The 72,089-nt window shown below is 37.9% G+C and overlaps 1 protein-coding gene across 2 annotated transcripts; it reads right to left on the minus strand.

The window, feature by feature from the left end:
* Positions 1-31,295: 31,295 nt before the first annotated feature.
* On the minus strand, positions 31,296-34,533 carry LOC149170844 (uncharacterized). Of its 2 annotated transcripts, none has more exons than XM_089424011.1 (3): positions 34,009-34,533; positions 33,115-33,177; positions 31,296-31,453 (listed from the first exon to the last, which is right to left on the minus strand). In XM_089424011.1, the coding sequence occupies exons 1-3, from the start codon at positions 34,333-34,335 to the stop codon at positions 31,334-31,336; spliced, it is 510 nt and encodes a 169-aa protein (XP_089280137.1). In that variant the 5' UTR covers positions 34,336-34,533; the 3' UTR covers positions 31,296-31,333. The 2 variants fall into 2 exon arrangements, with proteins under 2 accessions (XP_089280137.1, XP_089280138.1); XM_089424012.1 differs by lacking the exon at positions 31,296-31,453 and adding an exon at positions 32,193-32,773.
* Positions 34,534-72,089: the final 37,556 nt, after the last annotated feature.

Raw genomic sequence — 72,089 nt, forward strand, 5'->3', positions numbered from 1 at the left:
TTAACAAGTGATGATCCACAGGTTTCAGGCGATTTGGAGCAAATTTGTGAAGTTTTTGATGGCTCGGCACATTGGGAAACTGGCGCGGCGCATATAGCTTCATTTCTCAGTGCAAAAATACACTGGCGCGACACATATGGAAGGCGCAACGCATATAGCCTGTGCGTAGCACCTTTTTGTACGAGACATTTGGAGGCCTTCCCGGTGTCTAAATAGGGCACAGGATAGCTTGTTGGAAAGGTATTTGAGTCTACTTTCCAAACCAGTTGGAATGTTTTAATTTGGAGTTCATTTGACCTGTCAAAAATTAAACCTCCCAATATTGATCAAAATCTGCCAAATGAGGCTGCCCAAATGTAGAGTGTTGTTACAATCAACCTTTGAATGCCTTCCTCAACTCTAAATTGAGAACATGATAGCTCATTGGAAAAATATTTGTGTCTAGTTATCTTTTGACTTATCAAGCAAGTCATTTGGCCAACCAAGCTAGGATAAAACTTTATTTTCCCAAGGTCACTTCAAAGGTGCATCAATTCTCCTGAGGCAATTGTATTTTTGACATTTCTCTAAAACCATGACACCTGTGTAAAAAGTGAAGGAGGTTTTTCTTCCTTGACCTGTTATGGAAAATAAAATCTCTCAGTGTTCCAAAAATTCATCTTTTATTGCTCATAAACATCATTTCAGTGAAACCTATCCCGATGTGTGGAACAAGGGAATTGTCGAAATGAAACGAAATGAAGGGGATAAGGGGCTTCTAAATTCTTGAGAAAATTTTTGGAAGTAGGGAGGGATGTTAGGAAGTAGGGGAAAGTGGAATATTAGAGATTTAGTGAGGGGAAGGGGTCAAAAAGGGAAAAACACAGGCCCAACCTAGAAAATTGCCAAGTTGTAGCAAGAAACTAGGGTTTGTGCAAAAATGAGGAATTCGGGGGATCTCAGTGATGGGAAGTGTTTAATAAGGTACATTAAGGATAGGGGAAGGTGTATAAACATCAGGATACAAGTTTTGCTGATGATTTGACTGTCCAAGAGAAATTTCCTTCAAAACCCTAGGAGAGGGAAATGAACCTTGCCTAGGCGCAACTGAAGCATGAACAAGGTGTAAAATGACCCAATGGAACCTCACATGATGATGAAAACCATCTGAATGATGATAGACTCAGCTGAAAAGTGACATAGACTGACATTTGGGTAACTTTGAAAGGAGTGAAAGAAAACCCTAGACCTAATGCCTAGTGACCAAATTTTGCTTGAAGACTCACTGAAATGACAAAATTTGACCTTGACACCTTAAAATCACTTTGTAAGAGCATGTTTAATCACTGGAGGAAGGATGTAAATACTGACAATAACATTGGCTCCAATGGGGATCGCAGCTCCTTGGAGGTGCCAAGAATGGCAGACCTTTGGGAGAGTAGAGAGTGGCTTCGTCCATTGGGCAATGGAGTCAAAAACTCAAACTAAAATGCGTGACTGAAAATTGATGACTCGACGACACAAATTAACTCTCACTCAACTAAAAACTGACTCAATACTTAAACACAACCAACAAACAGGAAATGATGCTCAAAGTGGAGCTTATTCATCAAAACCTACTCTAACAGTTTCATTCATCACCTGATCAAGTGAAATGAAACAACCAATGAAACCAAGTAAGTATTTTATCTGTTGGTTGAATTCTCTGCAAGTGCTTGCTTATGAACAACAAGAGAGAACTACTGAAATGCAACTCCCATGACAACTTGGAAACAGATCCGTTGAATGCTATGGATTCTCTATCTGCCTCCAAAAACACTGCATAAGGATCTTGAAATTCATAGACACTGGGACTTAACTCATCCAATGGATTACTTCTCTTCTCTTCATACCATGAATGCAAACTTTGATCTGAGCTTTGTGACGAAACTCCTGCTGAAAATGACAAAGAAACCAGCTGCCGGGTCAAGTTTATATCAGTACACGTTTCAGGCTCACATATAGTCAATGGAGAAAGACTTTGACTGCAAACCTCATCCAAAACATCAGCTATTGGATCATGAAAAACTTGAAAATACTGCTGTAACCCATTTTCTATTGGTTCCATTGTGATTACATGATTGCCTACATGTTGTTCATTTCTTACTGAAGATGTACTATGCAATTTTCCCATCAAAAACTGAAATGATTCGAAACAAAATGGTATGGAATCATCTTACATCATTTGATCATATGTGCCAACTTCCATGTCTTCATCTGCAACTTGACAATCAATGGCATTCGGGGGCTGCAAAGCTGAATATGAGAAGTCTTGAACAAGGTTTTTATTGCATTCAAGATGGTCCAGATCAAGACTTGTTGACAGCTGATTTCTGATTGCATGGAAGTTATCTCTGATGAACTGACATGAATCAAAGCAAAAAGGCAAAGATCCTTCACTTACTTCAAACTTTGCTGCACTTTCCTCGTCAATGTCATAGCTGATATGCATCATTTGATCATTGTACTCGAGCTGCTGTAAGTGAACTTCCTCCTCCCACAAACTAGCTGCTGATTTTTCTGTAAGATTAGCTTCTGTTTGGAGAACATAATCATCACCATACTGATCAAACTGAGGCAAATCATCGGTATAAAACATATCATCAAGCATACATGTCATATCAACAGATCTCTCTTCTCCAAGATGATCTATAAGACAATCATTATCAGATCTATGACAACTGGGATAAGAAAGAAGATGTTTTGGATTAGCAACTTGTTCCTTTTCAATCAGCGAGCCATGAGCTTGAACATCATAATCATTCCTTGCGTTGATCTTGTCCATCATATTTTCCACTGCACTTACTAAAATGTCAAGATTTACCTTTAGAGATGTTGATTCCTCCGGATCTATGTTTTTCATCTCTTCTTCCTTCAACCTTGCCCTTCGGATCAGCAAGTGAGCCTCTACATTTACTGCACTGTTCTGCATCGCTTCAAGTGTTTCAAGGTTCCTTTCTCTTAGCTGAAACACCATCTCTGGATCAAAGGCACCCAGATAGTGCAAGAGAGCAGATCTAGGAGTAGGCCTTATCTCAATTGGCATTGAATAATAAACTTGATTAAATCTGGCCAAAAACTATTGTACTGTCTCCCCTGGCATTCTTTTCAACTGGTTATACTCTTCTATAATCAAGAAAAGGTTCTGTCCGATCATCCACCTATCGAGAAAAACTTTGACGAACTACCAAAAATCTGAGATGCTCACATCAGACAGGGTTTTGAACCAACTCTTGACTTTGCCTTGCAAAGAAAGAGGAAAAAGCCTTACACTAACATCCTCTTCATCAACTTCAAAAAGGTCATGAAAGGACTCAAAATTCTGCACATGTTTCTCAGCGTTGACATTCCTACATTAATCGTCAAACCTCGGCAAGTATAGATCATAGTTTTTGGGGAAAGCATGAAGAACAAAAGGTAAAACAAGAGGTTTATACCGATCTGGAATTTTACAAGGTGTAGGGGTATGTACAACAGGTATAGAATCAGTCTTGGTCTCTTGGGGCTCATCAATTTGAATATGGTCATCACAAGATTTAGAAGAAAGGTCTTGATCAAGCTCAAAGGTATGCAAATCTTTGGTATTTACCATCTTCAAAGGGAAGGGATCAAATGCAAGCCTGGGATCTTTTCTCAAGCATAGTATATTTTGCAAAGCCTTGTTAATGTTCTCGGGAAAAGAGAAGAAATAATTTATAACAAAGAACAAAATGTCTTGGATGAAATTCCAACTTGAGTACCTGATCTTGCCATATTGTCCTTTCATGTTTCTGCTGGTCGGGATCATCCTCCAGTGGAGTCTTTGGATCTGATCTCGAAAATGATTTGGAATCGCCAGGTGAATGATTTCAGCCTTTCCAGTGTCTAATTGTTGTCCACCATCAACCATCAGATCTAAACTTGATACATGTACTGGGGAAATTAACAAGTTAGATGTCACGTTTACAAGCTAGACCGGAGATTTCCTAAAGCAGCGTTTATCTACTTGCGCTAATGCAAAGCAAAAGCGTTTCGAAGGCTACCTGGCTAATCTTCAGGCTCCGTCTGTAGCTGATAAAAGAAATGAGATCAACAAGCAAACCATTTTCTCCCCAGTATGGTCGCCACTATGTTAGAGCCTAGATTTGTCTCAGGCTAAAAAGACAAGGTTCTAGGTCCACATCAAACCACGCTCAGCCTCATAGCTAGCCCTACGAGGATAGGAGAGGGCTCTCTCCGGGCCAATCTCGGCAAAAGGTAATCGATGAGGCTTGAGATGACTAAATTTGAAATTGATCTTAGGCTAGGTATGAAGTACAAGGAGTTTGAGGTTGATTTTTTGAGGTTTTTGTTGAATCAAAGGGAAAGGCAATTTTGGGTGCGGGGATGAGACACAATTTTTGCAGAGGTCTATTTGGGGCAAGGTAGGTGATCGTCTTGATGCTTTCAAAGAGAATGAATGGGTAGATCTGACTGGTGAGAAGCTAAGGAGAGCAAGAAGCTTTCAAGGATTCTCCTTAAACAGATGAAAACATGGAAAATCAAACAAATTCAAAGGCAGAGCATAACAATCTATGGATTCTACCTTAACACTTCATTTGTTCAATTGCAGAAGATGAGAGAAGGAGAATGATACACATAACAACTTACAATTACTGAAATAAGCACTCCATCAACACATAAAACCACATGGATCCCAAACAGTGTTGCAAAACCTTAGTCTTTCCTTTGCCAAAAATGCAGAAGTGAATGTACAATAGAGTGTCAAGCTTTTCCCAAGAGTCCAAACATGAAAATGACTTAGAAATTACATAATATAGGCAAGAAAACCTCTTCCCTTGCCTCTAGGGGTCGAGCTCATCATTCTAGGAGCTGTGTCAACCAATTCTAAACAAAGCACTAAAATCTAGGCAGTCAAAACAACTTGCCTCTATAAGGTAGGAAACTGATTCATTCATTAAATTTTCACTCTTTGGTGAATGAATCTTCTAGAACAAGTAACTAAGTGTCAAAATTACATCAAGAGAAGTCAAAAATTACATTACAAAGCAAAACTAGTCAAACTGGCCGAATTTCTGAGCTGAAAGATGAAAAATTGGGCAAAAAATCTATTTGCGTCGCGCTGATTTCTATATGCACTGCGCTACTTTGCTTCTGATTTTGAGGCACCTTCTGAAGTCCAAATTTAGCTCATGTTGGCTTGTTGGAAATCCCTACCCGTATACTTTCGAATCCAAGTGCAATTTTCCAATTTGGTGTCCATTTAACCCTCCAAAAGTGCATTCTCCCAAGACTGCTTCCTGTGTGTCAAAATAGGGGCAGTGAGGTCATTTTTTGCATGTTTTTTGACCTTTTGGGGATCCAAAACTTGCCCAAATTTGTTGTCCAAGTACCAAAATTCATGGTTTTTCATGAAAAATCCAAAACTACAAGCCATTTTTGATTTGGAGTTCCCAATCCTAAGCATCGTGCAAGGTGCGCGGCGCATATAGAGAAAAAGCCTGTTTTTTGTGCCAAAAATTTCAAAATTGACAAAATTTTCTCCAAATTTCTTGAAATTTGGGCTGAAGGTGCCTCATCAAGTGCCATGCTCAGCCAAAGAAGCTTTGGCCAAGATTCCGAGCCGATCTTGCCTTTTACGCCATTCCAGTGTCCTCCTGATGCATGCAGTTTCAGTGGTAGAGTTATTGTCTGTCCGCCTTCATGGTGTTTCAAAGTCTGTTTTGCTTTCAATGAGATGAAGAATGAGAGTTTGGCGCAATTGCCAAATGTGGGAGGGACTATGGGAAATAGGGCAGTGTGGGCAGTGGGGTCTTGTCAAGTGATGTTTTCCCTTTGGAATTTTGACAAATGTAGGAACAATGGATTATTACATGGATGTTTAGAAGATTTGAGGTTTTGGGAATTTTACAACTGACATGAATGATAGGGAATGCAATGACTTTAGGGATAGGGATAGTGGGACTTAGGAATGAGTAACTTGGGATATGAGGGAATTTTGGGATAGGGTATAGTATATGGACTAGGGTTTGGGTTTGGGACTTTGTAAAATAGGAATTGGGGGTATGGGATATGAAAGTAATGAATATAAGAGTGGCTGACTTTATGAAATAGGGAAATCAAGGAAAAAATGGAGCAAGGGAATGTGAGGTGGGAGTAGTAACTTGGCAGCAAAATAGTTAATGCAAAGCCCTAACACCATTTTCCTTGGTAGGGTTTGATTTTTCTATCCAACACCATAAGACAACCACCATCTAACAAGCACTAATCTTGGATGAAAAGCAATAATCAGAGGGTTAACCTACTTGAACAAGTGATGATCCACAGGTTTTGGGCAATTTGGAGAATATTTTTGAAGTTGTTGATGGCTCAGCGCATTGGGCAACTGGCGCAGCGCATATAGCTTCATTTCTCAGGGCAAAAGTACATTGGCGCGGCGCATATGGAAGGCGCAGCGCATATAGCCTGTGCGTAGCACCTTTTTGTAGGAGACTTTTGGAGGCCTTCCTAGTGTCTAAATAGGGCATAGAATAGTCCGTTGGAAAGGTCTTTGAGTCTACTTTCCAACACAATTAGAATTTTTTAATTTGGAGTTCATTTTCCTGTCGAAAATCAAATCCCCCAAGATTGGTCAAAATGTGCCAAATGAGGCTGCCCAAAGGTAGAGTGCTGTTACAGTCAACTTTGGAATGCCTTCCTCAACTCCAAATTGAGAACATGATAGCTCATTGGAAATATGTTTGTGTCTAGTTATCTTTTGAATTATCAAGCAATTCATTTTGCCAACCAAGCTAGGAGAAAACTTGATTTTCCCAAGGTCACTTCAGAGGTGCATCAATTCTCCCGAGGCAATTGTATTTTTGACATTTCTCTAAAACCATGACACCTGTGTAAAAAGTGAAGGAGTTTTTTCTTCCTTGACTTGTTTTGGACAAAAAAGTATCTCAGTGTTTCCAAAGTTCATCTTTTATTGCTCATAAACATCATTTGAGTGAAACCTATCCCGATGTGTGGAACAAGGGAATTGTTGAAATGAAGCGAAATGAAGGGGATAAGGGGCTTCTAAATTCTTGAGAAAATTTTTGGTAGTAGGGAGGGATGTTAGGAAGTAGGGGAAAGTGGAATCTTAGAGATTTAGTGAGGGGAAGGGGTCGAAAAGGGCAAAACACAGGCCCAACCTAGAAAATTGCCAAGTTGTAGCAAGAAACTAGGGTTTGTGCAAAAATGAGGAATTCGGGGGATCTCAATGATGGGAAGTGTTTAATAAGGTACATTAAGGATAGGGGAAGGTGTATGAACATCAGGATACAAGTTTTGCTGATGATTTGACTGTCCACGAGAAATTTCCTTCAAAAGCCTAAGAGAGGGAAATGAACCTTACCTAGGCGCAACTGAAGCATGAACAAGGTGTAAAATGACCCAATGGAACTTGACATGATGATGAAAACCCTCTGAATGATGATAGACTCAGCTAAATAGTGACATATACTGACATTTGGGCAACTTTCAAAGGAGTGAAAGCAAAACCCTAGACCTAATGCCTAGTGACCAAATTTTGCTTGAAGACTCACTGAAATGACAAAATTTGACCTTGACACCTTAAAATCACTTTGTAAGAGCATTTTTGATCACTGGAGGAAGGCTGTAAAGACTGACACTAACAGGACACATTAGGAAATTTTCTTTTTCACCATGAAGAAATGGAAAACCTCCTCGTGGATGTTTTTCACTCTTTCCTTTCGAACCCAATTCCGAATCGATCGGAGACCATTCAAATAGAAACCTCTCATATCCCCCAACTTGTTACTAGGGACTAGAACCTTCGCTTGATGTGGGAAATCACTTCGGAGGATGTAGAGGATGTTGTCAAAGGGTTGGCCAAAACTAAAGTGTTAGGTCCACATGGATTCATGGAAGAGTTTTTTTAGGCATCCTAGTCCTTCCTTGGGCAACATATCCTATATGTGGTCGAGAAATCTTGCAGATCCCAAAAATTACATTTGACCCTTAACTTTAATCTTATTTCATTAATTCCGAAATCGGACCACTTTGAGGAGTCTCATTGTTTGTTTGTGTTATATTCTTTCCGCGACTAGCCCACCTAGTTGATTAGGGGGTTAGAGGGGGCATGGAGACCCCCCTTAATTGCATCGATTGCGCAGTGAAGGGGTCACAAGGGGTTTGAGGGGGGCGGGTAGCCCCCCTATATGGGGTCTGGGGCAATGCCCTGGGGAAAAAAGTTTTAGACCCTATATTAGGTGGGGCAAACCTACCTATGGTTTTGTGCATGGTTTCCGCACATGGTTTTGGGTGCGATGGTTTTTGGTCCATGGTATTGGATGATTCGGGTCCCTATTTTCAGATCGAGGGGAAATCCTCTCTGTATATGTGTTTTATGTGTTATGCTCTCGCTTTGTTTATTTTCCGTATTTTAGAATTCTTATGCAGATAATTTTTGTACGCTTTAAAACCTACACTCAGGGTTTCTGACCTATTTCACTATTTAACATCATATATAAAATTACCTCCACTATTATGGTCAAGTTTCTAAAGCCCCTTCCACCTACCCGTATCTCCCCAAAGAGAACTATATGTGTCCAAGGGCGCCAATTTGTGGATGGAATTATAACATTCCACGAAGTTGTCCATTATATTAAACAAATTAAAGTCCCAAGAATGTTGATCAAGCTTAACTTCTATAAAGTCTATGATCGCCTTAGGTAGCCTTATCTTATTAATATCTTGAAGGATTTTGGTTTTGACCCTTGTTAGACCAATTGGGTTTCTTCTCTCATCTCCTCTCTTGTATTCGTGATATTGATCAATGGCTCCCCCTCTAGAAATTTTAACCCTTTTAGAGGCATTCATGATGGAGACCTCATGTCCCCTTTCCTCTTTATCCTAGCAACAGAAGGTTTAGATCACCATATTAAATATGTTGTTTAGTTGGGCCACATCAACGGCCTCCACCTTTGGGGCAATGAGCTTCTGATCACATATCAACAATTTTTGGATGACATTATGCTATTATGTCAAGTTCTCCTCTATGATATCAAAAAGATCAAATATATTCTCAATGATTTTATGTAGGTCTTTAGAACTATTATCAATAATGGTAAGTCAAATATTTTCTTCTACAACACCATGTCCCTACCCAAACATTCTTTTCCCTCTCCTTAGGCTTTGATATCGATTCTCTACCCTCAAAATATTTGTGCATTCCTATGGTGGCTAATTCTTTATAAAACCTCTTACTGGAAAGATATTCTTCAAAAGATCGAATCAAGGCTTCATGGACAGTCCTTTAGGGATCTCAATTTATCTAGCAAGATAGTTGTTTTGAAGGTTTTTCTTCAATATACTATGATTTACCATCTCTTAGGTTTGGATGTGCCCAAACCCTCGTATTCTACCATGGTAGAGATCTTCAAAAAGTTTATGTGGAGTGGCTATCAAGAGGTTAAAAAATGGGCCCTAGTTTCTTGGTCTAATGGTATAAAGCCTAAATTGGAATGAGGTTTTAGTCTCTGAGATCAATATATCCTCAATCAAGTCATGCACGTGCTAAATTATGGTGGAGATGGTTATAGTGAGGTTCTGACATCTCGAATATCATTTGGAATAGAAAATATTGAATATCGGACTCTCTAGAAGGAAAGTTAAGAATCTTGGAAACCCTAAGGGTTCTTCTATATGGAATTTAGCATCGCTTAATAGAGATCTCATTAGAAACCATACCTTCTCAAAAATATGAGATGGAAAAAGAGAACTTTTTTTGCAAGAGTCGTGGCAACAACAAGCCAAGTTATTCCATAGGAATGAGCTTTGGGAAATTTTCCTTTTCATAGGGAGTGAGAACTACTCAATGGTGGATCACTTCTTGCAGCCCTCTTTAGATCTAGCTTAGAGATAGTTGAAAGGGTGATAGGATTGGCTAAACCCTCTATAACCTGACCAATGGGAAAATATGGAAAAGGAGCTTCACTCTTGAAAGATTGAAAAACTATAAGGCCACAATATATTAACATGGGGCTACTCAACTATAGGAATGTTCAATATCAAGGAAGCATACAAACTCACATCAATAGAGAATCAAGAACATATTTGTCCCATATGGAGGAAGATATGGAAAAGGAACATTTGGCCGAAGGTGTCATATTTCTTTTGGTTGGAATGTCATAAAAGAATCATTACTTGGGAGCAGCTTCAGAAAAGAGGAGTTCAAGGCCCCTCACTCTGCATCTTGTGTGGCTCACAAAGTAAATATATGGAGCACCTTTTACATATATGTCCCTTTCTAGACTGATTGTGGATAAATATAGTTCAACTCTTCAGGCACCTCGATCAATTTCACAATAGTATTAGAGAATAAATAGAAATGTGGAGGAAATACATATTCTCAAGCCATATTCTAAATTGGGAATGAAGTATAGCATTGATTTTTCCCCTATGGGGGAGCATGAAAGAGCACAACAGAAGGCCCTCTTGAAGGGGCAAAGACTATCCCAGGAAGCTATCTGGAATGGGATAATTCAAAAGATATGAGAAACAATCCTAGTAGAGCACTCAAATTAGAATGATTGGGAGGTTCCCCCTAATGAAGCTTAGATCCTAAGTATTAAGAACCTATCAACACAATGTTCAGTGTGTTTTATATTCTTTCTACGACTAGTTGCACATGCGGGGGGAAAATAGCTACCCATATTCATTGTGTCGGGCACAGCAGGGCGGGATGTGGCCCCCCTATCGAGTGGCTTCAAAGGGCTAGTAGCATCCATCGATGGGGTCTAGGGAAGCACCCTAGGAATTTTTTTTTGGACCCTATATGAGGTGGGAAGACCTACCTATGGCTTTCTGCATGGGTTTTGCATATGGTTTTGCGGATGATGGGCTTTTCCCATGGTATTTTATAGATCTGGTCAAAGGGAACTATGGTTATCTTATAATCCAATTTTAATAGATTGGGGTTTATGAATGATTCGGCATGTATATATATGTATTGTAACATTGAAATGAACATAATGAAAAATCAATCTAGTAGTGTCGATTTTGAGATCTAGGGGGAAATATTTGTGTATATAAGTTTTATGTTTTATGTTCTCACCATTGTTTATTTTCTCCTTTTAGAATTCATATGCAGGTAATTTTTGTATAGGTTTAAAACCTACATTTTCTATCAGAGTTGTTTCGGCTTGAAAGGGGCACCTTTGTTGTTGAGGTGTTTTTCTTGGGCACCCTGTTTAGTGGGATCAATTCTTGTGGTGAAAGAAGATGGTGAGCAGTGGAAAGATAGAGATCGATGAATTTAATGGTTAAAGTTTTTTGTTGTGGAAAATCAAGATGGAGGATTTGTTGGTGGATAAAGATTAGTGGATTGTGGTAGATCTGAGTACTAAACCAACGACAATGTCAGATGAAGATTACGCGAAGTTGATTCAGAAAGAAAAGAGCACAATATGGTTGCGTATCTCATATTCAGTATTGTGGAATGTATTAGGGGAAGCTACGATGAAGGCTTTGTCGGAAAATCTAGAGACTTTGTACCAAACTAAGTATGGTGAACAAAGTATTCATATGGAAAAATATATATAACCTAAAGATGAAGGATGGAGACTTGGTGATCAAACATACGAACACCTTTAATACTATCGCGAGTGAGTTTTTATCAATTTATATTAAAATTTTATATGAAGATAAGTGCATCAATTTGTTGTGTTCTCTACCAAATTTGTGGGATAGTCTAGTTGTTCCAATAGGTACCAATAAAACTACCTTGAAGTTTGATGAAATAGTCTCATCCTTGCTATCAGAGGAGATGAGATGGAAAAATATGGAGGGCCATAATGGAGATTCCTTGCCTATACAAGGATGATCCTAGAATAGAAATAAAAATAATTCCTCTACTGTGAGATGTAAATCTCTTGTAAAACCTGTAAAGGTGTGCTGGAAATCTGGAAAGGAAGGGAGGTTCAACAAGCACTATAGATCTAAATCTCCTCAGAAAGGAAAGGGATTTGATGATTCTCCTTCTGTATAGGTGAAAACCACTTCAAATGAAGGTGGCGATGTGTACTTGGCTTCTTCTTCAAGTACACATGTAGATCATGAGGCATGGTTGATTGACTCAGGTGCATCCTTTCACTTCACTCCCCATAGGGAGTGGTTCTGTGAGTATGAGAAATATGATTGTGGTGATATCTTCTTATGGGGTGACAGGAAGGCTAGAATAATTGTACGTGGAAAAGTCAAGCTGATGTTGCAAGGTGGAAGGATTAGAACACCTCCGGGTGTTTTTCATATCCCTACATTGGCCAAAAATTTGATTTATGTAAGAAATATGGATGATGTGGGCATAAAAATAGTGTTCGAGAAAGATACTTGCAAGATGGTTCAGGGAAGTACTGTTATTAATGAAGGGAGTTCATATTGAAACTCAGTACAAGCTTTTAGGTGGTAATTTTATTGATTGATGTTGTAGTTTTGTCGTTCTTAAAATTGGAGCAGAAAATCTAGTGGTCTCCAGAGAAGATACCATCCTATGGCATCAAAATATTGGACATATTGAAGAAAAGGGCCTTCGAATAATTCATGGTATTGGTATGGTAGAAGGTATGTCTAACTGTTCTCTGGAATTCAATTTTTGCGAACATTTTGTATATGGGAAGCAGAATCAGGTGAGTTTCCCCTCTCGTGCTAAGAGGGCGAAAGGGATATTAGAGATTTTACAAAGTGATGTGTTTGGACATGTGTTGGTTCCATCACTGGGTAAGTCTGTGTACTATGTATCATTTATCGATTACTTCTCAATGAATACATGGGTATAGTTCCTCGGGAAGAAATATGAAGTCTTTGACAAGTTTAAAGAATTTAAGGCTCCAGTGGAGAGTGAGACAGAGAAGAAGATAAATGTGTTGATGACAAATAATGGTGGATATTTATGCAAGAAGGATTTTGAAGAGGTTTGTAAGAAGTGTGGTATATAAAGTAAGAATACTACTCCATACACACCTTAGAAAAATCGAGTTGTAGAAAGAATGAACAAGACGTTGATGGAAATGGTAAGAAGCATGCTCAGTGGTGCCGAGTGGACATGAATTCTGGGCAGAAGTAGTGGAGGTTGTATGTTACCTGGTTAATAGACCACCTTCATTAGAGTTGGAGGATAAGACTCTAGATGAGGTATGGAATGGTAAGAAACCCTTTCTTTCACATCTAAGAGTATTTGGTTGTGATGTATATGTACATGTTCTAAAGGACAAAACAACCAAGTTGGATAGTAAATCTGAAAGTCGCATCGTTATTGGGTATAAGGATGGTTTAAAATGCTATAATCTTTCGAACCCAGAAATAAGGATGCTTGTGTATAGTCGATATGTGGTGTTTAGAGAGGTGAAATATGTTATTAAACATGAAGTCCTATCAAAGGTACCTGAGAAGATGGAGTTTGATCTAAAGGACGAAGAATCGGACTCAACACCTGAATATGGATAAAAATATGAAGAGCCACAAAACCCATCCGTGAGAAGATAAGTTCAGGAAAGGATGCAGCCAGAAACATATAGTTCATCTGCTTCCTGTTCAAATTTTGCTTTATGTATTACTGATGATGATCCCAAAACTGTTAGGGAGGAATTATATTCGAATGATGGAAAACTCTGGAAAGAGGTCATGGTTGATGAAATTGCATATCTATACAAAAATGAGGAGTTACTGGTTGGAAGGAAACCCATTGGAAGAAAATGGATATTTTAGAAGAAAATGAATGCAGAAGGAAAGGTGGAGAAATACAAAGCTCGGTTGGTAGAAAAAGGTTATTCGCATGTGTCAGGAACTGATTTTGGTGATATTTTTTCTCTTGTTTCCAACGTAGCTTCTATTAGATTAATTTTAACTATTGCTCCTAATTTCTATTTTGAGGTAGAATAGACGGATGTGAAGACAACATTTCTTCACATGGATCTAGAAGAAGAGATCTACATGAAGCAACCTGAAGGCTTTATGGTGAAGGGTAAGAAAGAATTGGTATAAAGGTTTAAAAAGTATTTGTATGGGTCAAAACAATCACCAAGAATGTGGTATCATAAATTTGATACATATACATAGGGACTTGGCTTCACGAGAAGCAAATCAGATCACTGTGTGTATTTTAAATTAATTGGTGACTGTATTATTTATTTGGCCTTGTATGTGGATGATATGTTGTTGATTGGAAATAACAAAGAAATTATCCATGATTTGAAGACCCAACTATCCTCCAAATTCAACATGAAGGATATTTGTGTTGCAAGCGATATTTCGGGCAATGAAATTAAACAAGATCAAGAAAAGAGGAAGCTTTAGTTAAACCAGAGGAAGTGTGTTGATACAATATTGCATAGGTTTAATATGCAGGAGAGTAAACATGTGAAGGTTCCTATTCCTATAGGTCTAAAGTTATCTGTTCAAAAGTCTCCCAAGGCACAATAAGAGGAAGACATGTCTCATGTTCCATACGCAAGTGCAACCGGTATCCCGATGTATTCAATGGTTTGTACTAGACCAGAAATTGCACATGTAGTGGCAGTATTGAGCAGGCTTATCTCATAACCAGGGAAGGAGCATTGGATAGGAGTGAAGTGGGTTTTCAGGTTTTTATGTGGAACTAGTGATTATGGTCTATGCTACCAAGGAAGACTACAATTGGATAGTGTTTTGGACATCCATGGTTTTGTTGATGTAGACTGGGTTGCAGATTTAGATCGGAAAAGATCTACACATGGGTATGTGTTTAACCTATTTGGAGGTGTAGTTAGTTGATTGAGCAAGATACAGTTTCTAGTGTCACTTTCAACTACAAAGGCAGAATACATGGTAACCACTCATGCAAGCAAGGAAGTAATTTGTTTGTAGAGATTGTGTTCAAGTATGGGGTTGGTAGAGTGAGATATAAGGATATACTGTGACAACCAAATTGTAATTGTCTAGGCAAAGAACCCTTCTTATCTTTAAAATACAAAGCACATTGATGCTCAAAATCACTTTGTGAGGGATATGGTTGAGGACAAGAAGTTATTTCTGGTAAAGGTCGACACTTTCAAAAATGTTGCAGATGCATTGAAAAAATATATGAGCACTGAGACGTTTTCTTGGTGTAGAGAAAAAATGGTTGTTGCATGGCTAGACCAGTTGCAAAGTTCTCCTATGATCCCTGTATGGAAAATAAAACAATAAGTGGGAGAATGTTGGGCAATAGATCCCCCCACTTCATTGTGTCAGGCATAGCAGGGAGCTCCACCCTATCCAGGGGTTTCAGGGATTGCAGTATCCCCCCTATACGAGGTTTGAGGAAACACCCCGTGAAATTGTTTTGGACCCTATATTAGGTGGGTAGACCTACCTACGGTTTTGTGTGTGGGTTTTACACATGGCGTTAGGCATGATGGTTTTCTGCCCATGGTATTTTGTAGATCTGATCAAAGGGAACTATTGTTATGTTATAATCCAGGGTTAATGGATTGGGGTTTATGAATGCTTCAACATGTATATATGTGTATTGTAACATTTAAATTAACATAATGAAAAATCAATTTTGTAGTCCCCGTTCTAGGATCCAGGGGACATTAGAGGAGTTTTGAGGTCTAAAATCCCCCCCCCCCCCCCCCCCCAAGAAAAATGTTCAACCAAAATAAAATTTATAAGAATCAATAGGATTCAAGATGACGATGTCAATCAAGGGGGATGATTCACCGTTTTTGGAGTAGAAATGTAAAAAGATTAAAAAATAATAAAATAATAAAACTACTTTTCCAAATTTAATTTTCATCTTATCTCCCTAATGTTTTACTAAAATTTCAAGCTGGAGTACTCATTGGATGAAAATTCTATTTCCTCATCCAAAGAGTAGCCATGTTTCATACTTTGGATGGACCCTGCTACACAAAAAATGAGAAATACATGAAAAAACATGATGACAATCACATTTTTCATGTAGTAGAGTTCATCAAAAGTATGAAACATGGTTACTCCTTGGATGAAGAATCAAAATTTTCATCCAACGAGGTGTTCTCTCTTGAAATTTGAGTAAACCGATAGGGGAGATAAGTTGAAAATACGAGTTGAGAAAGTAGTTTTTTCTTTTTTCCCTATAAAATTTGATGATGTAATCTAATCTTATTTTATTATTTCTAATATTATTTTATAATTTCCTTAGGAGGCCCATTTTAGACCTCAAAATTCCCCTTATGGAATCTTCAAAATTTCCCTAATGAAATCTTTGTATATATCACTCTTATGTTTATGTTCTCGCCATTGTTTATTTTTTATTTTTATAATTCATATGTACACAATTTTTGTACAGGGTTAAAACCTACATGAAAATCCCGCCACGCGTCACCTTCTGGGCTGTGGTGGAGCCCCCTCCCCCGAAACCACCTCTGTCCAAAGGCGGTGTGCCCAGAAACCACTTACCGCCCTCCCCCTGTGACATAAGCCCCACGTCACCTGCCGCATCATCCGCCTACGTGGCCTCCTGCCACTATACCGCCAAGTCACCATGCCACTGTGTCCCCTGCCGTACTGCCACGTCACCTCTGTACATGATGATGTCATCATGCTGACGTTATCCCGCCACGTCATCATGCTGACGTCATCCGCCATACGAGGTCCCACCTGTTGACGTCATCCGCCGTACGAGGTCCCACCTGCTGACGTCATGTTAATGTCATGCTGACGTCATCATCAGTTTTTGGCGCGAAGCGCGCAAATCGCACTCCGGAGCCCCGGAATCAGTTTCTGAGGTAGTTTTTGATGAGCGATTTGCGCCTAGTGCAAATCACTCATCCCTGGATAAAATAGGCCTGAATGGGGAATTTTTAGGGAATCTTTTCATTACGCAGCCCCCAGCAAGCCCGAAAGGCGCCGAATGACCCATTTTCCTTCGCGAAGCATTCAGGAAGGAGCCGAAGATAGTTTTAAGGAAGATAGAGCAGAACAACGGCCATTAAATGCTGATTCAATGCATAGCACATCAGAAACAGCATCCCAATTTATTGGCAAAGAGTATCAGAGGAAGAACAAAGAGCCAAAGTGTATCAGTCAAGATTTTTTAGGGGCTCGAAGCACCTGAACATTGATGAGCCCCCCAGAAAGTCAAATCAAGAGGAGTAAGCTGATCCTTGCCCTCAAATCACAGTTAAAGCTTTAAATGCAGACAGATAGCAAAGAAGCAGAAACCCATACACATTTATTATAGAAAACACTGCACCAAGCCACCGAGGACTACATCATTTACTCAGTTTTGATATGGCAGCCCTCAGCGCAGCCCGAGATATTTTTATGCATTTATTTCTGGATAGGATTAGGTTAAAGTAATCATCTTTCTTTCAAACCTGTTTAGGTCAAGTTGTAATAAAAGCAGTTGTAGAGAGTTTTTCCCTATATATATCGCTCTCTACATTGTTTCAAGCATTGGTTAATTGAGAATTTTCACTAGAGACTCGCATTGTATACTTGAGTTTTTCTATAACCAAAGATTGTTGAAAGCTTGGAGAGCAAACTGCCTGTTGTTAATGAATGTTTTGAAGATATGAAGATGGAAATCTTGTGCTATAGCCTGAAACAATAAGTGCATCTTACCTCTATCTTATTGTTCACCACTATCTAAATAGCAGAAAGAAAGAATATCTTAGAATTTGTTTAAATACACTCTATGCTCAGTTTCCGCTATTTCCTTATGTTTTCCTCTGAATGAATTGGTTATGAATATGAATTCCTCCTAGCTCATATTTACCCTGATTCACCTGTGTTTTCCAATTATCTAGGGATTCTTAAATGCCCCTAGGTAGAGCTCTGTTACCTCCATCTGTTAAGCTGATTGAGAGATTCTTAACTGCCTCTCATTACTTAGCATTCATTCCATCATTTAAACCTGAAACATTATTTCATGCGCAGCTATCTTGCTCCACCTTCCCTAATTGTGACCAAGGAAATGCACCAGTAGTCCTCCTCCTCGACTCCACGCCCAATTGTTTGAAACCCTTAGACTATGCTCTTCCTCTCTACCTGAAACATCAATTTTCCCACCAAAACAGAACAAAAAACCCCTGAACCCAATAGCTAGCCTAAGATCAATTTCAACAAAACTAAATCACAAAGAGAGAGCCCTCTCCGACTACAGGTGGGCTAGAACCTACAGTCCAAAGTTGGTTTGTGGTTACCTCGGCCGTATCCTTTCCGGAGCTTAAGGACAACCTAAGAAATAACACAATTTACTAGAAATCCTTCCAAAATGAACAGAGATGAAGTTCCAGTAATCAAGTGACAAGCAAAGATACAACTTCAAAAATCGAAGACAGATAGAGGCACAATATCAACGCGAAGACTGAGCATACAATTCCAGTCATATCGATAAACTACAGAAGTACTAGAGTATGCTACAGCCGAAGTCGTTCGTTAAACAAATACAACCACAGAGAAGAGCATTCATAAAAGAGGTAATATTGTACATCAAAAATTTCTTTCATTCATCTTTAAAAGCGTTACAGTATCAAAACCTACATTTAAACTATACAAATACAGGTTCTAAAGTCCAGTGACCCTAAGGCCGAGCAAACCCTCCTCCGGGAGCAGAACGAAGAAACGAGGGTTAGGGTTATAACCCTGAAATTGTTATAGACCACTGAACAATCAATGAAATCAAATACAACTGAACCCTAAGGCCAAATTTTCGTCAACCAGATGATGATACAACAGAGACCTTGGTCGACCGACTACACTATGGAAGGAAATGACTAATGGAACCCTTGACTAAACAAGTTGCAGCAAGGAATGATCCTACCGGTTCCGTTCAAAGGAAGGGCTGAGTAGTAGTCCAACCAGAAGTCATAACGACCTGCACAAAGACCATAAAAAACATTACCACCATCAACTGAAGGTTGAAGGAGAAAATAGACGACTGACAGTAAGGGAGAAGAAACATGGAAAGGACTTACCAGTTCAACAGCCAACGCTAGACGAAGGAACCCACACTTGGGTCGCAGCCATTGCAAGAACCCCTACTCGCAAGGAGTAGCAACTATTAGCAAACAAGAAGAACTGTGGAGACAACATTTAGCAGAGAATGAGTTAATACCTTGCCGGAGTTGAGTGAACACAGAGGAAAGGGTCCCTTTTGAGGCTGCAACTTGTGTTCACAACACACAAACAAGTCAAACAACAAAATAACCATACAGGCAGCTTAAGAAACCATTAAGAAAGCTCAGCAGAATGCGTGAGGAATGAAGGAGAGACAGTGAGCACCGGACCAACGAGAGAGTAGAGAAACCCTCACAAAAAATCCAACAATCAAGTGCTAGAGCCGAGCTAACGAGAATGTGAACACAAACACTGAGCATAGTTACCCACTTACCAACAGAGAAGCCCATAATATGTGTGAACAGAGTATTAGTTTGAAACAGTTACAGTCACCCACAGAATCGGCGAGTAGAGCTCTCACACCAAATAGAGCAGAACGAAAATGACAGAGAAAAACGAAAGAGTTAGGGTTTAGCCAAAGACGGGAAGGAGACCCGAGGCCAGGACAACTGTCCTCTCAGCATACAGGGTAATCAATACAAACATCAATGCAACCAAAATATCAGTGCTAATCCTTGTTTACCAAACTAATCACATAAGTGTTGATTGAATCATTTGTTGATTAATTATTATTGTGGTGATTAAATCATAAGTCACGGGCTGGTCCCATCAGTATTAATAAAGTCGAAGAGGTGTACAAAAGTCAATTTATTTTTTCACCTCCACTTGTACTCCTCCATGGCTTTATCTTTCCACCTATTCTCCATAGACCACAGTTTTATACACTTGTTTATTTATCAAGAGATGGGTGAAAGTTTTCAACACCTAGTTTTCTCTGAGACCCAGTAAAATGACCTTTGTTTGTTGTAGTAAAAGTTACCATCGAATTGAGATAAAGATCCCTCTTTCAAAAACATAGAAAAAAAATATAAAAACCAAATCCTCCATTAACAAAACTGAAAGGCTTTTTCTATTTTACAAGTTACCCTAGCCTACCGGTATTGGTGGTGCTAGCTCTCAATTCCATGATGCATGTGATTATTCTTTAATTACTACACATAGTTGTAGGCCAAGTGTTTCCTTGCTCTTAGATTTGTTGGGGAAGCTTCCCAAAAATATCCTCCATAAGATTTTAATCGTGCAAAACAATAGTGCCACACTTCGAACAATTATCTAACCATTATCAGTGATACACCTTTTGCCAATGTCAAGGTCTATTAATTCAATTTATTTATTCTATTTGTGCAAGTGTCAAAGGGTATTAATAACATTTTAGGAAAATAATTGACTGTCGAAGATATATTTTGCAAAATTTAAGACACGTGACAGGATACATTCATGCAAAATCTTTAAAATTATTTAATGGCCAAAATGCCCTATGACAACCATTTTGCCTATCAAATTCTAACCCTCACAGTAGGTATTGTATTATGCATTTAGTTTTGTTTTTACTTTGACTAGACGTTTTAGTTTGTCTTTGACCAAACATTTCTTCCACTTATCCGTAATTTAATATTTGGAATTAGTTTTGTTATTTTTTATGATTATTTAAATTTATTTATTTGTAAGGTGATTCGTTGAGGAAATGTTATGGGTTTTTCTAATAACTTATATTTTTACTAGTTATGAATTTTTTATTTTTAGTTTTATTTAACTTTTTGTTTTTTATTTTTTATTTTTCCTTTTTATATTATTTCCATTTTGATGAATTATAGTTTTTTGTGCATATTTTCAATTTAAAAATTACTTATAAAAAATATTATATATATATATATATATAATATTAATAAAAAATAAAAGGCACACATATAATAAACATATAAATTAAAATATATATGTGTTAATATAAACAATATTAGTTAACGATATTTTATTAATTTTTGTTGATGATATTCAATAATACATTATTCTACTAACACAACCACTTTAGTAAATGTGATTGATATAAATTAAAGGCATCAATTTCCATGATTTATAGGCAAATAACTTTATAAATAAGTTCAATTATCATAATTTAATATATTTAATATTAATACTCATTTAATATATTTGTGAATATTAATATTAGTGTTAATATTAATATTATTTCTATTAAAAACTTTAATTTCATTAATAATCTTAATACTTTTATTAATAATTTTATATTAATATTAATTTTCAAAATTAATATTAATGTTTATTATTTTTAATATTATTATTAATATTATTATTTTTAATATTAATTTGATTTCATTATTAATAGTAGTTATATTTTTAGTGATATTATATAATAATGATACTTATTATAACCTTAATATTATTATAAAACTCCATGGGATCATTTATGGGCCAACACAATCTTTGCTCCACCTAACAATCTTTGATAACACGTGTGCTACTATCTATTATCCTAGAGGATAGGACTAGCCATTAAATCTCTCCAACTTTAGGTTTATTTTCATCCATCTTCCTAATTTTTTTGATACTCAGTGTACTTTACAATGCAGCTCTCATTTAATCTCAACAAAAAAATTGCGCTCTTCACATTATCCAAACCATTAAGTGATATTGATTTCAAAATTCTCCCTTTCTACTGTAGTACGTGGAGATTTCACATTTGCATTAAGCCTGCACAACTCTATAAAGGCATCATTATAAAAACATAACCCGAACGACACCAAATGCCAACGCCATGTATCATAAATATTTTTTTAATAAATTACAATGATAGTTATGTTTTACAAAAGTTTTTTAATAAATTAAAGAGAGAAGCAAATTTAAGAAATTGAAAAATCATTTCTATAAGTTTTATATTGTTTATTGGATTATATATTAAACATATATTAAACAAAGAATATTTCCTTGGCCTGCAATCTAAACCATTCATTTTATTGAAAATATAAATTTTTCAAAATCAATTTTAATATAGACAACATTTTAGGCGTAATTAGTTGTTTTATTTTTGTGATGAAATATTTCTTTTTATTATTATTTATTTTAATTAAGCTATATTTAAGCTAAACAATAGGTACTAGGTACTATATAGCCATTGTTTCATTATCATAAAAGGCTATCACTTATTTTTATTCCTAAAATTGTAATATTAAAAAAGAAACTCTAACACTTATAGTTTAAATATATTATTAATTACATATATTTGGATTGTTCATGGCCACTTATCTATTTCACACTAGCAACATATATTTTGTCCAACATTAATTTTTAATTAAGGAGCACAACTTTCCATTTTATAGAAGGAATGGAACACTAAGTGAACATCCCCACTCTTCACAGTGACAAATAATAAATTTACTAATCTTCTAATTAAAAAAAAAAAATCAAAAGTTTAGAAATATAAATATAATGTTTCTTTCCCTATGAAATTTTAGAAGTAGTTCTAACAAAAGGAATTTTACTGCACTTATATTAATAAATATTAGAGAAATTTTCAGTTCGAAAATGTGCTTCAAAATATAAATGTACAATCAAAATAAACTTTATAAAAACCAATAAGATTCAAGATGATGATGTCAACAATGGGGGATGATTCACCATTTCTGGAGTAAAAATGTAAAAGGAATAACAAAGAAAAATCAACTTGTATTTTCAAATTATCTCGTTACTATTTTACTCAAATTTTTAGTTAGGCACTCTTTGGATGAAAAATTTAATTCCTTATACTGATGTTGCATACTTTCTATGGACCCTGTAACATAAACACATTAAAAATGTCATTGCAATCATATGTTTTTTTATGTATTTATTATTTTTCTTATAGAAAGGTCTATCAAAAGCATTCAACATAGTTACTCATTGGGCAAAAAATTAAATTTTGTATCAAACAAGTTCTCCTACTCGAAATTTGAGTAAAATCATAGGAGATAAGTTGAAAATATAAATTAAAAAATAATTTTTTATTTTTACCTTAGAAAACTCAATAATATAATAATATGTTTTATTATTTTCACAATTATTTTATAATATTCGTTATGAAATCCATTTTATATTTTAATTGTTTTTAACAATATTTTTTAATGCCTTTTAACTAAATTTCATACCTTTTGAATTAAATCAAATAATTAACACGATGAAAACAACTAAACAGACGTTCGTAATCACTAACTTTACTTCAATTCAAAAGCAATTTCATTCCTTTTAAAATTTCCTAGCATATGAACTAAATCAAACTTGATTAAAACAACCAAACCTATTCTCCTGATCCCCAACTTTCCCCCCCTTTAAATTTTACTTATCAAGTTGCTTTATGGAATTTTTTGTTATGTTTATTTTTTTCCAGCTTTTTAGAAATTGATATTAGATGAATACATTTGGATGATTCTATCCCCTGTTTTCGTTGTAGAAAGGTGTCTTAAAAACTTAGAATTTACGAAATCTTCATTCTTAGTATGAAAAAATATAATGAAAACGTGTGAAAATATAATGAAAATGACCAGATTTGTTTTTTGAAACGTTGACGAAGGTGTATGTCAAAATAAATTTGGAAATTTAATTTTAACTAGCATTTGCACCAGATGTTGCAAAGGAAACGCCGTAAGGCATAAAGTGTGGAAGAATAACGACATGTGAATAGAAATTGTTGAAAACAAGGGTGGATGACAACGAGATATAGTTGCAATTATTAGCTGTGTATTCTGAATATAGTTTTTTTGTAAATAATAGTAGTGTCATGCAGAGATTATCCATTATCTATGGAGTAGTTGTTGTTTATGTGAACATGTTTTGATTTTTTTTTGAGACAAAATATTGTATAAGATATGATATTTTTCTTCAGGGATGTAATTTTTCCATATGCGACCTAGTCATGGCATTGCTTTTTGATATATGGGGGAATTGAGGATTAATCATAATTTGATCTTCAGTGATGATTTTTTAAGATTCTATAGAGAAATACTATTAGATTTTAATGGAAGAGGTTAAAAAAGCAATATGACATTGTGAACAACATCATGGTTGTCATTCCATATTTGAAAATGCATCAAAACTTGTTGGAGTCAAGAATTAAAAGTTTTATGCAATTTTGTTTATGTGCGTCCTGTATTTTTTATCATATGTTATGTTTTTCTTTATTGAATAATTGAAATATAATTGGACCAATAATTGAAATATAATTTGACTTCAATTATAAAATTTCAAACCCAATAATTAAAATATAATTAGACTTCAATTACACTCAAGAAAACACTATGTTAGGACTCAACCTACACAAATTAGCTACCTCCATTGTGTAAATTTGAATTTTACTCAAATGAGGTAGGATCAAAACTCAAATATGTAACAAAGCATCAGAAATCATAATCAACGAAATGACATGGAAAACCCAAAAAAATATAATCTAATCTATAATCACTCAGGTATGGTGGTAGGTAGCTTAATCGCTACACAACTTAATCTTCTTGAAAACTTAGTATAAAGACCTAGTAATGTGTTGTGTGAACTTTTGTGCAAATTGGCCATCAAAAATTTCATGAACATTGAAAACAAACATAGGTAAATAAAAAAATAGGTTGCAAAAGCCCTATTTCCAAAGAAATGCATCACCATATGAAATTACTTACCTGAGTTGCTCTTCATTGTAACGTGCATAAAATTGAAGATATTTGTTCCATGGTGCACACTTATAGATGACACATTGAGATTGCAATAGCAACCGACTTAGATGGAGGATACTTGAACATCTCATACTTAGCAAGGGAAAATTGGCTTAAGAAGTATGCCATATGTCTTATCTAATCAACCAAGAGGTTTTAATTTAGCGATTTTCTCAAAACAATTCATAAGAAAGTGCTATCAACAAGAAATAAGAACAAGAATCTCAAGGTTTGATCATATTAAATAGCAAACCACAAAATTAAGTGTGTGTATTGTTACCAATGTTTCTACACCACACACTTTTAGAAACATATTTATGAAATTAAATTGAATTGGCAAACCAAAAGTATATTGTAGAACATCTTACATTGTTGCTTCCTACAATTGTTCAACCATGAGGTCTCAAATTGAGATATGAATATATCATTCAACTATTATGGATGGTTCTGACCAGTGGTTATGTATCAATAATCCATTAAGAATGCAAGCATAGAGCATTAATACAAACAATTAGCGCAACCACATGCCAAACAGAAATATATTTCATAGTTTATGTAAAATTATTTGTATGAAAATAAAAAAGAAATAAATCCAAGTCACACAGGCTTAAATTTAGAAATTTATATAAAAATTTAACATAAGAGATTATAATTAATAATTTATAACAAAATTTAATATATAGATATTATAATTGTATTATATTTTTTTACATTATTCAAGAACTTACTAATAATTATAATAATATAAAATTTTCTCAAAATTACAATCATTGAATCTTATATTCTTTACATAAAATTTATAAAATTACTAACAAATACAATTCTGACAATATACTTTCATAATATATTTTTTTTTTTTTTCCATTTTTCAAGTATTCTACATATCATCTATTAATCATAATAATATCTATGTGTCTGAAAATCAAAATCACAATCTTTCAATTTCATATTTGTTCCCAAGAATTTATAATTTATAATATTATTAGTAAATAAGATTGTGGCCATGTACTATTCTTGTATGGAAGTTGGCGTATTGAAAGCAGGTAATAAGAATAAGAAAGCTACAGATTAAACTTAAATTAAACTGTGTAAACATGGTTACGATCATAAAATTAATGTTTTGAAGTCAATTTTAAAATGGTCACATTATTATCTAAGTTGAAATTGCAACAAAATGGTCAAATTATTATCGAAGTTGAAATTATATGTTCTACTTTATTTTCCATTCTCGAATGAATTCTCCAACTATTGATATTTTTCCTCAAAACTAAAGAATATATTGAGTAGTGACACCAAAATGCAGTACATATAGATAAGTAAGAGATAAATATGTATTAATATTTATTTAGGAAGAAAAGCGCTATAAAAATAATATAAAACCCTAACCATTATATATATATATATATATAGAGGTAAGCAAGAAAAAATATGCATTCTTATTTATAGGAAGAAAAATCATTTCTTTATTACTGTTAATACATTACACCTAACAAACTCTAAAACCTAATATAAAAACATAGATATATTTATATGGAAAGGAACATAAATCATTTCCCTATTGCGGTTAACAATATCCAAATAATGTTATTTAAAATTCTAAAATAATCTCCAAATAGTGTTATTTAAAATTCTATAGGCCTATGATAGAACAAGGTCACTCTCACCACTTTTTTTTATTTTAACATAGTACACAATGGTAGTTATAGTATCATGCTATTGTATATAGATGCCATGTTTTTTCAAGCACATAACATGTAGGATTAAAAAACAATTAGCTAATCATTTGCAATGAATATGAGAATAACAAAAGATAGGAAAAATATTGAATTAACATTGTCTACAATGGTGAGTACATAAAGAAGGTATTGGAAAGATTTAAAACATAGGATGCAATGCTAGTTAGTACATGTTTGGAAAGCTATTTCAGATTGAATAAGGAGATGTGTCCAAGACATAAGAGGAGATACACTCCATGTCCAAATTTCTACACATTTACATGTTGATCTATAAGGTGTGCACAAGGTAAGATATTTCACATGAGTTGAACAATCCATGTAAAGAGCATTAGTAGACAATAAAGTGGATTCTCATGTATTTGAGAGATATGAATACTTGACTTTATCTTTTTGAGTTTCAAATATTTTTTTGTATATGAGTATTTAGACATGGTATGCAATATATAGTATCGTAAGATAAGGATGTGGTTTTACTAGAAATTACAAAAGGAAATAAATAAATTTCTGCAGGAGTTAGGAAATAAGAAATAAAATGGTAGGTTGTATAGTGACAATGAGAGTTCAATTCATCTTGTAAGTAAATGAGCCTTCCATTATAAAAAAAAAAATGAAAAAGATACATACTACCTAGAATATTGTAGACATGTTAACAAAGGGAGTAACTTCGGGGCAATTGTTGCCATGCCCTCCAACCATGATGGCCAAGATGAAAAAATTTCTAGGTCCAAATTTGAAGCATAGTATATTAGGTGCACTGTCTATGGAATTGCTTTTATTAGTGTTCAATAGGATAAGATATTTTTGGTTGTGAAACTTGATTATCCTACCTTTTTCTCAAACTTAAAGAGTAAAGGATAACTATCTCAAGTCAATTAAAAAGAAATCTTAAGTTAAATCTATTTGTGTAAACAATTAGTGTTGTTAAATTAAATGTATTTTTTATTAAATAAGTGGTATTTATAAAACTTCATGTAATTAAACCTTTAAAAAACATATTTCATTATGAAAGAGTCATTAGAAAAACAAAAAACATAATGATTAATATGGATTGGAAGCCACTCACGAGAAATCATGCTATTGCAAAAGTGATTAATGACTTCATAATCTTTACAAATCGAAATGATAAAAAGCACATACGAAGACCGGGTAGCATAACAAAAATGTGAGCTTCACTAATATGTAAGCTCTAGTCATTCCATTCAAATTGCACTGATTATACGAGAAAAGTGTGACTCGGCCTAACTCGTTCAGAAACATAAATAAACATGATTCAAATTAAAATAATTAAAAATATTTTTTTAAGAAGTATAAGATATTTAGACCATTAATTCCACCATAAGAGTTCAAATTCCATTGTTAGTTTCGAAATTTACCTTGAAAAAATATAAAGTTTATGATCCAAAAGCTGTATGATTGGAATTCTATATGATCGGAATCGTATACTACTATCATAATGGAACATATTGATTGTCACAATTACATGGAGATAGACCAGGCATACTTGCAAATTATATTATATGAAGTCTCAGCTACCCTGAATAATTACATTTCAATAATAACATTAATATTTTAAGGATGAATCTTTGTGAAACCTAGTGTTTTTTTCCCTTCCAGCTTTACCAGGATGCTCTATTTCAAAGGATTCCTCTCGTCAAAGCAAATTTCGAGTCAAAGCAAAAGGCAATTTAGCAAAAGTCAAAAACGTTTGAATCCCACGATAACTCCACCTTACCACTCAGTGATAGCACTTACCGTCTTATTGCTCAGTGCCATTCCTTACCACTGCTTGGGAGTTTCATTCGTTCGATTGGCTCTCCATTTGAGACTAAGAATGAGATACATATGGTGGGAAGACGAGGCTAGGGAGGGGACTTTAACATTTCCAAATAAAATTCATACGCCAATCAAAAGAAAAAGTGGAAACAGTTCCAACAGTATTAACTTTGCTAAGGATAATCAAAAGGCAATAGAGACATAATTTACCTTGCAAAAATATAAAGTTTATGATCCAAACGCTGTATGATTGGATTTCTATATGATCGGAATGCATTGCATTGACATAAGAAAACTTCTGCATGGACTGTTGCAGACCCTAAAGGAGGGAAATTCAAGCATATGAAATCCACACCATGGGAATGGCGGATATACTTCATGAATTTCTTCATAGAGGAACTGGTTGTGTGACCTAACAACATTACAACAACAACATTGCCATATTACTTTTCATCTTCAAACTTGCTTGTACATGTGGTCAATCCAAACTATAGGAAGTAATTGGTTTGGAGTATTCAAATTTGTTGCCTTAAGTACATAATCTCTTCCCAAATGTTATTTTCAAATGGGATTTTTTTAAAGAACTCTAGTATCATTAAAAAATTATTTGATGATACGACTTCTTCAGTTCATTTCATGAAAATTTCTTTTCTGTAGCTATTCCCTTACCCTTTTCATGTCTGGGCAATGCTTATGGTCACATGCGTAAGACCGTAGACCATTAATTCCACCATAAGAGTTCAAATTCCATTGTTAGTTTCGGAATTTACCTTGGAAAAATATAATGCTTATGATCCAAACGCTGTATGATTGGAATTCTATACGATCAGAATCGTATACTACTATCATAATGGAACATATTGATCGTCACAATTAGATGGATCACATCCTTGAATGAAAAGCCTTTGAAGATGAAGGCACTCCAATGCCCACTGCTCCATGCAAGGGCAGTAACAAAAAGAGAGTAGTGTCCTCCCATATATTGCAGTTTCAATATACGAAGGTCATCAAGATGTTTACTGCCAGGAAAAATGCACTGCTGATCTACTGGAATCCACTGAATGAGCTCCAAGTAATCAACAAACCACATATTAACCTTGTGAGTCCATCAGTGTCGGATGTTTTGGGCACTGTATTCAACAAGAGGAGAGGAAACAGTTCCAACAGTATTAACTTTGCTAAGGATAATCAAAAGGCAATAGAGACATAATTTACCTTGCAAAAATATAAAGTTTATGATCCAAACGCTGTATGATTGGATTTCTATATGATCGGAATGCATTGCATTGACATAAGAAAACCTCTGCATGGACTGTTGCAGACCCTAAAGGAGGGAAATTCAAGCATATGAAATCCACACCATGGGAATGGCGGATATACTTCATGAATTTCTTCATAGAGGAACTGGTTGTGTGACCTGACAACATTACAACAACAACATTGCCATATTACTTTTCATCTTCAAACTTGCTTGTACATGTGGTCAGTCCAAACTATAGGAAGTAATTGGTTTGGAGTATTCAAATTTGTTGCCTTAAGTACAGAATCTCTTCCTAAATGTTATTTTCAAATGGGATTTTTTTAAAGAACTCTAGTATCATTAAAAAATTATTTGATGATACGACTTCTTCAGTTCATTTCATGAAAATTTCTTTTCTGTAGCTATTCCCTTACCCTTTTCATGTCTGGGCAATGCTTATGGTCACATGCTTAAAACCGTAGACCATTAATTCCACCATAAGAGTTCAAATTCCATTGTTAGTTTCGGAATTTACCTTGGAAAAATATAATGTTTATGATCCAAACGCTGTATGATTGGAATTCTATACGATCGGAATCGTATACTACTATCATAATGGAACATATTGATCGTCACAATTAGATGGATCACATCCTTGAATGAAAAGCCTTTGAAGATGAAGGCACTCCAATGCCCACTGCTCCATGCAAGGGCAGTAACAAAAAGAGAGTAGTGTCCTCCCATATATTGCAGTTTCAATATACGAAGGTCATCAAGATGTTTACTGCCAAGAAAAATGCACTGCTGATCTACTGGAATCCACTGAATGAGCTCCAAGTAATCAACAGACCACATATTAACCTTGTGAGTCCATCAGTGTCGGATGTTTTGGGCACTGTATTCAACAAGAGGAGAGGATATGTGAGCTGTGCCATCTACAAATGGTAAGGAAAATTTCATCTTCGGGGAACCATCTAGCATGAGATCTAGGGCAGATATTTTTGCCCATTTTGCAAGTGAAGAGCATCCATTTCCACTTTCATCTAATATCCTAATCACTGGCGTCTGGTTGTTTACACATATCATACACGATGAGGTGAGAGTCGAGACCAGGTATAACTTCTCCCTCTAGGGCCAGTGAAGTCATTCCCATGAGGTTTTAGGAGAACCTATTCTCGTCATGGACCAAATTGGTATTCTAATCTATGCTAACCCTATATCATGAGGCTCTTTCCTTCAGACTCAAGTATTGGGAGTCTCTACTTATAGCTCCCATGCTCCTCCCAAGTCACCTGTCCAAGGCCTCTCAACCCTGGGTTCTCTCCAAACAACATCTTCAAATAATGCATTAGTACCTACTTAGGTACCAACATGTGGCAACAAATACTTATTCCTCCTTGCTCTCTACCTCCTCATCTCACATCTAATACTTACACTTTATTTTCTTTCTTTCCTTGATGTATTACTTTTATTTCATGTATTTCTTTTATTACACTAGGATGTTCCTAAAACTTAGTATCATTGTTTTACTTCCTAATCCCATTGAACTATCTTTCTGATCATATGCTAGACAATAAAATTATCTTATCTCATCTTAAAGAGAGTTCTAGATTGATGGTAAACACTACTAAGGAAATATTGATCCTTACTATACACAATTGATCACCCATTGACCTATCTTTTTGGTCAATTTTTGGACATTTGTAAAATTCTCTTATCTTAAAGAGAGCTCTAGATGATAAAAGTTACTGAAGAAATGTTGACCCTTAGGATACACAATTGACCTCAATAAGAAATAATAATTTATTTAAAAAATCCTAACATGACGAACTTGAAGGTAATTTCTGTCACAAAAATCATCCCATTTTAAGTACTATTGCAGGCATGACTGAATAGCAAAACCCTAATATGGATATCAATCACTGCAATAGTAACATACCTCAGTTTTCCTACATAAGCATTGGTTCCTTGGGACAGATCATCAGCGTCAAGAGAGATTGTGTATTCAGTACTAGTTGGATGCCTGAACCTCCTTGGAGCCAATAGAAATTTCCCATTTTCCATGAACGCTGCAAATCAAGTTGTGGATGAGCTTGATAATGAGATCAGTAAAAAATATAAAGAGGTAGAGGAAAAGATAAAATAACATGAAACATATAACAAATAAGATTGCAAAAGCTACAGAAAAACATGGCATGCAAATTGAATGGAAAATGAACAATACAACTCTACTCAATTAGCATAATTAGAGGACTATAAAACTAGATGATATTGCTCAGAGAATTTCTTAAACATGGCCAAAAATGAGACATGTGGGAGCAATTTAAGATTTAGTCTGCAAATTAGAAGGGTTACAGTGTTCAAAAAGGTGTCTACTGATTCTGATTTTGAAAATTACACATTTTGCTTTCAGTGGTCAAACATCTTTCATTTATGTCATCAATCCTCTTCCTTCGATGGAGGTTGATTTCAACAGAATGTTCACATGAATTGAATCTACCTTGCCTTTCCAAGACTCCACTAAGTTTCTGAGTAAATTATAAATTACAATAGGTCACATACATAAAACTGAAGCAACAATTTCTTATTAAAATAAGTAAATTGTATCGAACATGAAAAACTAATTCCAAAAATTAAATTAACACAATTTTCAATGCATGAGACATTCTTGTATCATATCAAGTCAATTATTGCATCTTACCAATAATCATTAGAAGTATAGTTGTCTTAAATTAAAGGGGCTTTTTAATCTAATTGCCCTCTTGGCTTCAAATATTTACTTCAAAGAAAATGGCAACCCCTCTCAGAATCCAGTAGTCATGGCAATGAAAAAGTAACAAACAAATTTAAAAGACAGAAGGCATGCTCTGTTTGAGACAGACCACTTCCAAATAACTTGCCTTGCATCACCAGGGCCAACCTACTCCGCTCAGGGAAGGTCCTGATCAACCCTTTCATTAGGTGGGTTTGGATAATCTTACCTTCATTACTAAGGGAGAAGGATAGGTTATAACCTTTATCTGGGACATTTACAGCAAAAATATTCAAGTACTTCTATATCAAGCAGTCACGGATCAGGACTGGAATCTACCTCATGTATACATTTGATCAAGATCATCCAGTTGGTTAATCCGATTTTCACCTTTACTCTCTTTTCATTATGAAGAGGGTTCCCGGTAAAGAAATCCAACAGGGAATCTTGAATGGAAAGCTCAACTTCCCCGGTCTTGAGTTAAAAGACAGCCACAATTCCTGCCCCAAGAGTATTCCAAGGATGCCTTGTGGATTTGATTTTGATTTTGAGATGGCAAAGTTCAGGGCTGAAATGTAATTCCATGCTTATTAGGCACCCAGATTGTCACCATGGCTTGAGAGGTCTGTGCCGGTTCCTTAAGAAAAACCAGGGAAATAGTCTATTCAACTTACAACACCAGTTTGCAAATACTAAACAATATACAGATTGCACACACAAACACAGCTACACTATCCTGCAAATGAAATATCAAGGTACACAGTCATCATTCTTCCCTCGACCTCTCGCTGACACAACTATATTTCAATGCCCTTAAACATGAGCAATACGCCACAGACTAACACCCAAATGGAAAATACGAGTTGATATTTCTTTGTAGACCATGTCTGTTGTGAGTTCCACAAATTTAGGAGTTACAAACAAAATAGGGTTCATTACATATATGTCACGATTCAGAAAAAATCTTACAACACTTACAAATCTTGAAGGCCCAACGTTCATAACTTCTTTAAAGTCATCCCGAGTAATGTTCCCCTTCATCTGGATATTAGAGCAACCAAACAAACGGTCAACTGAAAGGCATAGGCAACCAATGTATGCATATATATATATGGGCAACCAATCTAATGAACCAATTACAGAAAGTTCTGAAAAGGTAAACTCATTCTGTAATCTCTAAATTGAATGAAAATAAGATAATAGGCATCTTTCTCTGAAAAAAAAAAGATAATAGGCATCTAATCCAATGATTCAGTTGCAGGGCCATAGATGCAATCACCAGATTGAATGAAAATAAGATAATGGATATCCAATCCGATGATGAAATTGCATACCCATAGATGTACTGACCAGCTTGAATCAAAATAAGAAAATCAGCATCTAGTCCAATGATTCAGTCACAGATTCACAGATGCAATCACCAGATTGAATCGAGATAAGGTCGTGGCCATCTTATCCAATGATTCAATCGCAGACGGTACACCCACAGATTCAATCACTAGCTGGATTCAACATAAGACAATAAACATCTACTATAATGTTTCTATTATTGGGCCGCAGATCGCCAGTTTGAATCAAGATAAGATGATGGCCATCCACTCCAAAGAATCAAAGCCAGACCCATGAATACAATCACCACTCGACTGGAAAATAAATGTGCATTTAGTCCAAGGATTCAATTACAGACACCCGAATGCAGTGACCAGTAGAATCAAAGTACGACAATGGGCATCTAGTCCAATGATTGATTACAGACCCATAAATGCAATAAGCAACTTGAATTAAAATAAGATAACAAGCAACAGTCCCGAGATTCAATTACAAACTACCAAAACTCACTCTGTGAACCTCTTCACGCTCTTAGAAACCTACCTCTACGGTATTATATTCCTTCTCGCGTTCACTCAAAGTGGCTCTGGCAACCATGGTTTCAAACTCTTTTCCAATTTTGGAAAGATCGGGAGCTGAAGAATTTCCATGGCTGCTGCAGCTTCCTCCACCGCTGCTGCTGCTACTGCTGCCCCCACAGCAGCCACCTCCACTGCTCGCTGCAAGGACCACCATTTTCAAACCCCGATGCCTCCCTGATATTCTTCCCTTTGCAAAGTTTGTGTAGTTTGGTAGCCATGGATGTGGCCCTTTACTCGTGTTGGAGGATAAAAATGCAATAGGAAGAGTGCAAACAGAAGCCATGACCATTCCTACACTGAGGAAAGATGTATGGGACGGACCGTGAAAACTAGTTTACTAAAAATTCGGAGCAGTGAGATCGCTCACAAGAAGAAAGACACGAAACCAAGAAGAAAGACACGTTTCATCACTGCGAAGACACGTTTCTGAGAGTTTACTGCGAAGAGTCTCATGGCCTGTCATTTCATGGCCGATTGCCAGATCCTCCCTCTCGGGTGGAAAAAATAATATTTTTGTATGAAAAATAGATTAAATCAACGGCAGAAAACACCCCAATCGTCTAACACATAAAATCAATGGCTCAGAATCGCACACTTCACATTTTAGGGATGTCTTTCTCAGAGGGAACGCCTTACGGCGTAATCACATTTTAGGGATGTCTTTCTCAGAGGGAACGCCTTACGGCGTAAATATATATTTAAATTGAAAAATTAATCTACATATTAAAAATATAATTTGTGTGATTATTGTTACATTACATCATATTTACAAAATAAGATGTATGTATTTTTATATTTTTTTTTTTGAGAAGAAAAAAGCGATATATGTTATATTGAGAAAATATAATGATCAGAAATACATGAAGGCATGGGGCATCAACCATAGCCGCATGTCCAGTACAGGGACTGCAAAAAGGCATAAAGTGGCAAGCTCTGGAGAGCCACAAACCAAAGAGCCCAAAAATAGCCATAGATGGAGGAGAGGCCAGAAGGAGGCCGCGGTGATGACTGCAATACATGTACAGGAATTATAAAGAGACAAAAAGAGACATGATCTGAAAAGTTTAGAGGCGAAAAAGCCGCAAACAGAAAACCAAGATAGCCGCGTATCAGTAAGGAATACATGAAGGAAAGTTGCCAGGTGTGTCCAGAAGGGACAGCAGAAGAATCTGTAGCCGCTGGAACGGCGAACCAGGAAGAACCATTCTTTGAGAATGAGATGGAAAGCCCATCAAGAAGAGCACAGAAAGATTAGTGCCGCGGGAGCAACGAACTAGTCCTGTGTAGGCATGAGCGCTGCTATTTGAGACAAAACAGAGTTTAGAGGCAGAGAGCAGCCCTGAAAGATGTTTCGATTTCGCCATTTCCATAGATTCCAACATGTAAGAATGAGAAGAGCATGTCGGACGGGGCATTGAGCGCTCCACCATTCAAAAGCCTCCTGAACTGTGGCAAAGGATCGAAGAGGAAAACCATATGTAAGAGAGAGATCATACCAGATAGAGGAGGAGGCGGGGCAGTCAAAAAACATATGATGATTTGTTTCTGCCGCATCTGTGCAAAAACGACAAACACTTGGACCCTGCCATCCTTTTTTTTGGAGGACTTCCCAGGAGAGGTTCTTATTCGAAAAAAGAAGCCAAGAGAAGAGAATGGATTTAAGAGGGCAGTGAGCTTTCCAGAAACAGGCAGGGAAAGGAGGGGAGGGGAGCGGGGCAGGAGGGGAGAGAGCAGAGTAGAGGCTTTTAACCAGGATAGGAGGGGAGAGAGCAGAGTAGAGGCTTTTAACCAGGATAGGGCGGATGGCATTGTCTAAAGACCATATAAACTTAAGACATATAACCTGGTTTATGTGATATTCAAAAATATTTATAATTTCATTTCTATTTCTCAAAATTTTATTATTAATAATCCTTGTTAATATATTTTTCCACGTAAAATGACTATCTATTTTAACCAAATATTATAATATTTGGTTGTGACATTTTCTATAATCCGCATTATTTTCACTCCTAGTATGCCTATTCAAGGATTTGACAGACACATATGCGCCGAGCACACATATATTGAATCCATTTCAGAAAATGACATTTATCATATATATTTGAAATTTGAGTTTGAATCCTTTAAAAGGTTCTTTCCAATTAAAAGATCATTTAATCCTTAGATCGCTGTGGAATATGTGATCATTTTCATTTCATGTTAAGATATTTTGAGAGGAGCTTCTATAACACATAAGGATTAGAGATATATCGCATTGCTCTTCTGAAAATAATTTGCTTGGAAAAAAAAAAAAGTAACTTGTTCATTATTCCAATAAGACAAATCAATAATAATGGAGTACTACCATTTTCCTCATCTGTGGGCTTCATACTTTTTTGTACTAATCTCTTCGATTCTCTTGATTATTTAAATTGCAAAATGAATTATAGCTTACCAGAAATCCATAATTTTATGAGCGTAAAGATAAAATACTTCACACATTTTTCCTCTAATCTCTTCGATTCTCTTTATTATTTAAATTAGAAAATGAATTACAGCTTTACCAGAAATCCATAAAGGCAAAGATAAAATACTTTCTACGTAATTTCAAGAATGCTTCCCTAATATAGAGTTGGTTAACATAAAATGAATATCAAACAGGACAAAGATAAAATACTTTCTACGTAATTTCAAGAATGCTTCCCTAATATAGAGTTGGTTAACATAAAATGAATATCAAACAGGAATGGTTGAGTAGAATCAAGTACTTTCCAATAGAACAAGAGGTAGTGACTTTGCCAATGTATGACAATACATTTATAAGAATAGTCACAGGGCAAGGAAAAAGAAAATAGGCAAAAATATCAGTAATTTGCATTGTCTTATCTAGACCCATTTAATCTGGCAGAATTCCATTTAGCCCATTTTGGCAAGCTAAATGGTTTCAGGGAGCTGGACATACAGTGGCCTCTTCAGTTCTAGAGTTGGGAAAAGATTGTTTGTTGTATAAATGTGAAAGCAGCTCATCGTTTAGGCGAAACACTTCAACAAGCTAAGCAACAGCTTCATTCTCCGAGGTCAGAATTTCATGCAAGGGTAGGCAACGAACATGGACATGGACTTAAGCTGGATTAGTTCCAAAGGCATTATCCATGGACATTGAGCTGGATTAGTTACATCATAAACTGCAGTTACCATGGAACAAAACCATTAGACAGAGGAAACAATACTACTGCAAACCAAGCTATAATAATTAAAAATTAATTAAAAAAATAAAAGATAAAAATATTGTTTGCATAGAATATATAAGATTACATGCCACATTGCAGTAATAATTTAATCCAAATAATACATGATGTGTGGAGAAAACATGTTGGTAAGGTTCTCTTAGATGTAATTGTTTTACAATCTGATCACTAAATTATTAAGTTCTTAAAGAACCTAATGAGATACTTTACATCTCCTAATTATAATTATAAACATACTTCATTCTAAGATTCACCAGGACAAATGATTTCTTTTGGGATGTCAGATGTCTATTACTGCTTATTTATTAAATATGTTATCCTTTGCAATATGCTAAATTACAATTTCTTAGCCCTCCTTTAGTGCTTGGCGTAAGGGTCAAAGAGCTCATGGATGACCAAATTTTCTTAAATGGGGGCCGAGGGTAAAAGTCGTGGTGAATGGAATTATTGCAATTAATATGATTTTTCACATTAAAGTTGTGAGCATGTTATAGCAATTAATATGATTTTCACATTAAAGTTGTGAGCATGTTATTTCAATTAATATGATTTTCACATTAAAGTTGTGAGCATGTTATTGTAATATTTGGCTCATTTTTGAATTGGGTACTTTAATTTTGTTAAACCTTTACCTCACAATCATGTTCAATGTCATGAACTAAGCACTTGTATTGGTCTAGTGATCGAAGTTATCGTTATAGCTACTGATCACCATATTGTATTGCAAGCCAGGTGGCATTCCAAGCGAATTGAATGCAAGATCATACCTGAGTCATAGTGTGGATGCTAAGATTGATCGTTAAGCTATCATTTGCCATCCTTCTTTTGATGGTTAAGTTAACATTTCTCATCCTTTTTTGAATTTTATCTGTTCTTGTCCAAGCCATTGAGTTCCCTCATAGAGTAGACCCATGAATTGTCTTGAATTTTATATGGATTAGCAATTATATAGAGAAATTTCTTGGAAGTTAAGATTATGTAGATGAAGATCATTAAACCCTATGTCAATTTTCTAGTAGGTAGACGAAGTGACAATATTGTGAGGTAATATTATAGTAAATAGCTTACCATATGTACTCTCGACCTCATTAATGTTAGAGAGCTTAGGCTTCAAAGCCTTCGGCTTGGAGGCCTCAGCAACTTGGTGTTGGTGTTCAAATATGAATTATGGAATTCACCCTTCACCACATTAATTATCAACTCGGGGCTCATTAATTTTTTCAAGGCTACCGTGCAAAGTCTATACATGCCACATGTTCCCTACCCAGTATTGAGCAGTCAATTAACCATAATAATTGAATAATAGTAACAGTAAGTAAATAACAATAATAACAAATCAAAGTAACAACAACCTAAATTCTGAGTAATGCGATGAATAAATCATTAAAAAAATAAGCCAAGTGAACACAACCAACATAAATCTATACACACAAATAATCTAACAACACTTGATCAGGAGAGTGGGCCCGACTCTCTGATTAGGGCTATGTCAAAAGACCAAACATTATTTGGTACTCAGGAAAATAAGAATTGCACTAGTCAAAAGAAAATATAGTAAATTTTGTTGTTACACTTCTCGGATCAATTGTCTGCATTTCAGCCTCCTTAGCAATTATTTATACGTTTCGTTGTTACAAAAACAATACTAACAAACTCAAAGGTTTGGCAACTTTGTTTGCCCGCAAATATACAACAATCATTAAGGAAGAAACAACATGCAAACGATAACAATAATATCTATCCTAGAATAGCGATTCCCTCTCATCAACAGTCGTGTGCTGATTTGTAGCCTGTTGGTCATCATTATCTTGATTCTGCAAGAAAGCTTTAGTTAGCAAGTCACATAGGCAACATTCCTCTTAGTACTATGTTTCATTAATTAGTATTCAAAAAGACATGCCAATTTATCGTACCTTCATAGTTTGAGACATGAATTAACAACCTCGTAAAAAGCTATGAAATGGGTAAGGTGAAGTGGATAAAAATAGGCAAATCTACTGACCAACATCTCCCTCGAATTAGCTTATATGCATGTCCTCATGAAACTCGTTTACTGTGAAGGTCTGGATTAGACCCACTATGAAAAAAATGGAGTTGTGAAATATCATATCATGCAGTCGTATCTGTCCCGAGAGGTTTAAATCCATTCGAGCAAAGGTTATCCTTCCACCAATCCTCTTCTTCCACATAAGCCAGTGTGTATTGCTCAAAAGGCAGCCAAATTATGGGCATTTGAAATTTCAACCCTATCCACTAGACCCCATATTGACATATGCATGCGATATCACGTGTAATTCTCTTCAAAGCCCTAGAATAATTGGGGGCCCCAGAAGGTTCTCTCACACTAACTGTTGATGATGACAACATCCAGGACTTTTGACAAACATCTTGGGCTTCCTCCTGACAAGTGAATATTTTCCTCATACACAGGTCAATACACCACTTCTTTGTTGTGAACATCTGGTCCTTTCATCCTTCCAGCTGCAGAAATGTTTGATGTCTATTATAAATATCCACTAATTGAGAATGTTCCATTCTGATCATAAGTGGCCTATTTCCTTGATTTTCTTGGAACGTGTCGAAGGTATTTTTCCACTTCACCTCATTAATCATGAAGGATGTGAATGCTCTCAGGTGGATGTCTCCCACATATGATATTGTATTGAATGACTAATAATCCTCCAGGATGTAATTATGCATATAAATATCACACATTAAATGTTGGTTTAATTTATTGTGGGTTCTCAAAATCCTCAGGAACTACATGGGGTCTTCCATATCATGGCTTATCTCTTGATGAGTACTCTCTAGAAAGAAGAAGAGGAATTTCTTGTGGAGGAACATGGCATAGCAATGAGCAAAAGGTCTACTGGCCATGATCTGTTCTATCCAAGCAAACATCTTTTCTTTGCCTTCCATTGCAACTCCTCAATCTTCTTCTGTAGATTTTCCTGCATCTACTTTGCCTTCTCCACTTTAGTGATATGATCAACCACCACTCTTGCTACTTTCTCCTAGATTTCCTTCACTCCTCTTCAGTGAGCTTCTATACGAATATACCCACACTAAATGCTAGACGCATTAGCCTTCCATTTTTGAATTTCCATTGTCAACAGAAATTCCCAAAACTCTACCAAATGGAAAATCAATTCCTTTTGTGTGGATGTCGAGGTTATCTGCTTGTCTTCTATCTTCACTGCTACCAAAGTTGTTCTATTGGTTTCGAGAGTTGCAACAGCTTAACCGACATTCCTTCTTCTCTTTCTTTCCCTTCTCTATGACCATATCACCTATTTTCTCAATTTAGTAGTTTCCATTTTCAATCGATTTTTTTCTCTAAACAATGCTCAATATCGGTCTGGATGGGGTATTTCTTTTTCATTCGCTGCCCATTAAATTATTGTTTTACAACAACCTCCTCTGCTTTCCCTGTGGTTGATGTTGGTTTTGGTGGATTAATATCAACAAATTCATCGACTAGTTCATGTTTTACTATTACTTACTCCACTTGTTCATCTACTGGCATCCGTGAAGCAAGTCCAGTGCACCCTACTACAGGTTTTGGTATACCTATATTTCTATCCAATGACTCAGGAACTAGTACTGGTTCCTAAAGGGTGGTACCATTAACGTTTCATTCTTGCAATTGTTCTGAGGCCCTCGTTTCTTCCCCTACTTGCTCAAGAATTGATACAGGTCCTTGCGAATCATAATCAATGATTGCGTCTCCTTCCATCTGCTCAATAGTTGACACTGGATCTTGTAGAATGATATCAACAGTAACCCTCTCTTCTATCCGTTTGTCGATTGACACTGGTTCTTGTGGATTAGTGTCATCTACAACATACCCATCTAGTGGCTCAGAATTGAACACTGGTTCTTGTGGGAGTGTCAAGAGTAGCTTCCTCCTCCATTGGTTTGATAGTTGACACTGCTTCTTGTGGGGAAGTGTCAAGGGTAGCTTCCTCCTCCATTGGTTCAACAATTGACACTGCTTCTTGTGGAGCAGTGTCAAGGGTGACTTATTTATCTGTTTTCTTGTAGAACGGTGACAATAGTGGCTCCCTCTTCTATTTGTTCAATCATTGACATTGGTTCTTGTGGTACAGTGTCAACAGTTGCCCCTTCCGCTATAATTACTCCAACAAATATTAATTCCAGAGGAAAAATATTTTCTTTCACTATGCATATCGGAGAACAAAATTCCCTTTCTCCCCTCGGTAATGAAGCGGGGAATGGGGAAAAAAGAGAAACATCTTCAATTCCCACCCCACTAACACCTTCTGCCTCAGCTTCTTTGGCTTTTCCCTTATCCACTGCATCATCTATCTAGTTTATCGTCTCTTATTCACTTTCTTTCTATGCTTTCTATGAGGATTGTTCTGTTACTTCCTCTATTGGTTCAACAATTGACGCTGGTTCTTGTGGTGCAGTCCAACAATGAATTCCTTTTCTTCCAATAATTCTTATTGAACCCTTGTTAGCATCATAGCTACAACCTCTTCTTCTACTAGCTCAACTAACTGTTGCCAAGTCACAGGAGTTTGTGACATGGAATGCATCACTAACAATCTGACGAGTCCATGTTTTGTGAGAACTTCCAATTCTTGGCGCAACTGGCACACAAACTACAATATTCAAATAAAAAACCAAATCTTTAAAGGATGAACATAACAAAACTGGAGACATGCCAAAAGCTTAAAATGATACTTAAAAAGGGTAGAGAGGTGACCTTCATAGGTAATGTACCACATTATGAAGTACGCAACCTCAGCCCATGGTTGTGGCAATGATTTTCAATCATATCCTCTCCCCTTATGTACCACATTTTCTCCTACCTAAAGAAATCAATCCGAAAATTCTAGCATGGGTGTTCTCCAGACAAACCACTTCTATCCTCCTTGTGGCAATGCACTAATAGTCGAAATAACTTATTTTGTTAATTGAATTTCTAGTCTGTGAGCTCTAGAATGATTCCCTTCTAAGTTTAGCGTGAACTCAATTGTTACCCCTTCATCAAATCCCTGTAACCTTTCAAAATAGACATGCCATCCTGTGTCCTGAAAAATATTCCATACATCTGCTTGTCGATGAACCTACACTATATTTTCTAGCTCATGTCTAATGGCATGACCATCCATCTGTCTGTCGCTCTGTAGAAGCACTCAGAGTAGCAATAAGTGGTTGAGGGGGTTGTTAGATGGTAAAGGTTTGCAATAATAGGGATGAAGGTAAATCTTGGTGAGTGTTACGACAAGGTTGATGGTAAATATGTTATAATTATGGTAATTACTCTACCGCATTGGAGAAGACTTTAGATTAATGTAGGCCTACATTTTCATACAAATTCCATTTCTGATGCATATGGGTATACATGAAGGGTGCAATGGGAATATAAACAAATTGTGGTAATGATGAGTGGTTAAAGGGAGAGATCGTGGCAATGATGAGTAGTTAAAGCAAGGTTTAATAATAATGATGAAATGACATCATTATTATTAAATAAGAGATCTCCCCCCAACTAAGGTATGATCGTCTTCGGTCATGATAGGTCATCTCATAAATGAAATATCAGTCAAATCCACAAAATCATTCAGGAACATACTCGACGATTTATGTTACCAAACTGTTAACATCGGCGGAGTAAGAACACCAATGGAGTATCAGCGTTAGTGGAGTAACAATACCAGTGGAATATGAGTATCAGTGGAATAAAAAAACCAGTGGAGTATCAACATCAATGGATTATTAACAGCAATGGAGTATCAATATTGGTGGAGTAACAACACCAATGGAGTATCAACATTGGTGGAGTAACAACACCAGTGGAGTAACAACATCGGTGGAGTAACAAAACCAATGTAGTATCAGCGTCGGTGCACTAATAGCACCAGTGGAGTATCAGACTCGATGGCCTAACAACACCAGTGGAGTATCAGCATCAGTGGAGTAACATCACCAATGGAGTAACAACACCTATAAGAAAAAGAGCGCTACTAATGGTGTAGCAATGGAGTTTTAGATCTATATATATATATATATATATATATATATTATTCAATGTGAGTTGCAAAGGAAGTTTTCCCTACACTAATGATTACAAAACCAGAGTTATGAGAAATATGCTTAACAAAGGAGTCCCTAGAGGTTGGGTGATGATATATCTAAGGCGATGTCCATTACAAATAAAGGAGTATGTGCCTCATCTATCGTAAGTCTAACACTCCCATTTTCAAATGCTACATCAATTTCATAAGGTCCCATCCATCTTGAGTAGAGATTTCCCTTGATGTCCTTGAATCGAGAGTCATAGAAAAATGTCCAATCACCTTTTTGAAACACCTTTTTCTTGATGAATTTGTTGTGACACTTAGTTCATTACTGCTGAATTGCACCAGTATTCTATACAACTATTAAACAATTTTCATCTAACTCATTTAGTTGTTTTAGTCGGTGTTTCTAGGTTGCAGAAAGATCCAAACCAACTTCAAGAGTTGTCATAAGCATCTTAATTTCGAATTCGATTGGAAACAAAGGATATTTTCCATACAAAATCTCATATGGTGAAAATCCTGTTGTATTCTGCCATGTCATTCTACACACCCAAAGTGCTTCAATAAGTTTTCAGTCCAGTTTCAGAAATGGTTCGCTACAAACTTTGTGAGGATATTCTCCAGTACCTTATTTGTGCTCTCGACTTAACCATTTTCTTTAGGATGATATGGAGATGTCACCCTATGTTTGATCCCATATTTCTACATTAGCACTACTATTAAATGCGATGTGAATTGCGCCCCGCCATCTGAGACTATCTCTCTAGGAGCTTTGTACCGAGACAAAATTTCTTCGAATAAAAATACTGAGATGACCTGTTCTATGGATTTTATGACAACTTTTCCTTCCACTTATTTTGTAGTGTAATCTATGTAGATAAGAATGTGGAGATTCTGATTAGAAGCAAGGTTAAATGGGCTGACAAAATCGATAACCCACTTTTCAAAAGGCTCCAGGACTAATTGAGGTTGTAGCACCATTTCATCTAACTGACTAGGATGACCCATCCATTGGTAGTTGTCACACCCACGAACATATTTCCTAGCATCACGGAAAATAGAAGGACAATAATTATCCCATCTACAACACCTTATGACCCATTCGCTTATGTACAAAATTCCCTCGCAAGGGCCATCATGGGCAGCTTTTAGAATATCATAAATATCGTCCTCCCCTACAAAGCGTCGGGTCTTCTGATTCGGTCTAGTGTAGAAGAGATATCTCTCTATCCATGTATAATGATAACTTTGATGGATAATTATTCGTTCTTCCCTATACGACAAATGATGAGGTACCTTTCCTGTAACAAGATAGTTAACAACATCTTCATACTAAGGAATGTGAGTATAAATTGCAAAGATATTCTTATCAGGAAATCTATCCTCCATAGGTGTACCTTAATCATTAGTATTGAGCCTAGATAGGAAATCTACTACCACATTATCTTTTCCTGGTTTATCTACAATAGTAATATCAAATTCTTGTATCAATAACAACCATCTTGTAATTCGACTAGGAGTTATTGGTTTCTCATCAGATCCCTGATGGTTGAATGGTATGTGTGCACAAAGGTGGGTTACCCTATAATATAACGCCAAAGTTTATTAATAACATATATGACAGCTAGAAATTATTTTTCTATTACCATATAATGTAGCTCAGTAGGAGTTAAATTCTTGGTGACAGAGTAAATCGCGTACGGTTTCTTTTCCTCCTATTTTCCCAAGACTTCTCCTACTGATATATGAGAAGCATATGTGGATATGTGAAACAGTAGTTTCCAGTTAGTGCCTCATAATATCGAAGCTTTACAAACTAGTTTCTTGATTTTCAAAAAATCTTCTTCACATGCATCAGTGCACACAAATTTTTAATCCTTAGGTAATAATTGGAAAAGTAGAAATGTTATTTTAGAAAAATTCTCTATAAAATATCTATAATAGCTAGAATAACCAATAAAGCTACGTACCACCGATGGTGTCTTTGGTGTAGGAAAATTTAAAATTACCTCAACTTTGGCTGGATCAACCCGTATTCCTACAGCTGAAAGGTAGTGCCCCAGAACTACCTGTTCTTCCATCATATTATGACATTTTACTATACTAAGAGAAACATGAGTTTCTTTTTATTGTTTAAGTAATTTTTCTAAATTCTCCAAACCTTCTTCGAAAGAATCCCCGTATGGGATAAAGTCATCCATGTAAATTTCAACACTGTCATTTAACTAGATCATAAAAAAATTCCCAATATTTCTCGTTGAAAGGTAGCAATTGCATTATAGAGGCCAAATTTAAGGACTCGGTATGAAAAATTTCCCCAGGGGTGGGTAAAATTAGTTTTATCCTAATCTCAAGAGCTATCTGGATCTGTTTATATCCACTAAATCCATCCAGAAAGGAGAAGAACTTTTTCCTGGCTAATGTGTTGAGGACCTGGTCAATAAAAGGTAAGGGAAAGTGGTCTTTCTGAGTTGCTTTATTCAATTCCCTATAATTACCACATATCCGCCACTTTCCATTCTTCTTTGGAACAATGACTAGTGGGGATACCCATTGTCTATTCAAGGTTGGATAAATAAACCCAACATCAAACATCTTCTGCAGTTCTTCCTTGATAATGTTCTTCAAGGTAGGATTCATCCTTATTTGTGGTTGTCGAACAAGCCGACATTATTCTCTTCTGTATATATGATGGGTAGATAGTAAGTAGGTATCTGTCATGCGGAAAGAGTAAATTTTGCGGACAAAAACGACCTCCCTAGAAGCTAAGTCTTTCTAGTGACAAACAAGACAATCAAGCACTATCTTTCCCTAAATATGCATTTAAAATACAAGCAACCAGGTGTTTAAAGCATACCTTTAGTCCAACGTTGTTTGTAGCAGCCAAGCCTCTCTGATCCAGATGAGCTCCTCCTTCTCTTTGAAACCTGCATTCACTAACAAGAAAATGATTACATAGCACCTGAATAACTCATATAATAAAACATATTCATCATAAAGACCAAGGAGTATATGAAACAAATTATATATAACAACTTGTTGAGAAAAATGAACTTAATTGTATTAATTGGAAACAAAGGAGACCATTACAACCAGTGCCTTGGTGTTGTGCAGGTCCCTCCCAGGGTCCAGCAAGAGTTCTCCTTTACTTTGATCAGCTCACCCACTTCCAAATGAAGCTAAGAAAGGAATGGAATCTATCCTCTCAAGCTCTATAAGGGAGTCCTAATTTCAACAGCATCTACCCTTAGGAATGTTCAGCTTTCAACCTCCCCTCCCTCTAGCCCAATGCCTGTATTTATAATGCTTTGGAGGAAGTTAATCAGGTCCACCATCAATGGGATAAGCCCCTCTTTCAATGGGATAGCTCCCCTCTTGATGGGATAAGTTCCTCTTTGATAGGGATGCATGAACCATCTGGAGGCGCTCAATACACATCAAACCATCTTCTAGAATGCTCTAGATTCGACCGCATGTAACTTTTTTGAAGTAAAACTCACGCCTTTTGACCTTTACAGGAGTACGCACCCACCCCTTTACAGACAGAGCGTAAAAGTACGCAGGTATTGTGAACTTGAGGTGCGTACACGCAGGTAAGGTTAAGAGAAACTGCGTAACCAGAGTTAATTGACTTTTTAAGGACTTTCTCTCTTTCTTTGGGTTTGACATGAGGAGCAGAGGTATAAGACTTGCCAAGGAGGATAGTATGACAGTTGATGGAGCCATACTAACTGCAAATAGTCATGGCGACAAATTTTAGTGTAACAGATTTCCCCCTAAAGTGCGAAGCCTGTAGTAGATTAGGGTTTCATATCATCTAGGAAGGGTGATGTACTTTATCATTTCAAGGATTATCTTGTGGAGAGCCCAGTCAGTACCTGAAAATATTCAACACAAAATACATATATAAGATCATATCATCACTGAGGTAGGCATTCCCATACACAGATTGAAAACTTTAACTAACAAACTAACTACTGCTCTGATATAGGAATGATTTCGCAGTACATCATAATCATAGACTCATGTAGACACAATATGGACGCAGCCATCTGTTTTTGTTTAGTCTACTATATAATGAATACAAAACTCCTCGCAGCCTGGATGGTGGAAACTAGATCCAGGGTCTTCATTTCTACTTCCCGAAATAGTACAATTCTATCCATGCGAATAAATGAGTTGATGTCGAACATGGTAGAAACCACTTGATTACCAGTCGATGATGTAAACTATTAACAAGTGTCAGAGAGACCACCAGTGATGTCAATGGTTCTCAAAGTACCCAGTACAATCCATGAGATGTGAATTAATGTGTTGATGTCGAACATGTCATGGAATCCTTCGATCGAAAGTCAATGATGTAAACTGTCGTCAAAGGCGAGAAACCTGCCATTGATGCATGTAAATTTCAAGGTACTGACGATTTCTAGGTCATCCTTCTAGATAATGTGCTGATGTCGATAGAAGGCGACTTGTTGCAGGCAAGCCCACAACACGAAATCATAGATCAAGTTGAAGAAATGTAGCTGTAAGGACTGAATCAGGGATGGTCAAGATGGATGACAGGTATTTTGCAGATGAATCGTTTATTTGCAGTGACCTCTTGAACACATAACGACACAACAGATGGCTTGGTGACAATTGACCCAAAGTTAATACCTGGAACCGGCTGAAGATTTTCAATGTGGTTTGATCAACTGTTAGGCAAAGGATTTCCCAACCCAGGTGAATGAAAAAGTGTCGTGTTCAAGAGTGGTGATAAGGTTTCTTCCGAGACAAAGGATAACAAATAGGCTCATTTTTCTCTCTTTTCCCCCGCCATTTCTGGCAAGTACCTCTTTATTTTTTACAAGCATGAGGAGGATAACATATGCTTGATTATAAGCTCATCCTTCGGATGAGTCCAACTTAGTTTAGATTCGAACCCTAAGAAGGAGTGGTCCGTTCCTGTTTGTAATCGAACAGGTCCTTTACTGTGAAATTTTAACGAGTCCAGTATAGGAGAAACTCGGCATTTTTCAATTTTAGAGAGTCTGAAAAAACTTAAGAAGACTCCAGGGTTGACCTTTTTCGTAAATTTGTGTCTCCCAAGCCCGAAAAAGTATAAAATAATACTTGAGAGAACCGCTTGATCTTTACGACCAAGGAGTACTTTCATGATTAGTGCCTTTGACGTGAAAAGTAAAAAGCGATCAAGGACACGTCGTTTTATTTCCAATATCGAATTTGAAACGACAAAAATCCAGCAATCTTTTCATATTTTTACGGTCAGAAAAGGGCTATAAGAGGACCGTCTTTTAATTCAGTTTTAACGAGTGTAAAAGAAACGCTCGTAAATCTTTTCATGTTTTAGGAGTCAAAAAAGGGCTTAAAGATGACTCTGATGTTTTTGTTTGTAAAAAATGACAATTTTCCCTGAAAATCCTTTTATCCTGCATAAAAACCAACACATTACACATACCTGTTTAAAGATAGATAAAAATACTTTGAAAAATACCTTTTCATGGTGAAAAATAAACAAATTTACCATTTATTTACCCCAAAAACCTACAAAAAGGGCTTTTACCAATTCATTTTTACCATTTTACTGTTGAGGAGAGAAAAAGGGCTTTTGGCAAGAAACTTCCCGTGGACATTACGGAGAATCCGACCGTCGAAATCGAACGCCGTCTCTTTCAAGTATTCTACAACATCCTCCTCTTCAATTTCATCCGTTTAGAATTTGTTTTTAGGCCCTAGATGTCATTTTTTGGAGGCTTTGGGGTTTCAAGATCCGCCTTTCGGGGTACGCAGGTGCCACACTAGGGACCTGCGTACCCCGACAATTTCTCAGTTGGGAAAATGCCGGGCGTACGCACCTTGCCTTAAGGGAACCTGCGTACGCACGCTCTGCCCCTAAAGGCGGGTTGCGTACTCCGCGCAAAGGGTTTACAAACCCCAAATTCTCCAAATTGGACCAACAATTTTTTATTTTATGGATTCTAATGGATGTTTTCTGGTGTGTAGATTGCCCACCATGCTTGATTGGCGCGAGAGAGAGCACGAAGATGTTGATTTGGCCGCCATTGATCATCAACCGTCCATTGATGCTTTGAAGGCATGCGGCCTTTACAAATACTGGGCCATACCTGGCATGAGGGCCCAGGTGCATTTTCTAGAGTGGCTGGTAGAGAGATGGAACGTTCAGGACCAGTGTTTTTATATTGGAGGGCACCAGCTCGAGATAGAGCCCTCAGATATCTACTTCCTCACTGGTTTGCCCAAGAGAGGCGAACACTTGACTCTGTTCAGGACTAGGCCGGGTGGCCAGTCCATCGCTAGTCTCCGACTAGAGTGGTGTAACACTCAGTCTCAGGAGAAGGGGATAGAGATCAAAACTATATCCCGCCCTGAACTTATGGTGATTGCTTTTACAGTTACCAGACTTTGCGGGGCTGCCGCTTTACACATTGCCACTGGATCCCAGATGCGTATGGCGATTGATTGCTATTGAGGCACCATTTTCAACTGGTGTGATGCTGTGTTGGCCAATTTAAAGGGCCAACTGACTAGAGTCAAAAACGGACAGCTAAAGACTTTTGGTTATGGGCCTTTAGTTGTGAGTTTTGCCTTAGAGAGGGTTCCGATGCTGATCCCATAGCAGCTCACTGTTGAGGCTGGGCCTCCCCGAGAGCCTAAATTGATGCGATGGGTTGCGGTTATGGCCCGTCATCCTGATGAGGGCACGGAGGTTGTCCGATTTACTCCGGAGTACTTTCACTGGTTAGAGGACCATGTCTTTTCTATACAGGATTTTCCTTATGCCGGAGTTGATTTTCGTGGAGATTCAGACATGGTTCTTCCACTGGGAGAACAATGGGATGACACAGGTAATTCATTTTTCACAAGTTTTTAAATTATCTATTTTTTTTTTTTTATATCGTCTCAAAACTGACAGTAATAATTCTCAAAATGCAGATGTAGGCCCACGTCGTCCAACCAATCTCCGGCCTTTCGAGAGGAGACTGCCAACTGCAGCAACACCGGCCCCACGGGACGAGGCCACAGAGACCTTAGCTGAGTTGGAACAAGACCTAGAGCGTCTTACAGCAGATATACCAGAGACTACTATAGATGATATTCCTATCAGGCTTCAGCGCTATGTAGTCGCAGTCCCAGGACCTTTTAGAAGGCTCTTGTGTAGGGTAGCCCATGCAGTGGTGTCGTATAGAGAGCATCACCAGTGATTGGATGGTCATTTTTGTAGACACATGTGACATTTTGGTTTTTTGTACTTATCATTTTTTCCGATCATAAGGTGTTTTTCAACCTATGATCAAAGACGATGTATTTTTTGACACACTCCTATCTATATATATCATTATTACCGGCTTATCTGTTGAACATGTGTGATGAAATGTTTTTAAATTTACATGTATGATTATTGCAAATGTCTATTTAACATTCGAGAAGCAATTGCATCTGCTAATGTATTTAAAGTCCTTGGAATATGTTGATATTCAATGTAATCAAACTCATGTTCCAAGAGACGCACTCTCAAAAATAACCTTAATAACAATGGATTTCTAATGGCATACACTCTATTAAGCTGTAATACAACGAGTTCAGAATCCAACCTCACTATCAAACTCCGAATCCCAAATGAAATAGATTCAGACAATAACTCAATCACTGCACTGTATTCGGCAATGTTGTTTGTTGCTTGACCGAGGCTCACCCCATGCATAGAAACTAACTCGTCAGAGAGCGAATAGATAACCCAAGCTACAGAAGAGATATTCTGTGTACTACGACAAGCACCATCAGCAAATCCAATGTATGTTTGGAGAGGCATCGACATCTGCAAACATCAAGCGTAAAACCAAGATAAGTAGAATAACGATGAAAAACACGACGAAAAACACACTCTCTAAGCTAAGCACACTGTCTAAACTAACAAACACACCAGCTAGAATGAAAAAACTAACCTAACTAAAAATTCTCCATACCCATCATTTAAGCATAATACCTCTTTAGGTAAAGTCCATTTCTGGGTTTACCCAAAGAGTCCCCGTCAAAGTATACCAGCTCATAGGCCCCTTTTGCTAGCTTTCGCTTGACAATGTAGGGCCCATGCCACATAGGAACGAATTTTCCAGCACCTAATTTATCGTTAGCTTGTTCCGAAAAATTTCGAGGGGTCACATTTCGATCATACTGAGCTTTCATACGTTTTGCATGAGTCTCAATCGCCAATGCAGCATCACGTCGAGTCTCATCTAGTTGAGCTAAGTATAATAAATGCTTCTCCTCTTCGGAAGTAGCTGGAAGTAATTCGATGGCCATTTGCAGTGACAGAATTTCGCATTCAATGCGCAGCATAGCTTCCAAACCATAAACTAGTTGGAAAGGAGTGAACCCTGTTGATGTTTTCACTGAGGTTCGGTATGCCCAAAGCGCGGAAAATAACATGTTGTGCCAATTCGACCGATGAATACCAATGATTCGTCAGATCATGATAACTAAAACTTTGTTGATGGACTCAACCAGACCATTCGCTTGTGGATAATAAGGAGTTGAGCTATCGTGACGCAAACCAAGTTGGCCTGTAAGTTCTGTCATCATAACGTTTTTAAAATGGCGCCCATGGTCAGTGATTATCACTTGTGGGACACCAAACCTAGCAATTATGTGATTGAATGCAAAAATTGCAGTTGTCTTGCCGTCTGCCTCGAATGTAGGCATCGCCTCGGCCCACTTAGTAAAATAATCTACCGCAAGGATGATATACGCATGCCCCTCGGCCGAGTGAGGGTTACATGTAATAAACTCGATACCCCATTTGGCAAAAGGACCAACGGAAATTATAGGGTGGAGAGGAGCAGGTGGAGCGCGCATCTTGCAATCAAACACTTGACAGTTGTTGCATTTCTGGACCGCAGTAATACAATCTTTAAACAAGGACGGCCAGAAGTAGCCAGCGCACAATATCTTTTGGGCTGTGGCATACCCATACATATGACCGCCACACGCTCCAGAGTGACAGTCATTCAGAACCCTTTCAGCTTCCTCGTGAGTTGAGCAACATCGAAAAACCAAGTCCACCCCACGGCGATAAAGAGTATCTCCAATAATTTTGTACTGTTGGGACTGGAATCGAATTTTTCGACGTTCCGACTTTGAAACTTCTGGCCGAAAGGATTGGTTCTGGAGATAGATGATTATATCCCCATACCATGGATCTAAAGTGTTGATTAGAAACAAATATTCGTCCGCAATGGGCTCCTCTGCCATAGTTTCCGTGTCAGCACGCGGGAAGTCACACATTAACTCTGCAAAAACTAAAGATTTCTTAGACTTAGATTTCTCAAACTCCAAGTCGAACTCCTGTAGGATAATGATCCATTTAGAGTACTTGTCCCCTAGAAATTGTTTAGTCAAAATGTAGATCATAGGGTTGCAATCCGAAATGACTGTAGTTTTACAAAGTAAAATGTAGTGACGAAAACGTTGGACAGCTTGAACGGCTGCCAATGCCAATTTCTCCACATGTGAATATTTGAGCTCAGTTGGATTTAACGTCCGACTAAGGTAATATATCATATGTTCCGTTCCAAATTCATCTTCCTCAACTAAGACTATCCCAATGGTGGAATGGGAGGCGGCGAGGTACAAAAAGTAATCCTGGTTGTAGTTGGGAGGATGCAGCAACGGTGCATGGGTCAACGCGCGCTTGAGTGCATCAAAAGATTTTTGAGCTATCTCATCCCAAGTGAATTGAGCGTTCTGTTTCAACAACTGGGTAAAACCCTTTGTAACCTCGGCGTAGTTAGGAATGAATCGTCGTAAAAAGTTTTCTTTCCCCTGCAAACTTTGGAGTTGGCGAAGACTCGAAGGAGGAGGCAATTTGATGATAGCTTCTACCTTCGAGGGATCGACGCGAATGCCGGCTTTTGAAACTACAAATCCCAGCAATCGTCCCACTTCTATACAGAAGACACATTTGTGTGGGTTCAACCGAATACGATAATGCCTACACCTTGTTGGCATTATGAGACAAGTGTTGTCCTTGATGGCAAATCACACTGATGACAAATCATAGTGCAGAAGGATAGCAGCAAGGAATTGATGATCAGACTACAAGTATGAAGAGAAAATATATAAACGCTGGTTCACTATATACCAAGTCGCGTATACAAGTAAGTTCACTATATACGAAGTCGCGTATACGCAGGTTCACTATATACCAAGTCGCGTGTACACGCAGGTTGGCTTCAGTAAAAGAGCGTGTATGTGGAAAACTTATCTTTGGTCCATGGCGGTTATTCCTTGGAAGTTGTGCCTATGGTTTTGGACCATGGTGTCTCGACGGACGTGTTGATCCCTAGTTTTGAAGTTGATGGTATTGGATTTCTATGGTTTTGGCCCGTGGTATTGAGCAAGGCCTAAGACTATATAAGGAGAAGAAGATCACTAGGCAAATACAATCGAAAAGTCTTGAATATCTGAAAAAGAAAGAGATCTGGTATGCAGGTTCTGGGTTGCTTGATCTAAGCTAAGGAGAGATCACACCGGTTGATGGAAGACTAGATCTAAGGACAGAACGGGATCTAATGGTTTGAAATGCACTATTATGATATGGTTGATTATGCGTATTTCTAGATCTGCATACTGACGCAATGTTATGTTCTGGGTCTAACTGATGTCTGGTACAACTGCAAGTTAAGAGAATTTATTTTTAGATCTGTACACAGGTTGTCTTTGGTAAAAGCGCGTGTATACGCGGGTTTCTCTCATTGAAGTAGCGTATATCTTTTGAAGTTTGATTTTTGGGGTTGCAGTTGGGTCTGACTGCTATTGCAGAGTTATGTAGTCTGCTCTGTGTTCTGGTGACTGGTGTTGACAGGGTTTCAGTGGTTCAGTGATTCAAAGATTGATGATGCTAGTATTGGTTGTTTTGTGCTTCAATGATCTGTTATGAAAGTTGAATGAATTGTGGTCTTCAGATTGTAATGTTGTGCTTCAGGAATATCCAGTCTGAAAATGTATGAAAAGTGGTACCTGAAGGAAAGAAGATTGTAGGCCAGCACCTACCTACTAGTATCTTAGCTAGTACAAGAGCAAAGGGGGTTGGAGCTCCCTTCCAAGGAAGTTTGGAGAACGAGAGAAGATTGAAGCCTTCAGCAGGTTGTAGCCTGCGTACTGGTATAAGGCTGCACCAGTACAAAAGATTGTAAACTGAAGTTTCATATTAAAGAAAGATAGAGACGACTTGCAGCAGGTGGTTTTCACCCACATTGGGTTTCCACCTTATATCATGGTGTTCATGTGTGTGTTTTCTGTGTGATGATCTGTTTTGTTATACTGCACCTATTTTACTATCATGGTTAATAATGTCCTGATGCATTTACTAAAGATAAGCTACTGAATCATAAGTTTTCTTGTTATACGCTGGTTTCTTTAGACACAGTAGCGTGTACACGCTATTTCACTTAACTGAAGTAGCGTATATGTTTCTGAGCATAAAATGAAAAAGTTTTTCTGATAATACTGATTTACCCCCCCCCTCTCAGTATTATTTCCAACAATTGGTATCAGAGCAGGTCCTTCAGAGAAGCTTGATCGCTTGAAGGTAGATCGTTCATCATGAGAAACTATGAGAGAGAAACATCAATCAGGCCACCGGTTTTTGATGGGACAAACTTCAATTATTGGAAGGTAAGAGTTACTGCCTATCTTCAATCTCTTGGTACAGAAGTTTGGGACATCGTAGAGACAGGCTACACTTTTCCTTCAGCTACTCCTACAGATGTAGATGAGAAAAAGAAATATGAAACAAATGCGAAAGCAGTCAGTACTCTATTGGGATGTATATCCCAATCGGAATTCATGAAGGTAATGCACTATAAATCTGCAAAAGAAATATGGGACAAGATTGTCACGAGCTATGAAGGAGACGAACAGGTAAAGCATGCTAAACTTCAAACTCTCAGGATTAAGTATGAGACTCTCAGAATGTATAATGATGAAAGTGTGGCTAACTATTTCCTTAGAGTTGATGAAATTGTTAATTGCATGAAAAACTTGGGTGAAGAAATAAAAGAGGCTATTGTGGTTGAAAAGGTTCTAAGATCATTGTCCCCCAAATTTGAATCTAAAGTGTCTGCAATAGAAGAAAAGGAAAATCTACGAATTCTTACTATGTCTCAGCTTCATGGAATTCTAACTGCTTATGAAATGAGAAAGGGAGGTCCATCAGACAGAAGAGAAGCTGCTTTCAAGGCTTCAGGCAAAGGAGATTATTATGAAGCAAGTCACATGCCAGAAGATGAAGAAGAAGAATAAAATTTTGTCAGAAATCTTCAAAGGGGTTCTGGAAGGTTCAGAGGTAAGTTACCTTTTAAATGCTTTTCTTGTGGAAGAGTAGGTCATTATGCTGCCAGATGTCCTCACAAAGATAAGAATGACAAGGGAAAGGAACCTGTTAAATGGAACAAGAAACAAAATGAAAAGAAGAAAAGCTATTACACTCATGAAGATAGTGATGGTCTTTCAAATAGTGATGAAGATGAACAAGGTAATAGATATAAACTTTTAATGGCTTTTGAAGATGATGACTACATGGATGCTATAGATGTAGAAGGCTTTTGTGAAGAAATGAAAGATCTCAAAGTTTTATTAGAAGAGAAGAGTGCTATTATTGATTCTCTACAATGTCAACTAGCTGAAAAGGAAAAACATCTTGAAAAATTGGAATGTGAGATTGTTTGTCTTAGAAAGGAGATTGAGAAAACAAAAGCAATTAATCTTAAATTTGTTAAAGGATCTGAAACCTTGGATGAGATTATCAATGTGTAGTGATCTCCTCTGATCAAGACAGGTCTTGGATATAATGGAGAAACATCTCAAGCCTCTACCTCTAAAAGTTATCTTGATGCAGCAAGGAGAAGCGAGCAAAGGCCAAATAAAAGTCATCAGGTGAATCAAGGACAGTTTACCTCAAGAGCAAATAAAGACCATCAAGAAATTCGGGGACAAACTGCCTTAAGGACAAACAGAAGCTACAATCAGCCACAGGTAAAATCTTCCCAATTTGCTCCAAGAATGAATGTGAATAGAAGATACAATCGGTTGGATGATAGATCTGATTATCGCAGAAGTTTCTTTAATGGCCAATTCTTTTCTTGCCATAACTTCGGTCACAAAGCAGCTCAATGTGTTTCCTACAAGACAATCATGACTAGAGAAGCTCAAAAGCAAGGGAGAATGACTGGAACCATGAAAAGGACTTATAACAACTTTTCGGTTCTTGAAAATGAAATTGAATGCTCTATTTGTAATAACTTTGGTCATGAAGACTCTGAATGCAGGAGTAGGTTCCAGAAGACAACTCAGAAGGAACAAACCTCAAATGTCAGAACATGGAGAATAAAGGAACCGCAACCAGAAAGATGTGGGATAACCTTTTATGCAGAAGGTCAAGAAAGTCTATGGTACATTGACAGCGGATGTTCAAAGCATATGACAGGGGACAAAGAAAAGCTTGAGTCATATACCGCATTAGAAAAGGGGAAGAAAGTTTCTTTTGGAAACGATATCTCTGCAGCCATAAAAGGAAAAGGTGTTGCTCCATTGAAAGAGAAGGTCAAAGCTGGAAATGTTTTGTATGTTGATGGATTGAAGCATAATCTTCTGAGTGTCAGTCAGATGTGCGATCAAGGAACAAAGGTAATATTTAGATCAAATGTATGTTGTGTTCGTGATCTTGATACAGGTAAAACAGTGATCAAAGGAAGAAGGACTCCACATAATCTATACATATTTGAAGAAGGACCACAACAATGCTATTTGAGCAAGGATGATGAACACTGGCTATGGCATCGGAGGTTGGGGCATCTAAGCTTTTCACAAATAAGGAAAGCATGCAAATATCAGGCAGTTCGTGGTCTTCCAGATATCAAAATTCCAGACAACACTATATGCAAATCTTGTCAGTTTGGGAAGCAAACCAGAACTAACTTTCCAGAGAAGGAAGGATCAGCCAACATACCTCTTGAGCTAGTCCATACAGATGTATGTGGTCCATTTAGGAAAAGGACACCTCGAGGAGAAGAATATTTGATATTATTCATTGACGATTTCTCCAGGTTTGTCTGGTTAGGGCTTATGAAGCACAAAGATGAAGCATTCGAAAAATTCAAATCCTTCAAAGCCTTGGTTGAAAATGAATCAGGACACAAAATTAAGTGCCTCAGATCTGACAGAAGTGGGGAGTTTACCTCAAATGAATTTTTCGATTTCTGTGAAGAACATGGGATAAGAAGAGAATTCTCTACAGCTAGAACTCCTCAGCAAAATGGGGTGGTGGAAAGAATGAACAGAACAATCCAACAAATGGCTCATTCTATGCTTGATGAATCAGGTACTCCCGCAACTTTCTGGGGTGAAGCTGCACATGATGCGGTTATTATTCTTAACAAAACAAATGTCCCAGTAAACAACACTCAAACACCTCATGAGCTCTGGAGTGGTGTGACTCCTTCGGTGAAGCACTTCAAAATATTTGGAAGCAAATGTTATATTAAGAATACTGATGAGCAACTTGGCAAACTTGAACCAAGAGAAGATGAAGGCATTCTTCTTGGTTATTCTCCACATAGCAAAGCATACAAGTGCTACAATAAAAGACTTGGCAGAATTGTTGACAGCACTGATGTAGTGGTTGATGAGAAGGGATATATTCCTAGGCAAGTTCATCATGAAGACATTGAAGAAGATGAAGGCTACCCTCAAAGGCAGAATGATGAAGAAGAAGAACCTCAAGAAGAACCAGAGGAGCAGACAAGAATAGAAGAGAAGACTCCATCCAGATATGTTCAAAAGAATCATCCAGAATCTCAGATTGTGGGGCAGAAAGAAGCAGGAGTACAAACAAGAGGAAGAATTGCAGAAGCTTCAAGCTATTTGGCATTACTCTCTTCCATTGAACCAGAAAGTGTGAAAGAGGCATGCAAAGATGAATGCTGGGTCAAAGCAATGGATGAAGAACTTGAGCGGATCGAAAAGAACAACACTTGGGAATTGGTTCCTAGACCAAAAGATAAAAATGTCATAGGGACAAAATGGGTCTTCAAAAATAAATTGAATGAAAATGGAGAAGTAATTAGAAACAAGGCCAGACTTGTTTGTAAAGGGTATGCATAGCAAGAAGGAATAGATTTTCAAGAGACCTTTGCTCCTGTTGCAAGACTTGAGGCCATCTGAATGTTCCTTGCTCTCTCAAGCTTTCAAAACTTCAAGGTATTTCAAATGGACATGAAATCAGCCTTCCTGAATGGAGACTTAGAAGAAGAAGTATATATTGAGCAGCCAGATGGTTTCATTCTTGGGAATGATCCAAACCTTGTATGCAGATTGAAAAAGGCTCTCTATGGTCTCAAACAAGCTCCAAGGGCTTGGTACTATCGATTGGACAAATATCTTCACCAACAAGGTTTTTCAAAAGGATCAGCAGATAGCAATCTCTATATAAAAGTTGAAAATAACAAATTGCTAATACTTGTTGTTTATGTAGATGATATTATCTTTGGCAGCAATGAAGAGACTATGAGTCAAAATTTTGCCTTGGTTATGCAGAAAGAATTCAAAATGTCACTACTTGGAGAATTGACATACTTTCTTGGATTGCAAATCCAACAAAATGAAGGAGGCATCTTCTTGTCTCAAACCAAGTACCTCAAGCAGATCTTGAAGAAGTATGGCATGGAAGATTCAAAGCCAGTATGTACACCCATGGTTACAGGATGCAGCCTCAGTGCAAATGATGAATCAGCAGCAGTTCATCAACCAACTTATAGATCCATGATTGGGAGTTTGCTTTATTTGACAGGTACCCGACCAGACATCATGCATGCAGTCGGAATAGTTGGGAGATTTCAGGCAAATCCAAAGGAGACTCATCTTCAGGCAGTGAAGAGAATTTTCAAATATCTTCAAGGGACACAAAATTATGGATTATGGTATCCTAGAGATACAGACCTCACACTTCATGCTTATACAGATGTAGATTGGGCTGGAAGCGTGGATGACCGGAAGAGCACAAGTGGTGGTGCATTCTTTATGGGCTCCAGATTAGTATCTTGGTTCAGCAAGAAACAGAGTTCGATTGCCTTATCTACAGCTAAAGAAAAATATGTGGCTATGACATCTTGTTGCACACAACTTCTTTGGATGATGCAGACCTTGCAGGATTTTCAAATCACTTGCACTTCACCAGTCTCTATCTTATGTGATAATACAAGTGCAATCAGCATTTCAAAGAATCCAGTCATGCACTCAAAGACCAAGCACATACCAATTAAGTACCATTTTCTTCGGGAACAAGTGCTTGAGCAGAAGGTCAAGTTGGAGTATGTTCCTTCTAAGGAACAAGTTGCTGATATTCTCACAAAACCACTGCCCAGGGAAACCTTTCAATATCTCAAACAAAAGATGGGAGTAGTTGATGCTTCATACTGCTGTTGAAGCTTGTCTGTTGTACAGAAAAGTTGGTATACGCAAGTTACGAAAGGGATATCCGCGTATATACGCAGATTTATGCTGGGAAATTCACGTGTATGACGTGTGCGTGTTGTAGAAAGCATATCCGTGTACATACACTATTTTATGGAGGAGAAGTCGCGTATATGGAGTTCTGAACAGCAAGGGCAGACTCTGGTTGGAGAAGGTCTGAGATGGGTATGCCAGAATTCTTCAGGCACAGTTTCAGGGGGTGCAGCAGGCATAGGTTCAGGGGGAACAGCTTAAAATCTCATAAAGCATTGTTGGCATTTAGATGCTTTTGGTTCTAGTACACAACTGTTGTTGATTTTAGGAGAAGGAGCTCAGAAGGAAATCTTGGTCGCTGATCTAAAAGATGTTTATCAGATGCTGCTTGTGACTTTCATAGGTCTTGGTATAGATTTGTTGTCTCTATGTCATGTATCTCTTTTATCTCTTTTATGGTGTCAAGGTCATGTAACGGCCTATGTTGGTTTCCCCACTATGCCTGGGATGAATGATGTAATATAATTGGTTGTTATATGTAACTTTCAGATGTATCCCCTCTTGGAGTATGGATGTGTGTATTGAGTCTTTTGGTGATAGGAAGGTCTTGGTTCTTTTGAAGAACATCTTTTGCAGATATTGCCTACAGTCAGGAGGAGCATGTTTCAGCACAGCCAAGCAGAGATATCAGCATGTACTCAGGGGGAGCACAACCCTTTGCCCTTGATGACAAAGGGGGAGAATGGTTCTAAGGATCTTGGGGTTGCCATCAAGTCCAAAGGGGGAGATTGTTGGCATTATGAGACAAGTGTTGTCCTTGATGGAAAATCACACTGATGACAAATCATAGTGCAGAAGGATAGCAGCAAGGAATTGATGATCAGACTACAAGTATGAAGAGAAAATATATACACGCTGGTTCACTATATACCAAGTCACGTATACAAGCAGGTTCACTATATACCAAGTCGCGTATACGCAAGTTCGCTATATACCAAGTCGCGTGTACACGCAGGTTGGCTTCAGTAAAAGAGCGTGTATGTGGAAAACTTATCTTTGGTCCATGGCGGTTATTCCTTGGAAGTTGTGCCTATGGTTTTGGACCATGGTGTCTCGACGGACGTGTTGATCCCTAGTTTTGAAGTTGATGGTATTGGATTTCTATGGTTTTGGCCCGTAGTATTGAGCAAGGCCTAAGGCTATATAAGGAGAAGAAGATCACTAGGCAAATACAATCAAAAAGTCTTGAATATCTGAAAAAGAAAGAGATCTGGTATGCAGGTTCTGGGTTGCTTGATCTAAGCTAAGGCGAGATCACACCGGTTGATGGAAGACTAGATCTAAGGACAGAACAGGATCTAATGGTTTGAAATGCACTATTATGATATGGTTGATTATGCGTATTTCTAGATCTGCATACTGACGCAATGTTATGTTCTGGGTCTAACTGATGTCTGGTACAGCTGCAAGTTAAGAGAATTTATTTTTAGATCTGTACGCAGGTTGTCTTTGGTAAAAGCACGTGTATACGCGGGTTTCTCTCATTGAAGTAGCGTATATCTTTTGAAGTTTGATTTTTTGGGTTGCAGTTGGGTCTGACTGCTATTGCAGAGTTCTGTAGTCTGCTCTGTGTTCTGGTGACTGGTGTTGACAGGGTTTCAGTGGTTCAGTGATTCAAAGATTGATGATGCTAGTATTGGTTGTTTTGTGCTTCAATGATCTGTTATGAAAGTTGAATGAATTGTGGTCTTCAGATTGTAATGTTGTGCTTCAGGAATATCCAGTCTGAAAATGTATGAAAAGTGGTACCTGAAGGAAAGAAGATTGTAGGCCAACACCTACGTACTAGTATCTTAGCTAGTACAAGAGCAAAGGGGGTTGGAGCTCCCTTCCAAGGAAGTTTGGAGAACGAGAGAAGGTTGAAGCCTTCAGCAGGTTGTAGCCTGCGTACTGGTATAAGGCTGCACCAGTACAAAAGATTGTAAACTGAAGTTTCATATTAAAGAAAGATAGAGACGACTTGCAGTAGGTGGTTTTCACCCACATTGGGTTTCCACCTTATATCATGGTGTTCATGTGTGTGTTTTCTGTGTGATGATCTGTTCTGTTATACTACACCTGTTTTACTATCATGGTTAATAATTTCCTGATGCATTTACTGAAGATAAGCTACTGAATCATAAGTTTTCTTGTTATATGTTGGTTTCTTTAGACACAGTAGCGTGTACACGCTGTTTCACTTAACTGAAGTAGCGTATATGTTTCTGAGCATAAAATGAAAAAGTTTTTCTGATAATACTGATTCACCCCCCCCTCTCAGTATTATTTCCAACACACCTCATGAAAATTGCTCGTAAATGGACAAGGTGATCAGCTTGATGTAATGAATGAGCGGGAAAATCATCGAGATACGGTTGCACAATGTGTTTGATGTCATGAAACGCATAAGACATCGCCCTTTGGAAAGTTGCTCCGGCATTATTAAGCCCAAAAGGCAATTTGCAATAAGCAAATGTCCCCCATGGACAAATGAAAGCCGTTTTTGGTTGATCGGCAGGTAGTATATTGATTTGATTGTAACCGGAAAAACCATCCATAAAGGAAAATATTTCACTGCCGGCACAATCGTCAATTATTTGATCGATATAGGGTGTTGGGTAGTTGTCCTTTGGAGAAGCTCGATTAATGTCCCTATAGTCGATGCGTATTCTTATTGTTCCCTGTTTTTTGTTAACCGAAACAACATTCGATACCCAATCCGTTAACGGGATCGGATAAATGAACCCTGCTTTCAACAGCTTCTCAACTTCTGCTTTAATTGCAGCCGCTTTTCGTGGGTGAATCTGACGCAAACGTTGCCGGACGGGTTTAGCGTCCGGGTAAGTCTTGATCTCATGGACAACAATCGCAGGATCAATTCCTGGCATTTCCTCATAAGACCAGGCAAACACGTCACGGAATTCTTGAAATAGGGCCTTGTATGTCTGAATTTCGTCATCTGTACACGAGCCACCTCTATCAATGTGCTCAACAATTCCGGGCTTGACTGAAATGTCAATGGGAATAGTTCGAGAAATGTTTCCCATATTCAGCTCTGAATCATGATGTTTCATTGGATTCTGAGCTTCTTTGACATATTCAGCTGTAAAGATTGATGAGAAATCATTTTCAAAACGATCATCCTCAGGTAAAAACGAAGATCTATGATGGAGATCTTCCCATGGTAAATCGTCTACACACAGGATTTCACGAAGTTGCTTGTCAGATGACACAACTTCGGTAAATGCTATTAACTCCGAGGTTGATGTGAAAAGTGATTCCTCACGGACCACATTCATTTGATCGATTTTGGTTGAACGCGGGTCGGTAAAAGACTGCACGGCTTCATAGGCAATTTCATATGGACTCAAAGGCATAACATCACCAAATGAGTCTATCTCAGATTCAAAAGGGACGATCCAAGGATCATCATAAACAATAGTGTCTGATGTAATCATATGAATGGATGCAAATGAAGACAATGCGTTGATTGGAGGAAAAGGAAAAGATCCCAGTAAACCGGCATCTTTAACTAATCCTACTCCAACATCCTTATAAGGGATAGTCGTTTTACCAACATTCTGGATACTCTCTGAAGAGGATGGGTCAGATGAAAAGTAAGCCAGCTGGTCTATGGTCACGATCTTACCATTATGTGGAAACTTGATTACTCTGAAGACCGATGAAACGACCATTGTCATAGCGTAAGACCAACTTCGACCCAAAAGAACGTTGTAGTCTAGAGGGGCATCAACCACCTCCACATCTAGATTAACAATTTTTCCTTCAACCCCTATAGGCAAATCCTGTAGAATGCCAAACGGATGAAACCCATGGCCATCAAAGGCCTTAAGAATTGTCGGGGATTGATTTAGTGAAGGAGAAACAAGCGATCTCCAACACTGTATCGACATAATACACGTGGAAGCTCCCTCATCAACTATAGTCCGATGAATAGGCCTGTTTTTGACTATCACTGGGATATGGAAAGTCATTTGATGAGGTAAACGCGGTGTACTATTTTCTAGATCAAAGATTATTAGGTTCGGGTCCTGAACATCAACAGCTCCTATAGCCGACAAAAGTAATTTGCGTTGTGTTGGGCATGATTGCAACATTTGCAAAGCCGACATTGCTGAGGGTGAAACAGCTAAGTCCTCAACAATGTTGTAATTCTGGGCCGCTCTCGCATGTGGATTGAAAGCAGACTTTCGAAGTATACCCTTGGCGGGTGGTTTGATTACTAAGTCCGGGTTAGGTTTCTCGATCTGTAGTGGATCGGAACCGGGAGCTGAGGTTGATGGATTAGAATGAGAGGATTCTGCTTCTTTGCCATCAACAGGACTTTTACTACCATAATCTTGCGATCGAGTCGCAATCGTTACATGAGACATCATCAATATGGGTTCTTCACTGGCACTCGAGGAAGCACCTATCATCTTACTCTCCTTCTTTGGAAATGGATCTTTCAAAATAGCAGGAGTTGGGGAACCTTTGACGATTTTCACAACCTCTACCTGATGAGGGCAATCTCTTGTAAAATGATCCTCTTCACAAATAAGACAAGGATATCGAGGTTTGTGTTTTTCGTCATTGGTTTCCAACTTTTTAGTTTTCTCGTTTGGAGTTTTGTCTGCTTTATTCTTCTTCTTGCCTTTCTTTTTCCCACCAGATTTTGATTTAGCTGTAGATGACTCTACAGCGTGAATATCGGCGGAAACTTTAGCAGAAGAGTCTCCTGTCGGGGAGTCTGGTAAGGTTATAATAGGAGAAGAATTCTTTGAGGATTTCTTCTTGCTTTTAGTGTTCACCGTACCAATCATGTCATCAGCAGCATGAGAGCCCGAAGGAGCAGCAGCGATTTGATTTGACTTAGGAAGATCTGGGATCTTTTCGTGTAACGTACCTGACTGAGTATAAACTAAGTCAAGGTACTGCGCTTGAGCAATCACTTGCTCCTCAGTGACTACTCCAGCCTTAGCTACGTCTTCAGTAATCTTCAGTAACAATGATTTAACAAACCATTCAGCTAAGAACTGGTCCGGGATAAAAACTTTCACTAACCGCCTTCGACGTCTTCATTCATGAATATGATCGGAAATATAAGTGGACGTCGATTATTTTAATGAAGTTATTAACTCCGTGCCATTATCATATCTGACCGGCAACTGAAAATGAGTTAAAAACGAGGTAGCTAACTGGCTAAAATTATAAAAAGAGGTCTGTGGTAACTCAATGTACCACTTGGCCACAAGACCAATGAGAGTACGCTGGAAAAGACGTAAGCGGATCGAATCATCCGAGATGGAGTTAGAGGCACACCTGTTATAGACATTTTTGTGCCTTACAGCATTGAGCATGAAATGTCCATAATCCAAGGGATCCAAAGTACCTAAATGAGTTGTTCCTACCCCTAAAGGAACAAGGTCAACCAATGACAGCTTCTCCCAGAAGTTCTCCACCAAAAAACACTCAGAAACAGTCAATTCAGGATCAATTCAGAGGCTCCACTAGCTGTCTGCGCTGAAATGCAGATATTACACTGGCTAGGTGAACTGCAACGCAGGTAGAAGGACTACCAGGGTGCATTGAGCGGGAAATGACAAATGGCAAGCTCATTCAATGAGGTGGAAAGACCCTGGAAGCTTCCAGAATCTTCTCCAATGACACTTGCCTCAATGAATTCGACTAGTGATGAGTAAGAGGTTCTCAACCTCCAAGTGGAAGCAAGAACTGACAGAGAGAAGCCACAAGTCAAAACATAAGCTGACTCATCCTCTCTGCTTACAGCTATATATGGATCTCTCACCCAGAGGTTCAGGAGGCTGGAATTTGGTATTTTGCATAGAATTGTTGTTGGTTTGAGATTGAGATTAGTACATTGGGTGATTTATGCTTTGTTGGAGGAGAGGAAGGGATTCCTTTGCTGGGAGGTAGATGCTGGATCGGGACTCATTTGGTTGTATCTCCTCTTGAACCTTGTTATCATATCAATAAAGCTACTTGAGTTTCTCCTATATGCTTGTATCTCAATGATGTTTTGTTATATTTGCATATTTAGTTTATATCTGATCCTAAACTAGTTATGAATGTGAATCTATGTCTTTTGTGTAGTTTTTCTCTCTTGTGATCTTGCAGGAACTGGGTGAAGCTAGACCAGTGAAAGAGCAGGAAGCGGGAAGCGAACAAAAGAGAGAGTGATTGGATCGAGAAACTAGCGGAAGACAACGGTTAGTTACATCCTTCTTACTCTATTTACATCTCATAAAGAAGAATACTCAGATAGTTTTTCCTTGTTTGTTGCTAAGGCACTATCACCTCTTAGACTGGGATAGGGGCATTCCGAATTGGATAATTTTCCCAACAACAAATTGGTGACCATACTGGGGACAGTATCTTGTTAGTTTATTTTTGTTTCTATTGCTATTCATTTCATAAGCTCAAGAGTGCCGAATCGAACTGCATTTGCTATTTACAAATGCAAAGTAGAGATCAACTACTCTAGTCCACTCACTGAGCCTGTTTATGATCTGAACAGTTGATCCACAAGTGCTCTAACAGCCCTTTTTGATGGATCTTAGTCCTCCTATAAATCATCCTCCTAATTGTACCTAATTGATAGCTTTTATCCGGCCAAAAACTGTAGATCAAACTGCAAACCGTAACCCAGAACCCAGAAACAACTCTCGTTTCTGCTTCAGTGCAGACTCTATGAAGAGGTTCTGCATTTCAACGCAGGTCCCGTGAAGGCTACCTGCGCTGAATGTCAAATCCTCTGTGTTGGGAGTGCGCTGATCAGTCTTTGCCTTGTGCAGCTGTGGTTCCCTGCTTCCTTTTGCTCAGTTTCATCTCTGTTTTTTGCAGCCTATTATTAGTCAGTGTACCTATCTGAAACCCCTTTTCTTTGCCTCAATTCCGCCTCAGTTGTATAAAGAAACTGTATTTGTTCTTTGTGTATTTGTTACATCATTTTCAGTTTCCCATTACAAAAGTAAACTAGTCATACTGTCGCCCTTAGATCTAGACTTGTCATAAGTGTCGTTTTGATCTTAGGAGTGAGTTTGTTTGCTGTTCACAGTTGATTTAGCTTTTACTTTTGTCTTTTGGTTTGAATTTATGCATTTCGAGTGTCGAAACAAGTAAATCATAAGGTGTCGTAATCGTCTTTTTGATTTCGAAAAAGGAACTTGTTTGTGTTTTCACTTCAAATCGAATTCAAATTTATAAAACAGCTTTCTTTTTAGGCATCAATATTAAGAAAGTGAAAACAAATACATGCATATGTGCATTTGCATTGTGATAGTTTGTATGTTGATTTAGGGAAAAGTGCATTACTGTGTGCTCTATGCTCTTTGAGAAAAGATGGTGTCTTTCTTTTCCCCCTGTAGCTAGGATTTTCATTGTTGAAAAGATATAAAAGCTTGCTTATCATCTTTAGACTACATTTAGGAATTGTATCATACATCTCGTGGTGATCCAAAAAGGCAAACTTCTAAGAAAGATCAACCTAAAATAAATTGAATCAACTTAACAACGCTTTGTAACTTAACGCACAACATAGAGGTCTAGGCTAGAGCCGTGTTCCGGCGTCATAAAACCTGGTGACTGTCGATCTCGCTGATGGTTGGGTGATTCCTCCTTAGAGACGATAGCGCCAGTATGGATTGTGCTCCCACGTACCGTCGAGTATATATTGGGAGACCCCTATAGGCATAAAACCTTTATCCTTAGGAAGCCGTGTCGGCCGCCCTACTGATCGCAATGCACTGAACACAACATTCAGGAAGATTGACCGCCCGTACCCTAAAAAGTATTCTGTGGTTTTACGAAAAGTTTGGCACACCCTCTACCTAGAACTCCAGAGCAGTTCCTTTTGGCCTTTTTCAGACTCTATAACAGAAAAAGTCCATCTGAGCATTTGTCACTTCGGGCTCGTTAAAACATCGAAGGCGACTAGAGTCATCTTTAGCTTTTTCTCGACTCTTTAAAAGTGAAAAAGCAAGTTGTGTCTAAAGCGTCGTTAAAATTTATTTTAAACGGAACAATCACCCCTTTTTCCTGCGTTGATCTTTGGGTTGAGAAAATGGAGCCCACCAACCAAGGAATTCCCCTTGGTGGAAATCCTAGTCCTTTCTCCTCTTGGGGAGATGTTGGTGCGCCCCATATGGCCACATTGTTGCTTCCAGGACTGACAATTGGTTTGCCAGTCTGGCTCTTCTCAACCAATGTCGTTCAGAACACCACTATTCCTGAATAGTCGAATCAACAGTTAGACCAGTCCAAAGTTGCCCACCAACCTTCTACTTCCTCTAATTCTTCCTCTCCTCCTTCCTCTTCGCTTGACAGAACTGGTAAAACAAAAAACCAAGTTCCTAAGGAGAAGAAGGAAAAGAAGAAGAAAGAGAAGAAGAAGAAGGAGCCAAAAGCGACTGGGGGAAAACAAGTGTCGCCTGACAAAAATCCACACACAGCACTGACTAGGCCTAAATCGCCATGCGTCATATGCAAGGGAGACCACTTCCACAGAGATTGTCCCTGCATCCCTCGGATACTAAGGGACTGGTCTCCCCATTTGCACAATCCGGTGGCATCAACCTCTGATAGCCATGTTGAATGCATACTGTCAACTAGCGAAAGTGAAGTCCTTGGACAAAAAGGGAGAGTTAGATCTCCCTGTAGACTGTGTGAAGGAAACCACGCCATCGACCGTTGTCCCTTCTTAGACGAAGCGAAAAGAGTTTTGGATGATCGTCCGGTTTCACCGTTACGACTTCCTCCTGGATGTAAAAAACTCTTGCCGAGTCCTTCGTTAGTTGAAAATCCAGCTGGCCCGCTCAAGTGGTCAGCTGAAGCGCCGGTCATTGAAGATGAACCAGCTGAATCCATACCCGACGAAAGTCAAAAGGTCGAGGCGGCAGTTGACCTAGTCTTGCCTTCAAAGGTTTTGTCTTCAAATGATGCAGTCACTAAAGAGGATAAAGATGACACCATCCAAATTCTCTTCATCAACACAGACTCCGACGAGCACGGGGGAACTCCCCCCATTCCTTTATCGCAGGAAGGAAGTTCGTCAGAGCGATACCCGACTGTCTACTCGGTCCCACTACCAAGCAACCTAGTTGTCTCCTTCGACTGGAACCAACTAGGAAGACCCCATTTGCCAGCAAGCATACCATTCAGAATTATCGTCCAAATATACAGAATGGTCATGGCTGGCACCATCATTGATGAGGGGGAATCTGTGAGTATCCTTTCCTCTATTACTTGGAAAGCGCTTGGTTCGCCAACGCTTTTGCCTGAAATGAGAAATCTGACAGGCTTTGATAAAGGAACCAGTCGACCTTTAGGGATCCTCCCCAATGTGCCCATAACATTGAGATGGAAGACCGTTCAAATGAACGTAATGGTCGTTCAAGGACCCTTGGATTATAACCTACTCCTTGGACGAGACTATATATATTGCATGGGAGCCATCGTCTCCTCACTCTTTAGAGTAATGTGTTTTCCGCACGAAGGAAGAGTGGTCAAGCTCGTCGACCAGCTTTCATTTCCCGGATCACGCATCGCAAATAGTCATATACCATCCCTAAATGGTCTCTTCACGCAAGAAATGTCTCAACCCACGGTCCGTCCCCCTGATGAGCGCGAGTGATTCAGAGGGATATGACTGGAACCCAGGGGACATACATCCTGGTCTGCTTCGGCAGGAAAAATTTGGGTATAAGGTAGGTTTCCGCGGGAGAATATGACCAGTTCGTACCCCGTCCATGGTTGGAAGTGGGGTTGTTCTAGAATAAGATTCTCTTGTTAAAGTTATGTGTTTGGCGCTCGTTGTCACTCACCTTTGTCTATCTCGGTAGATATCGCCGAAGAAGTGTTTTGTTTGAAAGATTAACAAGACAATCTTTGGGTAACCTGAAAGAAGTAGGTCTCTCTCGGTAAAACAATTGTTTTAGCGGAAGTGAAGTAGAGGTAACCTTGAAACTCTATTTTATACCTGGGGGCATGCAAACCTTTTGGAGTGCAAGCAAAGAGCGGTTATTTATCTATTTTTTGGGTTAATCGTTTCCTAACTTGCATAAAGAAAGGATGCGGGGCATAGCTTTGGTAAGGCGCAAGCTCCATAAAAAATGGAATCTTACATGAGACATTCTTATCATATGACTGGATAATCGAGCAGTTTTAGCGCATAGTTCATGCTCGTTAAAAAATAAACATAAGATCGAGCAAATGTTTCAATCCATGTTTAAGCTCGTTAAAAAATGAACTACCCGGTAAATAACCACTGCGAATGTAAATTTATCAGCCATTAAAGCCTTGGTCATGTTTGCACCGTCACCTCCACTTTTCAATTGGCCGATCATTCACCTCCATTTGATTGTTTACCCATTTTAAGGAACAGCGGCGAAGAGTGATTTCACTAGCCATCCTTGTGACACTGCCGTGATTGGAAAATTCCAACCCTTACCTGGAATCAGCTGCTAACCCGTTCTATCACTCGTTCCTCAAAAGACGAGTCTTCTTTAAGCTCTTTTCATTTGACTCATAAAATATGAAAAGATTGCCAAGTTTTGGCCTTCCAGCTCGTTAAAGCGACCGGAAGTGCTATCCCTCCTCTAGATTTTAATCTTTTTGGACCTGAGGGATTATTGCACAAAAAGATCGAGAGCTTGTTTTTTTCGGCTCGTTAAAACTATCGAAAACTCATCCCTTCTGTATTGTTTTATACTTTTTCGGACTTAAGGGATTAGATGACGAAAAAGGACCTTTGGAGTTATCTTTACGTACCTTTTTAGACTCTCTAAAAATGAAAAGGGACAGTGTTATCTTTGTCGTTAAACTCGTTAAAAAACATTAATAGCGACAAACTTGTCTTTTGACGAGAACGAGTTTCACTATCGCTAGGCTCGTTAAAACATAGCGATGGGTTTTCCTGAAGGGCAAATTATAGAACAAGCATATGTTATCCTCCTCAAGCTTGACAAAAATAAAGAGGTACTGGTCAGAAATGACTGGGGAAAATTGGGAAGAAACTCAAAGAACTTTTATTGGTAGCAAGTCGCTCTTGAACATGACACTTCCACTCCGTGCCTGAGTCGGGTTGGGTTGTTTCATTCACCGGTCACATCACCATGGTCTCACCAATACCATCCATATTTGGGGTAAATGCTACCAATCCATCACACAAGTGTCGCCGATATGTTCAAGAGAAGTCATCCAAAGAAGTCAACCGTGTCCCATCCACTACCATACATTATCCTTCATCCTTTCATGACCGCTACCCTGAACCATATATCATCAGATCGTTTTCACCTCCATCAAAATCATTTGCTCCGTTCCGTGTCACTGATGTGGGATACATTAAGGCCCTCCTTTGACGGATCGCTTCTTGTCGACATCAGCTCATTATCCAAGAAGTTGATCTAGGAACACCCCCTTCAGTACTTTGAAGCTTGCATGCCTCAATGGCAAGTTTCTCACTTCCGGCGATAGGTATACATCAATGACCTTCGACCGAAAGATTTTGCGTGGTGTTCGACGCCAAGTCCTTTATTCACACCACGTGAATTGTACTGCAGTACCTTGAGGGTCATTATCATTATCGGTGATTCCTCTCGCGCTTGTTAACGGTGTACCTCATTGACCGGTAATCAAGCGATGTCTTTCCATGTTCGACTTCAGACCATCTCTCACATGGATCAACTTGTACTTAGAGTGAAGATCGAACAAGTTTGAAGACCCCGGATCTAGTTTCATCCATCCAGGCTGCGATATATATTCAGGAAAAATAAAGACATTGACATGTATGGCATTGCAGCAGATAATCATCCTACCAAAAGGATGATGATTTCATCAAAATCATCAGTCTACCATCAAACGATTGTCTGTTCTATGTATAGAAAAATGAATTTATAAAGCTGAACATGGGAATGCCCGCCTCAGCTAGATCATGAAAGCAGTATGAAAAATAATGTATTGTGTTGTACCTTATTACACGTCTCCTCCCAGCATTGGAAGAACTTCGGATCCTTCTAATAAAGCATTTCACCCGATAAACAGCCTCATACTTTAGGGGGCAACTGTTATAGACATTTTTGTGCCTTATAGCATTGAGCATGAAATGTCGATAATTTAAGGGATCCAAAGTCCCTAAATGAGTTGTTCGTACCACTAAAGGAACAAGGTCAACCAATGAC

The sequence above is a fragment of the Pinus tabuliformis genome, chromosome 4_2 (assembly GCF_031772625.1).
Source record: "Pinus tabuliformis cultivar Carrire ecotype Pingquan chromosome 4_2, CPIR1, whole genome shotgun sequence".
NCBI lineage: Eukaryota > Viridiplantae > Streptophyta > Pinopsida > Pinales > Pinaceae > Pinus > Pinus tabuliformis.

Excerpts from the sequence above, each read along its gene's own strand:
- LOC149170844 (XM_089424011.1), bottom strand. The coding sequence starts at position 34,335 with ATGGTCATGGCTTCTGTTTGCACTCTTCCTATTGCATTTTTATCCTCC. Across the intron at positions 33,178-34,008 it reads AGGAATATAATACCGTAGAG|ATGAAGGGGAACATTACTCG; the intron begins GTAGGTTTCTAA and ends TCTAATATCCAG. Across the intron at positions 31,454-33,114 it reads ACGTTGGGCCTTCAAGATTT|CGTTCATGGAAAATGGGAAA; the intron begins GTAAGTGTTGTA and ends CTTGATTTGCAG.